The following is a 72089-nucleotide window of genomic DNA, read 5'->3' as shown; positions in this document are numbered from 1 at the left end:
CAGAAGAGAAACGAGGGACAAGCGATGAAATCACTATCTAATCCTTTTCGTTTTTAACCTTGATGATAGCAAAATGCTTATTCGCAAAATAGAAAACAAGTTTGCATTTTCGATTCCATGCAGTAGTTGACCCATCTTTGACATCATCAACTTGGCCCATATTAAACAATTTTTTGCTCCGAATTCTTCTCAAATTTTTTTTAATTCCTCACCCCGACACCTCAACACCACATCTCTAATTTCGTCTAGTATGGAAAGTAGGATGAACTTTCCCTTGTAGACAGAATGACCATTAACAGGACAACTCAAAATAGGCATATTTGTTTCTATGTTTAGGGTCCAACTGAAATAAGGCAACCGTGTCCAATAAAACAAAATATGCAAGGTTTTTTGGAAGTAGTGACCAACAAATATCAATATAAATTGGGCTAGAGTTGTCAAATAAATTAGTGATATTGCAGTCCTCGGACAAAGCAAATAGCAAATTAACTCGTGTAAGGACATCTTTTAAATCCTAAAACACCAAATTTATTTAATGTACACAGGTGTATATTCTTTTAATAAGTCTTACTTGCCTACATTGAAATAAAATAAAAGGAACGACTAATAATTACTTTAGAAATTAATACTACTAGTGCCCTTATTCTTAAATATACTCTATTTCAAATTTAATTAATAAATATACTCTATTTCAAAATAAAGTTAACTATCTTCATTCTCATATTATTACATAGTAGTATGTTTATGTCGTGACTCTCTTATGCACAAGAGAATCTTACAAACTCGTTATTCACCTACCCCGCAATTTATTCTTCATTCTTTTTTTTTTCTTGATTTAACGCTACAAAGATAGAATTTAAGAAATAAAAAGAGAAAAGAAATCTAAAACTAGTATACTCCTAATTCTTATGGCCTAAGTTAAAGGTGCATTCAAGTCAAGTCCACCTTGAGTAGTGCACCATTTACACTCTACTCGAATTAAAATAACTGAATTCGTTTTAAAAGTCAAGTTTGATCTTGACTTTAATTTACCTTACTCGAGTTCAAACTCAAGTTCGAAGTCAATCAAGTCTAATTCAATTCAATCAAGCTTATTTGAGTTTAATCAAGTTCACCTAACAAAAATTAATATTTCACATATAATTTTAAATAAAGAATATAATCAACATTTCACACTAATAAATATAAAAAAAATTAGGAATGGAGTGTTGAGTACTACTAACCAGAAATGTTTATTGACTAGTTGCATATGATGGGTTCATAGAGTATCACAATGTCCAAAGTAGTGCGAGTTTAAAAAGCTCAACTACCGGCTAAAAACAGTGGCGTCCTTCTCTCCGGCTATTTCCTTCCTGTCGGAGTAACAAGCGATGGCAACGGCGACAAACCTAGTGGAACCATTGCCGCCAAGCCCTGCCACTTCTCCCTAAAGCCCACAACACTTAAGCTCAACAACCATACTTGCAGATCCTAGACTCTCCCAAACACAACTTCAACCTTCTTCACGTTCCGATGCTTCTGACCATCGCAATCCCACAAACATCCAACACGCCTCAGAAAGCCCATAACGCTCTTATAAAGACTACTTCACATCTGATAAAACCTCCTCAACCATCCAACTATATCTCACCCAAATTGAGTGTGCACATCCTTTAGACTATTCTTTAACCCATACCTAAACCGGGTCCCTCACCATAGAGTCCCCCCCAGCTCACAAGTAGACTTAGAGAACCTTGGAAATTCACCCTGATTGCTAAACCTGTAGGGAGAAGTACTAGCTTCAAATATTTCGACTTTAAAATTCGTCAAATATGGAAACCTGTTGGCGAAATAGCAATTCTAGATCTGGGTAGAGATTTCTTCGCAGTAAGATTCAAAAATCCGAAAGACCACCTCAGAATCTTAACTGGCGGCCCTTGGTTTATCAATAAATCTCTTATTTCTATATGCAATTGATGTCCATATTTTAACGCCTTTGACGTGAAGCCCTTCACAACAGCTATTTGGATCAGATTACTAGGACTCTCCCTAGAATTTTATGATCTAGAAGCACACTCTCTCATTGGGAACAGAATCGGAAAACTCATTAGCATTGATGCAAGGACGGCCAATACAGAAAGAGAAAGATTTGCCAAGTTGTGCATTGAAATAGACATAACACGACCACTACCACCCTCAATCCAACTAGATGGCCACTATCAACTACTAGTTGTAGAAGCAATGACCTTCTGTCCAAATTGTGGTATGCTGGGACACAACCAAACGTACTGCCCAAAACCTACTTTTGATGATCAAACGGAATCACAGCTGAGAGGAGAGACATGGAGACGTGTCCAATCATCTGCCGGCCAACCTTTTCCTATGTTGCGAAAGCGACCTTTCCTCCGTAAGCCCAACGGTCAGCAACGTTCAAATTCAAAATTCAATTCCAAACATTCTCGGCCCACAAGCCTTCATGGCCCATCTAATGGTCAATTCAAAACCCAACCCAGCAACCTGGTCCCTATATCCCTTGCCACAGATATCCCAATTGGCAACAATTTTGACCTGCTATCTGATTTTGGCTCTATGATTCCTAACAGCGTCAAAATTGCTGAACCTCACAGACCTGCCATTGAACACTAGTCCTGAAATTCCCTTCCTAGTGCTCTTTCTCCTACATCGATACTTCTTAGCAAACAGTCGGGAGAAACTTTGCCCGCAAATGGTAATCACAACCTCTAACCTCCCTCATTTCTTCAATCCAAAAATGACCCCCCAAAAGTCATCTTCGATCCCTTACCTTTAAAAGACAATCATATCCCTCCCGCCAACAGCTTTCTGTCCAAAACCAAAGAAGTTCCCCCCTTCACCCCAAACTCAGAGAACCCCGTTGCTCCTTTCACCAGCACCTTCCTATCTCAGAATGAGTCACCACCAAGCCACATCAATGTTCCGAAGGGCAAGAACCAATCCGAGACACTTCCACCCATATCACCAATCACACCAAGATTGGAACCACTATCCTTCTCATAGATTGGAAGAAAACTCTTAGGCACCCTACCTCAACCACATGTTCAGGGAAGAGAAGTGGGTGCTGATATGCTCCCATAGAATGGTAGAACCACTCCTATTTGTGAACCCACAACTCTCCTTGGAAGACATCCGTCAAATCCAGGACCAACATAGTCTGGGAAGAATGCAGATTTAGGCAACTCAGACCAGGATAGCATACATCACAGATCTGGACCCAAAAGACCAGCTGACAACAAGGAGCGGGGATATAAGAAGAATCAGAGCAGGGAGACTTCCCTGTGAACAACAACACCAAAGGCCAATCCACAAACCCGGTCACAGTATTCCCAGCCAAGAAGGGAGTACTCGGGACCATGAAGACACCCAAACCGCCACCATCATTGGAACTCATCATGAAGGAGGACTCAAAATTATCCAGCGACAGTTCAAGTGACTTCTCAAAGGATAGATGCCCAGGAACTCACGGCCTTAAGCCCCGCTCCAGAATTTGAACCAATGCCACAACTAAACGTACATCAAGAAATACTCTCCATATCTCCACTTTCAGTCACTGCCAGAGACCCTTAAAGCTCTGTTACAATTATCATGCCAATAAAAGAAATATTGGCCATAAATATTTTCATGACAGCCATCGAACTGTCAAGCGTAGACTCTAGAAATCACTCCTTTACGCCCAAGATTCAGTTCAGAATTTCAAATTTCCGACAATATATATGACGGCAATCCCAACTCTCAAGTAAGGCCACAGAGCCCATCAGAGCCGATGATGCCCAACACATTTCTTGATTCTATGAAGATTCTCTTTTGGAATATCAGGGGTACGAGGCATCCCGAATTTAAAAATCACTTTCTTCAACTTGTCCAACTTCATAATCCCACCATTGTTATACTGGTGGAAACTAAACTACATGGAGATAAAGCCTGCAAAATCTGCAGTCAACTCCCATTTGACAACTTCACAGTAGTTGATGCATCTGGGTTCAAATGAGCCATGTGGCTACTGTGGAACAAGGCAGAAGTTCACATATATCCTATCTCCAACCTGTCGCAGGTCATCCACGCTTCAATCCAGGTAACTCCCTACTCCCTCCCTTGGATACTTTGTGGAATTTATGCTAGCCCATGGTTAAATGAAAGACTGCAACTAAGGAATATTTTGTGTTCCTCTAATAACCCCAATCTCCCTTGTGTTTGGATGGGGGACTTTAATGAGATTTTAATGAGTTCAGACAAGACAGCGAGCAACTCGATTAGCCAAACCAGAGCCAGTCTATTCAAAAAATGTCTGGACTCCTATAACATGTTAGACTTAGGATTCAATGGACCTCGTTATACTCGGCGATGTTTTAGAAGGAACTTGGGTCATATTTATGAACGGCTGGACCACGTTTTTTGCAACCCTGAATGGAATAACCTTTATCCTGAAACACAAGTACACCACCTTGCCATAACTCACTCAGATCATTGCCCAATTCTTTTAGACCTCAAGCCTTCTATAAGTAATTCCATCAACAGACCTTTTAGACTGGAGAAATTTTGGATGTCACACCTTGATTTCCCACAACTTCTCCAACAATCTTAGACTGGGCCCCCCTCTCCTATATCTAATTTTATAGCAACCCTCACTTCTAACATCATTTCTTGGAGTAAAAAGACTTTTGAGAACATTTTCTCTAGAAAAAAGAGGATCCTAGCTAGACTCCAAGGTACTCAAAAAGCCTTGCAAGCTCATCACTCCCAATTCCTAGAGTCTTTGGAAAAACAGCTGTTAATCGAATATGATGAAACCCTTTATCCGGAAAAATCTCTCTGGATTATGAAATCCAAATTGGGCTATTCTATCTCAGATGACCTTAATACCAAATTCCTACAAACTACTACTCTCTGTAAAAGAAAAAGAAACAAAATTGTATCTTTGAGAGATAATGAAGGTCAATGGCTGACTAATAGTGCTAACGTAAAAAATCATATCCTTAAGTCTTTTATTTCCCTATTTACTTCTCACCACTCCCAATCCATATTAAATCCCCAGAATTTCCCTTTTCATAGATCAAATCTGGAGCCATAAACCAAAAGATCCCTAGTTGCCCTCCCATCCATTCAAGAAATAAAAAAGGCTGTGTTTGATATGAAACCTCACAAATGTCCAGGGCCAAATGGCTTCCACCCAATTTTCTACCACAAATTTTGGAATTTCCTTGTTCCTTCGGTCACCAAATTCATCCATGATGCGTTTAACCTTAAACCCCTTCCCTCTGGGACTAATGACACCTTAATTTGCTTGATCCTCAAACTCGACAACCCAGATGCCATTCAGCATTTCAGACCCATAGAACTCTGCAATACCACTTATAAAATCCTAGCCAAGGTCATTGTCAATAGACTGAGACCCCTTCTTCCAACCATCATCTCCCCATTCCAATCCAATTTTATCTTTGGTAGAAGTGGAACAGATAACATCATTCTTGTCCAAGAAGCTAGTCACAGACTTACCAAAAAAAAGGGCAAATATGGGCTGTGTGCCATCAAGCTTGACATTCACAAGGCCTATGATTCTCTTGAATGATCTTTCATTAAACAAGCCCTCACTTTCTTTGACATTCCCCCACCCCTCATCAATCTCATCCTTGATTGCATTACGTCTACCAACTTGGCCATACTCATAAACGGATCCCCAACAGATTATTTTTCCCCTTCTAGAGGCATTCGTCAAAGAGACCCTCTATCTCCATACATCTTCATTATTTGCATGGAATATCTATCAATGGCCATTGCCAAAGAAATGGATGCAATAGTTGGACTCCTCCCAAATTTGGTAGATCTAGACATTGCCCATCACACTGTCTTTTTGCAGATGACATTATCCTTTTCTCTAGGACAGATGACAGCTCCATGACCACTATCCATAATATTCCTCACAATTTTGGTGACCTCTTTGGTTTCTGTATTAATCACTCCAAGTCAAGGATTCTATTCTCCCCAAACACGTATGAGACCACCAAAAACTCTATCACCATGACACTAAACATCCAGGGTACCCGAGACTTAGGTAAATATCTTGGCTTTCCTCTCAGTATTGATAAATCACCCTCTAAAATTTTGCATTTCCTTCTGAAAAAATTCAAGCCAAACTCCAAGGCTGGAAAGCAAATCTATTATCTTTAGCTAGAAGAAAGACAATTATCCAACAATGTATCTCTTCCATCCCTACTTATTTCTTCCAAGCAGCACATATCCCAAAAAAAATCTGTGAAGCCATCAATAGAGTACAGAAAAATTTCCTTTGGGGATCCACATAGGGGAGGAAAAAACTACACTTGATTAAGTGGGAAACTGTCACCCTCCCCAAAAAGAAAGGAGGATTGGGATTGAGACAATCAGCCCTACTTAACAAAGCTAGCTTGGCCAAACTTACTTGGCAGTTGATGAAAAACACACATCGCTCTTGGGTTCAAATTCTTTCAGATCTCTACAAACATAGAAACCAACCTTTGAAGGAATTCCCCTTTAGCTTCGTCAAGTCCAAAGGTTCCATAAACCTCAAAAATATCATAGACGGAAACAACATTTTCAACCAAGGGTTGGGTTGGAACATAGGTGATGGTCCAGAAAATGGTTCTGAGCCAACACCCTCAGATCCTTAATTGAAGGACCACTCCTACCAAAGGAAGATCAGTTACTGTTAGCTAATTTCTTTGACAGTAATGGTTATTGGAACTTCAACAAAATTTCATTTCAACTTCCCCCTCCATCCTAGATTTGATAAAAGCCATTCCTAGACCTCACCACTCTAAACAAACAGACAACGTCACATGAAGAAATTCTCTGGATGGGGAATTTCATCTCAAATTAGCTCATGAGATAGCTCGTATGCTGTATGTTAAGGCCCAAGAAAATAATCAAACACGCCACCCTCCAAACCAATCTTTCACTTGGATTTGGACTACTCACACACCTCATTGAACCAAACTTTTCCTCTAGTTAGCTTCACAAGATAGACTTGCTACAAGACATCTCCTTCACAACAGAAAAATCATTCCTGACAATATCTGCCCTTTACTAATCATGTCTTGTGTAAATGTGTCCACGCCCAATCTGTTTGGATGGAACTCAATCCCAACTATTACCTATCTACTATACACATTCCTTTTCATATCTGGCTTAGGGAATGATGTAAAATGTCCACACCCTCCCCTTACTACAATATCCTTGGGGCACTCTCTTTTCCTTTACTTGCTGGACCATTTGGAAATCTAGGAATAAGAAGATTTTTTAGCCCAACAAACCACAACCTCCACCAACCAAAACCAGCATTAAGTTGGCCATTGAATTCTACTCCCTTGGACCAAAATCTAACCATCCCGCTCGCAGAAAATCCCAAATTCTTATCAGATGGATTCCCCCAATCCTTCAATGGTTCAAGCTCAACACAGACTGATCAGCTTTAGGAATCCAGGTCTTGCTGGATCTGGAGGTTTAATCATAGACGCCACCAAAGGCTGGATTAAAGGATACTGCAGAAATTTAGGCTCTTCAACCAACATGCTGGCGGAGTGTTGGGGTGTCCGGGGTGGACTAGAACTAGCCCTTTCCTTAAATATTTCTCAACTAGAAGTTGAAGTTGACTGTGAAACTATTGTTAGTTTGTTAAAATCTGCTATCAATCCTAATCATCATTTGAACTCTATCATTTCAGACTGCAGATTCCTCCTTTCGCAGCTATGGCATGTTAAGATATCCCACATATACCGGAAGACGAATAGATGCACAAACACACTCGCAAGAATGGGAGGCAGATTACAATCCAGCTTTTTAACTTTTGCTAACTGTCCTCAAGAACTTGCTTTTGTCTATGATGAGGACTTGAACAGGATCTGCTTTCCCCGCACTATCTCTTTTGCAATGTAATAGATAGGGCGAAACTCTATTTTATTAATGTTTAATCCTTATTTCCACCAATATATATACATATATAAAAAATTAAAAATATACAAATTGAGAGCTCGATTAGGCTTATCGATCCTACGAGTTCAGAAATACAACACTCAAACTCGACTTGTATATACTTTTGAGTAGTTCAAACTCAATTCAAACTTGATCAACATTAAACTCAAGTCAAGTAGTTGACTGAGCTACTAGCAAACTTGAATTGAGTAGTTTGGTCAACTTGCAACCCTAGCATAAGTTATTACTTGTTCTTTACACAACCAATTTAATTTCATAGTTATAGATAGGATTTCACTAAATTTTTCATAGCTCATCATTTTATTCCTTCCTTTAGTGTCATTTATTCTAATCATATTCGAGTTCCTAACTCTTCCTTTTATATTTATACTTCAAATATCCAGTTCAATAAAAATACAAATGAAATAAAATCTACCACAACATTTGCTTTGACATGCACAAAATTTCACTAAGGTTGAAAACTTCACCCATTTTCTATTAGAACAATTTCGTCTACTTTTCTGCGCCTTTTTCCACTTCACTTTGGCATTCATTTTTTAACTCTACGTTTTCATTAGGGCCAGCATCTCTCCTTTCTCAAAATATCTTCAACTATTGGGCATTATTAGATGATGGACAAATTTTCGAGAGGGCTTTTATTGTGATTTCATAATGTATTGCATTATTCATCGGCGCACAGCCGCCAGCTTTATTCCATGCCCGGTACATCTTTTGGTTGTCTATCTATGCCCACCCTTGCAAAACACTGTTGGCCTCCTTGCATTGGTTCTACCTACCGTGGGCAGAGAAGTGAACTTTTCACCATAGCTTGAACCAAGCCAAGCATTCCCCGATAGGAAAATTCTCATCGTCTAAGCATCCTACGCCAAAAGATGTTGACAGCTTATTCTGTATCTAAACACCACATCTGTCGGTCGCTACTTGTTACAGAAGTTATGCCAACAAAATCAGATTTTTCCGCCTCGTTAGCACCAACATCTGTGAGTTTTAGAACTGGCATCAGTTATTTTGAAAGAGAGAAAAGATGGGAGATATGAAATCAAGAGGTATAGGGGAAGAAGGGAGAGATTGAAGATTGGATGTTAGGAATGCAAGAGGGGAGGTGTGGAAGCTGGGAGAGGTGGATATACATGTAATCACGAACGAAGATGCTGAGACAAGATGCAAGCTTCAGTCCATGTATTTTGGGGTCCACTTGTAATTTTTACGTATTTAGGATCTGAGACTATCAAACAAGAGAAAATGACCTATTTCATCTCTTACATTTTAGAATTTTTTTTTGGTTCCTTGCTTTTAAAATAAAATAAATTAGTCCCAAAATGGCAACATGATATGGATTTTAGAGTAAATTTGGAACATCACTTTAGTTTCTTTCCCAATCTAGCTACACTTGATATGCATGTGATATTAAATCAATAAAAAAAAGAGGAAAAAATAACAATTATAACATCAAAAACAAATATTTCTCTCTAAAAGATTTAAATTTTTTTTAAAAAAATAACATTAAGTCAATATAAAAAGGAAAAAGTTAAAATTATAGCAGCCAAAAAAAAGTTATTTGACAAGTATGATTAAATATTAAGACTTCATCAAGGTTCGAGTTACTGCATACCAAGTTATATACTACAAGTATGATGCTTTAATCACTATTATGATCATACATTGATTGCTACCTATCCTGATAATAAGAGGAGAAGTTTTGAATGGGTATTGGCTGAGTCTCACCTCTGTCTCAAAGAAAGATTGGACAGAGAGTAGGGATGTAATCGAGCCAAGTCAAGCTCAAGTATTGCTATACTCGAGCTCGACTCGACTCATATATACCTAGGCTCGAGCTCGACCGAGTACAAAAAATCGATACTCGAAACTTGACTCGAGGAACTCGCTTTAACCTCGAGACTCGACTCGATAAGGCTCCACCTTTAGTCAAGCCTTATCAAGTCGAGTCTAATCAAGTTTTTTGACTCGACTCGAATGTAAATTCCGTAAAACTTATACTCATAATGGTCATGTTATAATTATAATACATATATATTATTTAAATTATAAATATATTATTTAAATACCCCGGCTTGACGAGTAGCTCGACAAGTCTCGAGCCTCAAAATATTGGCTCGAAACTCGATTCGAATGACAATTGAGTAGCTCGAAACTCGGCTTGAACTCGGTCAACCCGAGTTCAAGTCAAGCCGTTAACCGAGCTACTCGCGAGCTACTCGATTACGACTCGGCTCGCGTACATCCCTAGTTACATATAAATCATCTTAGGAAATTGGGAATAAAAGAAGAAAAATGAAAAAGAAAATAAAAAAAAAAGAAGAAAGATCAATTAGTTTATGTACTTGATATTAAAGGAACATATAAAACTTTTATTGTCATATTCATTTTTGATGAAGAAAAGATTGACTTTCATTAAGAATGCTCAACAAATCAGCCCCAAGAATAGGCTGGAGAAAAGTTAGAGCATTAAGCTCCATATTTTACCGATTCGATCCGAGCTCTCTGCAGCAGAAAAATCAACCATAATATAGTTGATAGCTAGTTTTTATGACAGATTACTGATGAAGTAAATTTAGGGATAAAGTGCAACTGACCCCTGATTTTAAGGCACCTTCTTGTGTTCAAGGCCAAAATAGGGCAAATATTTGTCCAGAAAAGTAACATGAATTTGGTGACTTTTTTTTTTTTTCTTAAAAACTCCATACACAGGGTAGAGATACTAATCATAAAATTTTATCAGTAAAATCAAATGAAAAGGAAGGAGACGGACAAGAAACTGGCATTCAGTACAAAACTTGACATAATAAAAAGAAATGAGAAGTACTACTCTCTTATATTATAATATCTAATATATCTAATATCTAATCATTTAGTTGTCTAAATGATTTTGACGACTACATTAATACAATGTCCACAACCTCATAGAGCAATGCCCTTCCTTATTCAACCCAAAAGAGGTAAAAACGATCAACAACCTCAAAGAGGAAATACATAAATAACAATATTCAAGTAAAAATAGAGCATGGTGCATCATTGATGTAGGTTCCAGCATCACTTGCAGTTAATATCTCGAACAACTCTCTCGGCAAAACCGACAGTGATGGTGCAATCCATGTTTGTGGATTTCTTCTTCTTGAACATAAACGTCAGCGTCACCTTTCCACTCAATTTGGATTGAGCATTCAACTTCAACACCCCAGAGTTGAGATCATTTTCGAGTTGTGAGTTGCTGGTCAAATTATTTGATGAGAGGTCCACGGCAACATTTAGCTTCTTGGTTGATAGCCATCCTGATTTGCTATCAGGAACCATGGCTTCCCCAATTGGTGTGCCATCATAGAAGAAGGATATTGTGCTGTTTTGGAACTTGTAAGTTCCAAAATTGTTGTTTTTCACGCCAACCTCAGCATTCATCCTAAAATTAAACGAAGCATTTGTAGCCGTGCCCACATTGAAGGTCTCGAAGGTTGCTGATTGTACTCGAAATTTTGGAGTTTTTATCTTCATCACGGTTAGAGAAAACAATACTATGATGCCAGTTTGGAACACAACGAAGGCAGCAAAATATGCAAGGTACCTGATACGCTTCTTGCGACGAATTTCGTCTGACTCTCTTGAAGCTGACTCTTCGTCGCGCTTGAAATTAGAAACTGCATCATGGTTATAATTTTGAGACAATGGATGAACTTGCTGATCATTCCTTCTGTCAGCCATTTCAACAATCTTAGAAGAAAGAACGGAGCCGAAATGTCAGGTTTATTTTTCTTCTGCTCGAGTTGCTTAAGATGCTGGTTTTGTTGTGGAGATCTAAGTTAACCCTCTGGTATATATATGAATAGACCAACATCTAAGCTAACATTTAATACTAGGAAAAATAGTTGGAATGGGTCGTAAAGTTCCAACTATGTTGGAATGGGTCATAAGACTGCAACTCCATGGAACTAAAGTCCTCAGGTGCGACCTTATTTCCATTTTTGGTACACTAGGTTAAACTAGTGATTAGGTGCCCGTGGAGTTGTGTTGTATGTGTGATTCGATCTGATTTTATATATCTTTAATTTTTGGTGTACAGCCACGTTATAATGTTTTATTAATTATATGTGAATTATTTCATTTATACATATCACTTTTTTTTATACATACAATAATGCAATGTGATTATCTGCGAATAATGTAATAAGTATAATAACCGCATCAAATCACACGAAATAACATCTGCACTGACACCCATTCTCTAAAACTAGACTTGCTTCCCTCTATTCCTTACATGCATTTAATCTGTTCTCATAAAGATGCCTGTAAAACCACAGAGTGTTACACTTTCTTTGATTTTCAATATGTTTTTGAGTCACTTTTGTGTGAGTAACTAAATCTAAAGCTACTACTGATCTTCCAATAGGTATCCCTCCGTTCCAAAAACTTTGTCGTGCTTTGGGAGTTGAACTTTTTATACACAATACTAAGCTTCAGCTTTGTTTTCGGATCTTGCCACTCTTAAAATCACTTTTAGAAACAAGAATCTGTGGTCATTAGTGGCCAAGGAGACAAAAATAACATGTGCGGCCAAAGCTATCTCCAAGAAGTCTAATCTGACAACGAGAGTGATATTCACACATCACTTCAGACCTTGTGTGTAATTGTTTATCTCACGGATGTCCTGAAACTTTATTGATAGCAAATGAAAATCAAGAGACCCACTAATAAATGTAAAGAATGAGGGAATCTTAAAGGATAAAAACTGAAACAATAGAAATTTTGTTTTCCATTTTGGGTATGTGAATTATATCTTGGGATACATTAAGAAAGAAAATATGGTACTTTTAATGAGATGGAGAGAATATTTGATTGGTCCATGCTTTAAAATTCAAGTAATTGACATTTTGTTCATAAAGCTATGCATTTTCCAAAAGGTATTTGAATTTGATACACAGTTCTTGACTCTTACAAGTTTACAAACTCAAAACAATTGAACCCCTGGCCATTTTCAAATGTGACTAAGATTCCTAGGTTATTTTATCTGGTGACCAGGCTATCCTTCTATAAAATGATTTTTTTCACTTAAGTTTGACTATTGACTGGATCTTCAATTCTGCAACGGCCACCTTACTTTGAAAATGCCCCACATCTCAAGTCAAAGATTCATCAAAGTGTACACATCACCTGATGCTATCATTGACCGGAAGCCTATTACTGGACTTAGTTTAGTGGGAGTGTACCATAAATGCATAAGTGAGACTAGGCAAAAGTGTATATAACTTAGACTAGGCAAAAGTGTATATAACTTAGGTGGCGTTCTATTGGCACCTTGAAATTGGATTCGAATTTTCATCTTGAGCTTGAAATGGAGTCAGTCATTTCAATATATCTATTTGATTCAATATCAAGAATATATATCATTATTATAGTTGATGTTTGTTTGGTTGAATCTTTCGAAATGGGATATAAGAAATTTTTACTAATTAAATGTATTAGTAAATTTAGTATAACTAATTAATAATTTTTATTAGTAAAAATGTATAATTGATAATATCAATTATATTATATACTAATATACATTATATAATACATATAACTAAAATAGCATTATTATAAGTTTGTAACTAATTAAATTTAATATTATTCATATAATTATAAAAATATTATAAAATAAATATATAATTATAATTATATACATATATACATATATTAATTATACTAATATTTTAAATATTAAATATAATATTTATTATATTATTATATTTTTAATAAATATAAATATAATTATATAATATATTATTATTATTATTATATACACGTATAAATTATAATTATATGCACATATAATATACATTTATAAATAATATAAATATATTATTATATAATATTAATAAATTTATAATATATATTATATAAATATAATTATATTTATGAAATAATTATAATATATATTTGTATAATATATTGTATATGTGTATATAATAATTATATATATAAATATAATTATATTTATATTTATTATTACAAATATATTATAATAATTATAAATATATTATATAATTATACTAATAGTATAATAAAATATATAATTATAATATATATATTCTATATATAATTATTTATATGTCTATAATTATATATTAATTTTTTAATGAGTAGCGGGACGGGCCCCGTTTCTAAACGAGAAACAGATTTGGGTTTTGTCCAAAACCCTCTAGGTTATTGGGGAATTGGGGAACTCCAAATTTTTAGATATGATTCCAAAATTCCAATTCCGATAGTAGTAATCCAAACAACAATTATGAGGTTTATTTCAATTCTTCATTCCGAAACCCTCTTACCAAACACCACCTTATATGTTGTTTAACACCAATATTGCATATTTTCTCAATTGATATGAAAAAGGGTTACCATTTCAACAAAAAAAAAAAATGTGGACTCCACGTTTGGATCCAAAAAAAAAATGTTAATCATCTCGCAAGGAATTGAGCTTCACCCGTATAATTGTGAGATAATCTATCTGGATGACATATTTCCTATCCTACCATTTAGCATGCAGAAATCTTGATAGAGAAGGTAATGTTAAGTAATGTCGAAAATCTAACTTCTCCTCCATCTCTCTAACTTTCTTCTATCCTTTAGAACAAAACCACAACGGATCTTCTGTCCCACATCCTATGCCATTCTCTGTCCCATTTTTTATTATATTATTATTTCTCCTACATAAACACCATGTTTTAGTTCTTTTTTGTTTCCTTAAGATCCAATAACTATTAACTGAGTAATATACAAAATTTAACAAACTCAAAAAATCAAAATGCATAAAAAATGAGTTTTGTTATGAATTTTCTGTTGTATTTTTTAATTTTCTATTATATATTATTTTTTTTGAAATTGTTGTATATATTTTTTACTCAATTAACAGTTATTGGATCTTAATATGTAGGAGATATAGCAATATAATAAAAAATGGGACAGAGAATGGCACAGGGTGTGGGACAGAAGATCCGTTGTGGAACAAAATAGTGTCCCCCCCCATTAATAGCTTTCTTTTTTTTTTTGTTTTAGTATGTAATAATGTCCCCTAAGATATATCATGAAAGTATTCTTTCCTTCTCAAGTTTCCTAATAGGAGTTTTATAGTGAGAGTTTTGTTCTCACTAAAGTTTCTAGTGACACTATTCTTGTAGTATATATTTCCTTATTAAATCTCAATTTTTTCATATTTAGTTGTCAAATATGGAATTTTTGAGATCTATTTTGCCAGATGTTATCAAAATATTGAATTTGAAACAGTTAAACAGCAGACATGGCAGTGGAAGAAATGCACAAATGTTCTGTAGGTTCAAGGCGATTGATGTCAATTTCTTGAATATATTGGGGTTTCAAATATAATTTTTGTTTATTTCTCAGATATGATATATCTGTAGATTTTTAGATTTGTTGTTTTTTGTGGTATGGTTGATGTATCATCTGCCATTACTACAAATTTTACAATAAAATTATGATTTTTTTAATAAAAAACAAATATTACGAAAAAGCGAGTAATTAACCTAACCATCTCTTTACACAATACATACGTGTAGATTTTTGGAACTATTTAACTACACTATTATTTTCAACAAGAGTCCAATAGGTTGGCTTTTCATCACTACTCTAGAACGCCTCCAAAAAGTATTGAAGTATATTCTAATTAATCTTGTCATTCCAGGATTGAATCAACTTTTTAGTGGATGATGGTCTAAAAGAATTATAAAGGGGAACCCATATAATACCTCTTTATTGTAAAGTAATTTTCCTATGGGATCAGATGCTGCTGTAAGGAATCTATCATAGAGAAAAAGATAAAACGGTTAGGTGATTACACTGCAAAAGTAAATTTTGGAGCAAATATAAGTAGGCAAAAGCCAATAAAGCTTGTTGTTCTCTGAGGCTCTCTCTGCTTGTAATCACTCTTTGCTATCCAAATTTTTCTCTTACATTGTGCTTTGATATTTAGTGATTAATTGGTACTGTGAAAGACAGCAATATGTTAGTTGTTTATTGATCCCCCAAAAAAAAAATTTTTTTTTTTGGTTGTTTGGCCTTTGCATGCTTTTATTGGTGGTAACTTCAAAGTTTTCATCAATTTCTGAAAATGGAGACTTGTATAAGTCTGATTGGGTTACATCACATTGGGGTAAACATAATAGCTTCTTTAGTTGATTTCCACGGGATTTGGCCTGCGCCTGAGAGTTTTAATCACCAAGGAGCATGAAGCCTTGAACTAAAAGCATTTCTTTTAATGACTAGGCGACTTTGGCATAGCACACTTGTTTGAAATTGAATGGGTTAATTTTATTTTCGCCCTCTAAAGTAGCCAAAAATTTTTAGATGAGCCCCAAAATTTTTGAAAAAAGTTTCAATTTTACTATTTAAATAAATTTGGTTTAGTTTATAGCCCTTGAATTCTAGGTGTAGTTATTATCATTTCCCGTCTACACCATGAAGAGCTTTGGCAATACTAACTAGAATAGGATTCACGTAATTTCATCTACGTTTTTGCACATTAATTGACTTCTTGTCATTGTTTTATCCTATGGCTTTTATGGCTTCAAAACCTACCTTGTGTACCCCTTGGCTCTCCCTCTACTTTAGGCCTGTTTGCATTGCGTGTTTTGGCAGAAAAAGTTCTTGAAATACATGTCTACGTTAATCACATTAAGACACATAAATTCCCACAAGAAAATATAAATACCACCCAAAAATACCTGACAAACCCTAAAATCATGTCAAGAAACGCTAAAAAAACACTCAAAAATACCCAAAAAAATTCCAATTCGTATATTATCACCCATTCCGGACCCACCACCCACTCGATCCCTAGACCCGTAGTGGGAAAAGGTGTTATGATCCGTTGGTTCTTATAGGTGGATATAATACTTTATTTGTACAAAACAAAAGAAAAAATTACCAACTTATTGGTAAGGACGACACGATTAAGTTTTGTCTTTGAATTGGTGTAATTTTTAAACATTAGGTATCAATAATAGTGAATTATACTTTTTTTTACATAATTGTGAATTTTATTTGTGTATACTCACTCAATTGAAAATATACTAACGCACGAATTATATCAACTGGATAGAATTGGGCAAAACTCAATACTTGCCCTGTAATCCATTAGTGGATGGTTAATTAAAATAACAAATATGAACTTTCAATGAGCTAATTCTGTTAAACAGTTGTATAAGAAGCAGTTAATCTCTTGCGAGTTTGCACAATCCTCACATTTTCGATATAAAAAAAAAAAAAAAAAAGAATGGTACAGTGAGCAACTTGTGAAATTTGAAACTAATTTTGAGCAAGTTTGATTGGGGAAAGAATTTTGTAATTAAGTTAGGAATTTGCCAAGGTACTCATGTAAAACAATTATAGAAATCAACAACCTTAGGCAGATGATACTAAGAATTGGGGGTTAATAGTAAGCATGTATAACAATTATCCTGGACAGGTGGATGGATGTGATGGGGTGTGTTTTTTTGTAGATTCAAGACTTCTACAATCACCAGTATAAACTGTAACATGCAGTATACAAACTAATATAAGTTGTGTAGAAGTTACGATAAACACACAACATATTTTGTTCCATAACTAATCACATCTATCTAATTTCAAATCAACTCATTCCTACTCACAAATTGCACCTACAATCCAAACTATGATTATAGAACCCCTTAATCCGTGGACTGGTGTGAGCAAACCTCTTGATGTGATGTGTGAGTCGCTTTTTATATATAAAAAAAAAAAAAAAAAAACCAAGTATAAAGCAGTTATCTAGGCTAGGTAAGAGGTACTTCACCACCAAGTTATAAAGTACTAGTATGATACTTTAATCACTATTATGATCATACTTTGATTGCTACCTATCCTAGTTGAGGGAAGAGTTTAAGAAGAGAGTTTGTGTTGAATAGTTTGCCTGAGTCTCACCTGCTGACTACAAATCCTGGGAGAAAGATTGGACAGAGAGGCAACGAACAAAGAGGTGTAATTAAATGGAATCATATTAGGAAACTGACAAGAAGAAAAGAGAAAGAGAAAAAGAAAATAAAAAATAAGAAAGATCAATTAGTTTAGGCACTTGATATTAAAGGGCATATAGAACTTATTTTGTCATATTCTTTTTCATGAAGAAATGATTGACTTTCATAGTTTCATTAAGAAATTCTCACGACATCAGCCCTAGGCTGGAGAATTAAGCTCCCATACTTCTGCCATATTCTCAAACAGAAAAATGAAAACCTAATTTTGGTGATAAGTTACTGAAAAAGGGGTAAAGTGCAATTGACCGCTGATCCTAAGGCACCTTTTTTGTATTTAAAGCCAAAATAGGACAAATATTTGTCTAAAAAGGTAAGATGAGTTTGGTGGTCTTCTTTTTTTTTTTTTTTTGGCAAAATTTCATATACGGTCGAAATGCCAAATCTAAACTTTTATAACCAAAATCAAATGAAAAGGGTAAAAATCTAGACTCCGGGATAAGAGTTGGCATATTAAAAAGAAATGAACAATACCACTCCCTTATATTATAATATCTAATATAAGGGAAACTAAAGTTGCCCAAATGATTTTGATGACTACATTAATATACAATGTCCACAACCTCATAGAGCAATGCCCCTCCTTATTCAACCCGAAAAAGGTAAAAATGATCAACAACCTCAGAGAGGAAAAACATAAATAACAATATCCAAGTAAAAATTGAGCATGGTGCATCATTGATCGATGTAGGTTACAGCATCACATGCAGTTAATATCTCGAACAACTCTATCAGCAAAACCGACAGTGATGGTGCAATCCATGTTTGTGGATTTCTTCTTCTTGAACATAAACGTTAACGTCACCTTTCCACTCAATTTGGATTGAGCATTCAACTTCAACACCCCAGAGTTGAGATCATTTTCGAGTTGTGAGTTGCTGGTCAAATTATTTGATGAGAGGTCCACGGCAACATTTAGCTTCTTGGTTGATAGCCATCCTGATTTGCTATCAGGAACCATGGCTTCCCCAATTGGTGTGCCATCATAGAAGAAGGATATTGTGCTGTTTTGGAACTTGTAAGTTCCAAAATTGTTGTTTTTCACGCCAACCTCAGCATTCATCCTCAAATTAAACGAAGCATTTGTAGCCGTGCCCACATTGAAAGTCTCGAAAGTTGCTGATTGTACTCGAAATTTTGGAGTTTTTATCTTCATCACGGTTAGAGAAAACAATACTATGATGCCAGTTTGGAACACAACGAAGGCAGCAAAATATGCAAGGTACCTGATACGCTTCTTGCGACGAATTTCGTCTGACTCTCTTGAAGCTGACTCTTCGTCGCGCTTGAAATTAGAAACTGCATCATGGTTATAATTTTGAGACAATTGATGAACTTGCTGATCATTCCTTCTGTCAGCCATTTCAACAATCTTAGAAGAAAGAACGGAGCCGAAATGTCAGGTTTATTTTTCTTCTGCTCGAGTTGCTTAAGCTGTTGGTTTTGTTGTGAGGATCTAAGTTTAACCCTCTGGTATATAAATATACACAAACCAACATCTAGGCTAACATTTAATACTAGGAAACTTAGTTGGAACGGGTCGTAAAGTTCCCACTTGGAATGAGTCGTAAGGTTCCGACTACATGCAAAATGAAATCCTCAAGTGCGATCTTATTTTCCATTTTTAGTACACTAGGTAAAACTGGGGACTTGGTGCCAGACTGCCAGTGTAGTATTGTGTGCGATTGGATACGGTTATTATACTTATTCAAATTCTTGGTATACAATACATTATAATGTTATACTAAATACATGTGCACTTTCTTGTTTTTCAGGTCATTTTTGGGTGAATACCTAAGCCTCAAGCTTCTACAAAATCTTCCAATAGATATTTGATTGTTCTTGCTTCAAAATTCAAGAAATTGGCATCTTGTTCATAAAGCTACGCATTTTCCAATAGGTATTTGATACACTTGCCTTGATTATTTTTCCTGCCTGTTGCGTTGATTAAGATTCTAAATTCTGTTCTTTACAAATATATAATTCGACTACTACAAGTTTACAAACTCAAAATAATTGAACCCCTGACTATTTTAAAATGTGACTAGAGACCTAGGCTATGGTACCTGAAGAGCAGCTTATCCTTCTTTAATTTTTTTTTTTTAAGGCTCAGACGGTTCTTTAAAATGATTTTTTTTTTTTTGCTTAAGTTTGACTACTGGGCTCGATATTCAATTTTGGAATGGCTAATGAACCAGTTCTCTGATTGAGAGTAAATATTTGTTGAAATATTCCGTCAAGCCACCTTAATTTGAAAATGCCCCACATCTCAAGTCAAAGATTCATCTAAGTGTACACTTCACCTCATGCTATCATTGACTGGAAGCTTATTACTGGACTCAGTTTAGTGGCAGTTTACCATAAATGCATTACAGACTAAAGCAAAGGGGAGGGAGTAGGGTATGAATGGGAATCAAAATCGGTAATTCAGAACTTTGAAATCGGAATTTTTTGAAATTTTGGCATCAGAATTTCCGACCAAATTCGATTTCAAATTTACCAACTCTGAATTCGAATTCATTCTGAATTCAATTATGAATTTGGTAAATTTCAATTTCACCGAATTCTGGAATATAAAATTTATTATTATTATATAAATGTTATATTACATATATATAAAAAATATTATATGTATATATATATATATATATATTAAAAATGAATTTGAAATCGAAATAGGAATTCCAAATCACCAAATTCAGGAATATAAAAATTATTATTATAATATAAACTTTATATTACATATATATATAAATAAATATTACATATATGTGTGAAAAACGAATTTGAAATTGAAATAGGAATTCCGATTTTCGATTTGAAAAATTCCATTACCGAATTCGAACCAAATTCACATAATTCGAAATCGAAAAACCTAATTTCAGTTCCGACTTCCGAATTATCAATTTCAAAAATTCAGAATTCAATTCAAATTCAGTTGGTAAATTGGAATTTATTGATTTTGCATACTCCTAGGAAGGAGAGGGGGATAGAGAACTTGAAGGAAACTAAATTACTTCTAAAACTGTTCTAGAAAATCTTGGATGGGAAATGCAAGTAAGGAGTTTCGAATCGCTTACCTACCTACAACCAAAGAGAGACTTTTATCCCTTTCGAGTGGCCAATTGAGCCAACTCAGTTGGTTAACTTATAAGTTGTATAACATCACTATTGAAATAATCGAAGCATTTTTTTTAAAGGATGCTCAATAAGCACATATTAACACACTTAAATCACACTACTCTACTATGTAAATGTGAACACTAATAATTATTATTGTCCGTTGCATTTATACGCTTTCCTTAACTAACTTTACTTTTCTAAAGTAAACTCTAAGTTAAACAGACCCATAATCAAATTATAATTATATCCTGGATGATAGTTGCATTTATTAGTTTATTATTTTTAACGTACACTTTAACTTTTACTGATGAGATAAACTTTCTGCAATATTGTACAGGCTCCTAAATATTAAGGCGATTACGAGTGTGACTGTGTTACATATACCTAGTAGCCAAAAAACATCGACATTTTTAGTTGATTTCCATGCCGCTTCAATTCAACAGGAAAAGCAATGAAGGATTCGTTACCTAAGATCCCCCGTCTCCAATACTTCCTGGGTAGGCATTGGAGAAATTTCTAATTTTGTGATGAATTTTAAAAAAATTCTACAAAAGGGGTGATTTTGACAATGGATTCCGTTCGGGGGTCTTCGCATTCGCGAAATGCGAGGTTAGAATAGAGCTCGCATTCGCGAAATGCGAGCTCTACTCTGTAGTTCTTCTTAATCTATTCATCATGTCAGGTTCTTGTAGGAGGCATAAGTTCATGCTCTTCAGTCTTCTTCTTGCTTTGATTCTCATCTCATCAGAAGCATCAAGATTTCCAAAGGATATGTGGAAACAGATGCTGCCTAAAAGGCTTCCATCTCCTTCTTCAGCTCCCTCGAGAGGATCAAATTCTGTAGCTACTGCATCTACAGATATTGAACTGCATCTAAAAGGTCTTACGAAGAACTTGATCTTGCCTTGCCTTTAGTTGAACTTCCCGAGTGGGAGATCAGTTGCAGGAGTTCATTCAGGGGATGAGGAAGGTGACATAACCAAAGAGCAGGGGAGGGCTAAGCATAAGAAGACTCAGGAAAGCTAACAGAGCAGTTTTAGCTAAACTGAGTTGGGACATGACACAGAACAAAAAGTCTCTCTGGGTTGAGGTGATCAAAGGGAAATATTGCAGAAACCAAGAAGTGCATTTTCAATACAGACCTGGATCTTCTCATGTGTGGCGCAGCATTCTAGCAGGACATGATGTGCTACAGAAGGGGCTACGTTGGAGGCTAGGGAATGTGTCAAAGGCTAGACCCTGAAATCCCCGTCCACATTCTTAGAGAAAACTCTCCTCTAGACTAAGATTTCCCCTGGGCTAAGAGAAAAGGCTTAGAAAGCTATAGAAAAGCCTCTCCTGTAAACTCAGTGAGCTCGCATTCCGTGATTGCGAGCTCCAATGCGACCTCACATTCGTGGAATGCGAGCTCAGTGAGCTCACATTTCCGGAATGCGAAAACCCCTATTTGTAGAAAACACTCCAAGAACCGCCCTCGTTGTAGAATTCTTTTTTTTTTCCATCATAAACTAAGAATTCACCCGTAGGCATTGATTTTGGAAGGCAAGTGCTCTTTCCAAATTCGGGACTTTTTGTTAATTGGCATGTGATTAAAGATCCATCTCTAGAAATAAAATTAATGTTAATCCCAGAAAGATGCAACACAGTCTTATCTGATATTGATTGTGTGGTTAGCTCAGGAATTAACCAATATTTCTTATGATCAGAGTCAGCTAAGAGAAAGAAGAAAGGGAAGAAATAGAAGGAATGGGAACATCTTGAAATGGGCGTAGATCGTATTTTGTCATTTTGATATGGACAGGGTCTAAAATAGACGATTTCCAAAAAAATGTGGACTCCACATTTGGATTTAGAAAAAAAATGTTAATCATGTCACAAAAATGTGCCACCTTACGAGAATCATACAATTGTGAGATAGTCTGTCTATTTAAACAGACTTTCCGGTCCTACTATTTAGCATGTAGAAATCTTGATAGAGAAGGATAAAAAGCAAAACGTGTAATGTTAAGTGATAGGAAAATTCAAGAAATTAACCATCTCTTTACACAATGCAAACTTGTAAGTTTGCTGATCTATTTAACCGCACTACTATTTTCAGCTGAGAGTCAAATAGCTTGGCTTTGCAGCATTACATCTAGAAACCTTGCACACAATTTGGGGTGGTGTGTTCTAATTAATCATGTCATTGCAGGAATAAGATAACTTTTTTAGTGGATAGTGCTGTTGATTGGTGAAAAAGGGGAACCCATACAATAAGTCTTTATTGTGAAGTATTTTTCCCTATAGAATCAAGTACTGCTGTAAGAAATCTACAGGGGAGAAAATGATAAAAGGCTTAGGTCATGATTGCACTCCAAAACTAAATTTTATAGCAACAAGAAGTATGTAAAAGGCAATAGAAATTGTAAAATTCAATTTAGGACTACTAGTTCCTCTTCGGAGCTTTTAAGTTGTACCAAATTATCATTTTGCATCATGAATTTCAATTTTGGACACACTACATCTTAAGCGCTCAAATCTATCATACTTAAGTCCAATCCTCAACACTGTAACTAAAACTAATGCAAGTAAGGAATGTGCAAACAATGCATCAATATAACTATTACACAGTAAAAAGTAGAAAAAATAGAGAAGAGGAACTTTCCCTCCTTTTGTCAATTCCAGTTTCGATCTTAAGGCAAAATAAAATTCCCCAACAAAGGAAAAGAACCCAAAAAAAAAAAAAAAAAAAGGGAACCCTTTCGGCAAGAATAAATCCAAACCTAAACCTGGAAGATGATTCTGGAGATGTGTCAAACATTCGTTTAATAAAATGAATCAGTCCTTTGTATTTGGACGATTAGAGCCAGTAATTCCTCAAATTGACGCTCATTGTTGGAGTATATTTTTGTTTGCTATAGCAACCTGAAGATTCCAAATTTTTCCAGTTGATTGACCCCAAACTATGCCCTGGATGTAATGAATTGATTGCTGAACTCCATGGGTAAGAAGGACGATGAAATAGCTAAATTACAATTGAACAATAAGAGCTTCCGGTTGAAGAAGTACAATAAGCTGCTGTTGCTAATGATTTATTAGGTATTAATTTTTGATTGTTTATAGTGAAAAAGGCAAGAAATGAACAATATGGAGATACCTGAGTAATGGATAATGAAGACTTCCTTACTTCCATTAATTTTTTTCCTTCCTTACAATATGAACAATTAGACTCAAATAGTGTTTTCAAAATTGAAATTTAGGTTACAAAATCCGAATTCAATACATGTTAATGGGTGTGAAGTGTAATTAATCCTTCAACATACTAGTTGGACTAGATGACTTTTCTCCTGTAACAATTCAACTGCATTTTTATACCCAACATGCCTGTATCAGGCAGCCGTCAGTGAAGGTGAAGGCGCAATCTTTCTAGGTAGGGGCTTATCGCATTCCTCCAGAAGGGAACAGGGAATATTAGATGGCTCCATCATAGGAGACTGAGAGGAAAAATATAACAAAAAAAATGCCAGAAGAAGAAGAAGAAAGACCAATTTTTTCATGCACCTTGTAATTAGCTATGATAGTTAATTGGTAACTTTAGGGGTAAATCTTGCTGATAAAATAAACTTTGAGGTTAAAATGCAAAACCTCCCTAAGTACAGAACTTTTTTGCATCAAAACCAAACAGGGCAAACATTTGACAATAAATGTAACATGAATTTGGTGACTATCATAATACAAATGTAGCGGCCTTAGTTACCTACCAAAGGTAATATTAAACCTGAAAAATGTAAAATTAATCAAGAACCTCAAAGGAAAAAAAAAAAAGCAATAAATACCCACGTAAAAATAGACTATGGTAAATCATCCATGTACATTACAATATCAATTGCAGTCAATTTCTCGAACAGCTTTGTCAGCCAAACCGATAGTAATGTTGCAATTTAGGTTTGTGGATTTCTTCTTCTTGAACATGAACGTTAGAGTCACCTTTCCGCTCAATTGGGATTGAGCATTCAACTTCAAGACTCCAGAGTTGAGATCATTTCCGAGTTGCGAATTGGTAGGCAAATTGTTTGATAAGAGTACTGTGGCTAGATTTTTTAGCTTCTTGGTTGACAGCCATCCAGCTTTACCATCAGGAACAAAGGCCTCCCCAATTGGCATGCCATCATAGGAGAAATACATCTTGCTCTCTTGGAACTTGTACGTTCCAAAATTCTTGTTTTTCACACCAACCTCGACACTTGCAATAAAATTAAACGAAGGATTCGGAGCTGTACGAACTTCAAAGTGATCGAAAGTTATTGATCTTACCCCAAATTTGGGAGTTTTTATCTTCATGACGGTTAGAGAAAACAGCACTATGACGCCAGTTTGGAACACAACGAAGGCAACAAAATATGCAAGGTATTTCAAACGCTTTTTGCGACGAATCTCATCTGACTCTATTGAATCCGACCCTTCGTCCCTCGTGACGTTGAGACTCGCATTGTAATTGCGATGAATCTCGTCCTGCTTTCTGAAAGCGGACTCTTCATCACGCTTCACATTAAAATCTGTGCTGTAATTGTAACTTTGAGACAATGGATAAACTTGTGGATCATTTCTCCTCTCAGCCATTTGAAGTACTGTATAACGAGAGGTTTTCGACTAAAAATTCTTGTGCTTGAATTTGTCTTAAGATGAAAGTTTTGTGGAGATCTAAGCTTAATACCCTGGTATATATAGGGCATACACAAATAATCTGCTTACAATAATTGGTACTTAGATATATTAGTTTGATGGGGTCGGAAAGTTGAAAGCATAATCGTCGTCAGATCAACTTTCTTGTAAGTGACTCAGTCTTTTTGCGTCAGTTTTAGTTAAATAACAAAATCTAAGATTACTACTAAATTATCAAGTAAATATGCGATTTTGTCTAGTTTCTTAATTCTAATAATTGACAAATATCCCTGAAACTACTCAATCTCAGATCGCAACGGATCTCCTGTCCCACACCCTGTGCCACTCTCTGTCCCACTTTTTATTATATTGTTATTTTTTCTTCATAAATATCATGTTTTAATTCTTTTTTGCTTCCTTAAAATCCAATAACTATTAATTGAGTAATACACAAAATTTAACAAACTCAAAAAATCAAAATGCATAAAAAATTAGATTTTTTATGAATTTTCTGCTATATTTTTTAATTTTTTATTATATATTACTTTTTTGAAGCTGTTGTATTTATTTTTTACTTAATTAATAGTTATTGGATCTTAAGGAAACAAAAAAAATAATAAAACATGATGTTTATGTAAGAAAAATAGCAATATAATAAAAAGTGGGATAGAGAGTGGCACAGGGTGTGGGACAGAAGATCCGTTGCGATCTCCGATACACATTTAGAACTATATTTGCCTGAATTAAGCTTTTAAAAAAAAGTTATATTTTCTCATTCATATATTATTCGATTATTGCTAGTGTACAAAGTCGTAAATTTGAAATCATGACCACTTAACTGCAAATATTTTTCACAAAAAAAAAAAAAAAAAAACTCAACTATGTTCATATGAAGCCTAGTATTGCGGTTAGTCGGGCCGAAGACCCGGATACCCCCTATGTCGAAAAAAAAAAAAAAAAAAAAAGACTAGTATTGCTTTCTCTAAAAATTGACTATTCGCTTAAATTTGACCATTGCCCCGATTTGCAGCCGTACAACGGCTAATAAGTCAGCTTTCCTTCGGTTTTTGTTTAATTGATAGAATGGGTCAGTTCTTTCCAGTATTTATTTATTTATTTCAGTGAAAATAGTTGGCGCAAGCGTCATATGCATTACCTGTTGCAATCATTGACTGAACGAAAGCATAACTATGTGACTTAGGCTTAGTAATGAGAGCCTTAATACTAGTTAACATCACATATAGTTTTTCTAATAAATTTGGGAATTTATTGAAAATCCAGATGTGTTTTCTTGGTCGTAGTGTATATAAGAAAGATAATATAATTCAGAAAAATAGAAAATTACTTAAGAAGAACACAACAAGTACAGTAAGGAAATAGGATTTTTATCTGAATACCGTCTGTTAACCAATTTTTCGGAAATTCTGTTTCCGATAATTGAACACCATTATAGGTACATTTAATATGCATTTCTCTATTCCATCCCTCTAGATCCTCAGACCATTCCGGAAATTGGAATAATATCATACGTACAATATTTTTGCCTATTATTAATACAGGTAAACGAATATATTTTCTAAAAAAAGATTGACTTATTAACATGGAACCTCTTATTACTTGTGCAAAAGGAATGGTATCAATTAGAAGGCAATTAAAATTGCTTTGTGGTAGATTAATTCTTGATGTCAAGAAATATTATGGTAAAATTCATCAATTTTAGTTTGATTTCTGATTCAGAAAAGAAAAAAAAGGTTAGTTGGCAAAGCCAAGATTACAATATGGGAGCTAGTTGAGAATTAAACATTTGGAAAGGCATAGTGCAGTAAGTTAACACACTTTGAAGGGACAAAGTATACATATATTGGCACATACGATAACGTTTTTTTTTTCCTAATGTAAGACCTCTACATTGATGTTTCACTAATACCTTTAATCAAAAAGCTAAAATGGCAATAAATTGTGGAATTATAACAAGTACGAATTATTTAGGTCAAGGATATTATTAAAAAAACCTAAATCACCAAATTAACCTATCACTTTTAATATAACATAAAGTATAATGTCATAGAATATAATATAACATTATATATATATATATATATATATATATAGATATACATATATTCTTTGCTTTTCCACCAAGTGTAGGGGTCAATGCCTTAGCGGTTGTCCCATGTCCCTCCACCTCTAGCTCCATTGGCTAGGGCAAATTGATGAAAGCATAATTTCAAAATATTTTCTTCAATTTCTCCCTTTTTGGACTCAAAAAAAAATTTCTCCCTTTCCTTTTTTATTTTTCAAAAAGAAAGAAATTCTGTTTGTCAACTGGCATGTCTAATGTCAAAAAGATTCATCAATTCGCTGACCATTTCGGATTTACAGATTTGGATTTCACAAAGAATTTCATATGAATGATTTGCAGATGAATAGATCTAAAGTTTTGCTTAATTGAATTATCTTGTTTAGCAAATAAAGTCAAAATTCAAAATAATTTAAAATGCTTTGTCGTTTTCGTTTTCGTAGAAACGCAAAATGGTTGAGGCATATACACAAAAGCCTCGTTTATAATAGGAATATTATCGGTAACATAAGGGTTTTTCTTTTTGTTATAATACTTGATTTTAGATTTTGATTTGAATAATTGATTTCTTTGGTGTAATTCTTGTTTCCTTTTGCATCTAAAGTTTGGGTTTTAAAAATTACGAAAGTTAAAATCTATAACCTACTCAAGAATAATTTTAATTTATTTTTTTTCATAATCACCTTTCATAATCAACTTTAGCAAACTCTACATCAAGCAAGGCAGGCCCAAAAACATGTACATCAAGAACCAGCCCAAAAGTCACAGACAAAACAATTTTGGTAACAAAGCCCCCCAAAAGCTTCGGAAAAGAAACTACAAAATCCTGAAATCAAAGGCAGCTAAAAATAGTGAACAATCTTTAAGAGGAAAAGCTTGAATACAATTTCAAGATAAAGTTAGAGTACGGTGGATCATCCATATAGGTTCTAATCTCAATTGCAATTAATATCTCGAACTGCTCTGTGAGCCAAATCAATAGTAATGATGCAGTCCATGTTTGTGGATTTCTTCTTCTTGAACATAAACGTCAAAGTCACCTTTCCACTCAATTTGGATTGAGCATTCAATTTCAAAACTCCAGTGCTGAGATCGTTTCCTAGTTGTGAATTGCTAGCCAAATTGTTTGACGAGAGGTCCACCACAACATTGAGCTTCTTAGTCGACAGCCATCCTGCTTTGCTATTAGGAACCAAGGTCTCCCCAATTGGTGTGCCATTGTAGGAAAAATATATTGTGCTGTTTTGGAACTTATAAGTTCCAAAATTGTTGTTTCTCACGCCAAGCTCAGCATTCATCCTGTAATTAAACGAAGGATTTGTAGTCGTACCAGCATCAAAAGTCTCGAAAGGCGATGATCGGACCCGAAATTTAGGGGTTCTTATTTTCATTATCGTCAGAGAAAACAACACAATGATGCCAGTTTGAAACACAACAAAGGCGGCAAAATATGCAAGGTACTTGAGACGCTTCTTGCGACGAATCTCGTCCGAGTCACTGGAAGCGGACTCTTGGTCACGCTTAACATTAAAAGCTGTGTTATAAGTATAACTTTGAGGCAAGGGATGGACTTGTTGATCATTCCTTCTCTCAGCCATTTCTATATTATATAGCAGGAAAGAATGGAGCAGAATTTGCAGTGTTTAATTTTGTTTGAGATGAAGGTATTGTCGAGATCTAAGCTTAATCCACCGGTGTGTATATATAGAACATAGGATACATTATCTAACACTGATAAGTATTAGTTGGAATTGGTCATGTAGGATGCACTGCCGTGCAAGTGAGAATTTCAAAGTTGCTCAGTCTTTTTTGCTACATATATTAAATTAAATAAGTTGAACTTATATACACTATCAAAGTTGGATGTATAATGCATAGGATTAATCTTATATACACTATCAGTGTGTACACTATCACCATTAGATATATGATACATGAGCAAAATTTGAATTTGAAATGCAAATGTCATCCATTCAACCGTGATATTGTATACACTGGTAATATATATAAAATTTACTCTAATGTATATGTAAAATTTTGATTTTAAATTTATATTTATATTATTTGTCGTACATCCAACAGTAGAAGTGTAGTATAACCTCTTTTTTTATACATACACTTTTTTATTTTTCCAGGTGTATCTTTTGGTCATTTTTAATTATAAATCTACATCTAAAACTACAAGTTTTTAGATTGGCGTGTGAGTTTATCAAGCTTCTTAGTTTTATATTTTTTCCTCCTAAAATTTCTTTTTTCTCAAATAGATATTAAATGAATGTACGCTTTCTCAACAATATATCTCGATTGAGCTTTTGACCTTTTTTTTTTTTTACTAATACATTTTTTTTATATAGAAAATATCATTTCGTTCAATAAATCTGCATTAATGGCAAAAAATACATCAAACAAACATGACACAAATACATATAGAACTGAAATTAATAGATATAACAGATCTAATAAATCAATACAAATAAAGATAACATTGATACTCTTGTATGTCTTTCATCCAAATGAATCATTGTAATCCAATACATTTGTGCTTGTCTTCTAACGGTCATGTGTAATTAAAACTAATTCAAGTCCAAAGAGAAATTTAGATTTGACAATAATGGAGAAATTGAAGATTTGAGAAACTTAGATTCTAGATTTTCAAAATATCAAATTCCACGAAAAAAAAGATAAAAACTCTTACAAGGAAAAACCCCATGAGAGAATAAAACCCTCACTAAAATAATACAGGAGAAAAGAAACTCTCACTAAGAGGTCCTAAAAAAGAAGAATCTTTCATTAGGAAATCCTAGGAGATAATTTATTCAAACAAAAGAAAATAAAAATTAAAGAGATTGACTACAAACATGTTGTTAGGATACAAATTTACAAACTAGTAAAATTTGAGCTAATGACCAATAACGTCCATAATCATTGTTGTCTCAATTATTTCCTTGCACTTTCAAAATTGATTCATTCGCTTGATTAATTTGACTGTTGCCCCGATTTTCTGCTATGCAACGACTAACGAGCCACTCTTCTTTAGTATTTAGTAATTAGTTTACTTTCAATAAAAGATCCTTGGTACAGGTGTATACGCAGATCCATTGAAGACGGTGGTTACATAAAAATCTCATCAACCCAGCAAGGTATTGGTTCAGTAGATTAGTGGTTTAACCACGGGTCAACTAATTAAATCAAATAATATATTTATGTTATTATGAAAAGAAAAAAAGAAAGAAAAAAAAAAGCAGTTGAATTGAAAACAGATAGTTTAGTTTAAATCTAATAGGACTCTTCAGAGCCGTTGCAACTGCAAAGTCTTTAACAGTAGGGAGTATCTATTTATCCAAATCTGGAATTTTAATTTAAAAAGAAAAAGAAAGTTTACAAGAGAAAACAAACAAATATCGAATCAAAAAGCTTAACAGATTTAAACGGAAGGGGGAAAAGCAAAAGACGTAAATGTAAGTATCGTGACTACTAATGTTAGGCGGCTATTGGGCTTGATTTTTTGGCTGAATCAGGTACTCTTTTTCTTCATTTTTTTTTTTTGTCTCTCTTCTCTTTCCTCCCCATTCATGGTGGATCTTTGTATATATGATATATATATATATATCTGTAGTTATTTGTTTTAGTATTTTACCTTTTGTAGTTTTGGGAGTGTATTTGCAAGTGTTGCGAATGTGAGGATTAACTTTTCATGGTGAAGTAATTTGTTAAATTTAAGAGAAAACAATGTTGATGAAAGAAACATAATTGAATTAAGACTTTGGATGCTTTTGTTGTGAGTGATCAATTAGGGCTGTAATGATATATTTCACTCCAAAATGGGTTTTGTAGTTCGCATCACCGAAATCTTGGGAACTAAGTTGAAATTCGAAATATTCGAAAACAAAATAACTAAAAAAAAAATGAAGTTCAAACAAAAGTAGTAGGCATGTCAATGGGTAGGGTCTGGGTTGGATCCCTTTAATCCAGATCCAGATCCATTTAACAGGATTGAAATTCTGTTTAGGCTCAAGCATTTCTCATACAAAAAGTAAAGAAAAAGTGAAACAAGGATGGAAAAATAAAGAAAACTAAAACATCTCTTTTATTGAGAAGTAGAAGAATTCAATTCGAGTATTGGCATGGTCATAAGAGGAAGAAATATCTAAAAAGAAATCCAAGAGTTGCATAATCAGTTGTTATGCTGATTTCTTAATAAAGAAATGTTGAAGGTGTTAGGAGGCCATGCACTATGAATCACTGACGATCATAAGCAGCACAACTTAAATTTCATGTGGAAAGTGGCTATTATACCTATGGGTTGAGTATTTCATTTGGAAAGAGGTTTTATATATCTATGGATAGAGTAGTTAGGTTTTAGGAATTCTTTTTTTTTTTTTCAACAACGATACATTTGTATAAGCTATTTTATTCTAAGGAGACTGTGGTAGAAAACTAGTGGATATACTAGGGGTGGCAATTCGGGTCCAAATCAGGTTGGCGGGTCGGGTCTGACCCGACCCGTCAGAAAATATGTTGACCTGAACCTGACCCGCCAACCCGTGACGGGTCAGGTATACTGACCCGAACCCGAAAATTTCAGGTTGACGGGTCGACCCGAAATGACCCGAAACTTAATTTTAATTTATTAATTTATCACTGTAATTTCTAATAAAATTAATTTCTCACAAAACTAATTACATAATCAAGTAATAAAAATTTAAATAAATAATTCCAAATCAAATCTAAAATAAATTAAACACCGTAAAAGTTTTTTATCCCAAACAAAATATAAAATAAATTAAAACAGTATAAAAGTAAAAAATAGTATAATATATTATTTGTCCAAATATAATAATTTCAACTTCACACAAATTAAATAAATTCATTTAGGATTAAGTAATTAATGCCTTTGAAAAAAAGAATAACTTAGTTTAGTTAGATAAAATTATTTTTAATTCGTAAACGGGTCATATCGGGTCATATCAGGTCACCATGGGTTGACCCGAAATCGACCTGTTTTCTTTTCGGGTTCAACCCGATTCTGACCCGAATTCCCGAAACCTCAACCCAAACCCATTAATTTCGTGTTAGGTTCGTGTCGTGTTTTCAGGTCGTGTCGAAAATTGCCACTCCTAGGAACTCCCAACTAAACCAAGGGAGTACTCTGGCACAATTTTTAAATTTTTTTCGCTACATGTGAGATTTGAACTCTTAACTACAGCCCAAGGAGGGATTTAAGCCCCTCCCTGATGGCCACTGAACCATTAGCCGAGTAGTTAGGTTTTAGGAATTCCAGAAGAATACAAATTGAAAGTTCTATCTATGCATAGAGAGGATGGTTTTTATTGGACACAGATTTCTCTTCTCCTTCTCAATTTCAAGGTACAAACATGGGGTTGTTTTCAAACTGCCAAGATAACGTGGCAAACTTTAGACCGTTCGGTCTACAGGTGGGCTCGTTGACCGAGCGTACACAAGTTTTTGACGTCTAGGACTAACGGACACGACTCTGGTTAAATCCTCAGCGGCTTCCTTTTATTTTCGCGACACAGAATCAAGAGAAAAACCAAAACAGCAGTTACCTTCCAAAGACTGAAGAGAAAACCAGAATAAATCTTTTATTTCCCCCATTGGAGCCCTCTTCAAATTCGGTTTCTTATGTCTTACCAAAATCCGTAAAACCACCACGTGAGGGTTCAATGATCCTCTCTCCTTTCTGGGTTCCTTTTTTTTTTTTAGTTTTTGTTTAAAATTGTTGATGATTACGATTGTATTGCAGGTTCCGAAGATAAGAGAGAGTATGAAAATGAACTTGACGATGCTGTTCGTCACTTAAGTTTTTTGGCTTCAATTTGTATCGATGGGGAATGTAGTTGGCTCAGTCCTCGGTGGAGTTTCTGAAGTTTTAGGGAAACTTTTAGGCCATCCACTTGATTTCCTATCTGGCAAATCTTGCAGGTAAAATTGAACGAGACCATATGATATTTCAGTTCATTTTATCATTTAATGTAGTGTTCAAATTTTGAAGATATTAAGTTATGATCTAACAAATATCTTTTTTGTTGTTAAATTCTGTGCAGTTCCAAATGTGGACCAACATGGGATCTCACGTGTTATATAGAAAACTTCTGCATTGCTCAATTGCTGAAGTTGGGTTTGGTGGTAGTTCTCTTGTACTTTGGAAAGTATTCATGCATTCTTGTACCATATACATAGTTGTATTGTTTTTTTCTATTTTTAGAGCTTTCTTGGATGTATTGCTGTTGGAGAATTGGAAGGAAATTTTTTACAGAATAAACAAAAGAATTGAAATTTGGACAGAATAGTGTCTTTCAATTTCTTCCTTTGTTGATGATATAGTCGATTATGTCTAAATTTCTTTTGTTGAATACGAAACATGTACACTGATATTTTTGTTTCTTAATGTGAGTTTGTAGATGAGGGTTTGTGCTTTTACATAAACATGACATGCATCGCAAAATCAAGGTAGTGATTGGAATACTATGCCTTTCAATGCATAAGAAGAAACATCTGGTGTGAAAATGAAAAATCTTGGATTCATTATACTGTTTAAGTAATGAGTGTGGCTTCTATGACTTATCCTTTATTACTTTCTTACTTCCTACCAAACGAAGAGGCATCGTGTTCACTAGGTAGACAGCATTTGGAGAAAGGATGACTAGAACAGACCAGTCTGTATCATATAATTTGATGCATGAATTTTGAAGGAATGCAAACTCTCTTTTTCTACCAACTCTTGCCAACCAGCTACCCCCTAGGCAGTGATGTTGTTTTAACCAAGCAGCCAACCTCCAACCACCATGTAAGATTTCTTGGATTCTGTACCCAAGCTATTCGGATTCAATGTACATTTCTTTCACGTTGTGAGGATCCTATAATAATCCTTTTGAACTCATCTCTAAGGGAGATATAGATTAATTGAAGAAAACTCTTGGGATTCTCTATCAATTAGTTGCTAGCTTTTCAGTAGTAGTTGTTAGATTAATTGAAGAAAACTTTTGGGATTCTCTATCAATTAGTTGTTAGCTTTGCCCCATATTTACCATTACAACTCAATTAATTTGTTAAGCCCTTGAAAGGATGCCTTTTTCTTCTTAAACTGAATAGCACTTGTATAATTCTTTCGTTAATGTGCAGTTCTCGTATTCTTCTACTTGTCATACAAGTTGGGTATTTGCCAATGCATCTGTCATATCATCTGCAGAAGCATATGGGCATGCTGTGCTACCTGGTTCTCTGTGCTAGAATTTTGTTGCACTTTCTTATGTTCCAAGCTTGACAAGCACAACAGGAGAAGGAGAAGGCGAAGAAGAGATATTGAAGCACCAGCAACTACGAGTGAGGATGATCTTAATGATGATGAAGATGATCATGGAGGGCGTTTTACAAATCAAGCAACAAAGCACATCTCAAAAAGAAGAAGATTGCTATCTGGTCAGAAAAGACATTATAGAGAAGAACATATGAGGAGGGCGTTGAGGCCTAATAGTCATCGAGTACATGTGGGAGTTAGTGAGGAATCATTTCGTTCAAAAAGGAGGAACTCCAGTAAGTATCATGATCATGTTAATCCTGTTGATCACATTAGAGTAACTAGAACCTCAAAGTTTGCTCAAAAAAGGGGTAGCTTCAAGGGTTCAATGCGCCATTAGAGAAGGTAAATAGTAGTAAAACATATGCAAATGTAAATGAAACTTAACTTACTCTGCTACAATGCTGTAACTGTGCTTTGGATCTCATTTACAGATTTTTGTATGCTTTTCTTGCTAACTTTTCGGAATGCACAATTTATCTGAAAGAATGAAGTCCACCCCTATTCTTTGCAACAAAACGACATTGCACTCTCTGAAGTCTGAACTGAAACTGACAAAGTTTCAGATGTGTAATGGCTTTCTGGTCTATCGCAAATCCAATACTTGACACTTTGGAGAACCTTTCTAAGTTGTATATATATTTAGGGTTGGTCCTTTTGTCCCATATGCAGGGTATAGATGAAATAGGTTATAAGGCAGCTTTCGATCCATCGGTAGAATGTGTTACCTCAAGATTAGCTGGTCTGTGACAGCAGGATTGCTATTCAAGTTGCATTAGTTAGTAGAAGCAGTGTATCTGGTTAATTCAAGTATAGTTGAGTATGTTAGCAGAATATTGATGTTTGTATTAGGATTTCCACTATGCTCTTTGGGATGTTCTAGAATTTTACAGAATTAATATACTTTTGTGTGCTACGCATAGAATTTGACTTCTTTTTGCCAAAATAAATCCTAGAGTATGTTAGAACTTTTCTGATCTTTCTTCTCAGTTCTCACTCCATCAACCTAATTGCATACTTTGGCTCCACTCCTGTCAGAGAAGTCTTTCTTGTCCAATCTCCTCTTTCTCTCCCTCTTAAATTGAATATATCATCCAATACAGTCCAAACACAGCACTTTCTGAGATTGCTACACACCTATGAAAAATTTTAGAAAGAGCCAAGAGAACTGTGTGTTTTTATGTGTAAAAATGTCCTACTAGTGACATAGTAACCTGAAAGTTGCTGTTTAATTTAAATCGTTATCAGTTATCACTAGGGATTTAGTATGAATATGGACAAAAAACTGTCTGGTTTAGCCAGTAGAAGTTGTTAGTCCTGATTAAAAGAGACTTTCTGTTTATTGGATGAACCATTATTGAGGCTTGTAATGTTAAAAAGGAAAAAGAGAAATCTGGTATTTTAGTTAAGAATATCTGTCAGTTTGGAGTGGTTGAATGACTTTTTTTTTTCCTGTAAGAGCATTTTCCATTTTGTTATGCTGGAATAGCTTTAGGAAGGCACCATATGCTGTTGCATTTATGCAAAAGTGCAAAAATCTAATGTGTTAGCTGCCCAATTACTTTAGGAGATCATTAGTTGTTTGATATGGCAGATTTCTTTCAAGTGGGAGAAATGGATTAAGATTTTTAAGTGACCTTGCATTATTTGGGGTTCACAGTTCAGCCTGGCACAGCTCAATAGAAACCACAATGTCAAGTTTCCTAGGTTGTTTTTCATTGTTGAGAATTGTTCTCATCTCAGCTTTGAGTGCCATGGTAGAAGAGTTATTTTTAGAGTTGATCTTCCAAAAGGGAGTTGGTAAAAGTGACTAATCACTAGTTTCCAATTTGGCGTTGCAATAGGTATCTAGAATCCAGTTCTCATTCTCCAACGATCTCAAGGGTAGGGAGTAAGTTTTGAAAGTTATTCAGTGCATCTCCCTTGAATACACATGCACAGCTTAGAGGGCAAAAACCTGCACAAGCTCATATTTGCAATTTTCAATCTTTCCTGCCTCTTTCTTTGAGGAAAAATAAATAAATTCGAGGCTAATAAAATTGTGAAGCTGTTTGAATCACTATCATTAAGGAATTTGTACTTTTATTATGTGTTATGTAGTAACGAGTCATGACTATTGATATTGATGTTTTCAGAGTTTTGTTCAATTGGCTATGAATTCTTTGTAACATGTTTAATGTATAAGACTGTAATCCTTGATTTTTTTTTTTCTTGTGTTAATTTGGATTGCTTTGCCACTTTTTGTAGTAGAGTAGTATCGGCTTTAACTTGTTTCCTTGGATAAGTGAATAGTATTATCATTTTGGCGAAGTTGAAACAAGATATATGCTGGCATGCAACAATGAGATCAGTAGGTAAGAGTACTAAGATAAACAAACAGACAAGAGCTGGCAAAAAAGTCTAAAACCCAACAACCCGTCCAACCCGTCCATTAATTTTAAAGGATGGGTTGGATTAATTGGGTTATGGGTTTTGTTGGGTTGGGTAAGAACAATCCAATTTATTCATTGGGCAGGTTGGATTTTTATTTGGGTACCCAATACCCAACTTATTTAAAAGTAATTCAAAATAATAAATACAATATATTTTTTTTTTTAGTATAAGCAGGAGGACTTAAACCCGAAACCTCTTGCTTACACTCCCTTCCCCGTACCACCCAACTCATCCCTCCCACCAATAAATATAATATTCAATACACATATGCCTAACTATTTGTATTTGGACATGTGTTAATAATTCATTGATTAATTTGTATTCAAAATTCTCATATATATATATATATATATATTTTTTTCAATCAATTTTTTTAATTTTTATTTAAAAGAAATTTAAAATAAAAAATCATGCTTATTTTACTTTTATAACAGTAGTTAAACTTGTTCAACTTCTATAATAATTTATTATGCCTTTTAAGAGTATGTTGTTTTCCTCCCCTTTTTTTTTTCTTTTTTTTTTTTGTGGTTGTTCTCAAGTTGCTACTTGCTTTTGTTTGTTAATATTTCGTGTACGTAAAATAGAGTGTTAAATGTGTTCTAATTGCATTCCTTTTTAATATTTCGTGATTGCTTTTGTTTGTTAACATTTCGTGTACGTATAATATTGTACAAATTTCTTTTTTAACATTTTAGCATTATATAATTTCAGATTCTTCAAATTTACAAATAAAAGCTTACTTTGTATCAGCCTAATTTTTCGGTAATTCAAAATAATGCGATCCCAATGTGGTAAAAATGTCAGAACAGTTCATGAATTCTCCTCTCATAAACGAGATTTCAACTAAACTTACGACGCACATCATTTTATTCCCTAATTCTAACAACAAACAAACAGTTTGGCTAATAGAATTAATAGATATTCCTATAATTAAGAGAATCTTTAGGTGTTACATTTTTTCAGAGAATTACAATTACTTTAAGAAAGTTTTTTCAAAGGAGAAGTGTAATAATTGTAATTGTGCGTATTCACATGTTAAATTATGATATAATATGAGCCTATTAACAGTATCGTTAGAAATATCATATTCATAATTAATCGGGCATCCGGCAAAGAGTTGCTTATTAAGATACAAAACAAGCAAGCATAGTCTCACACAATCCCAAATATAAATTCCCTATATAACATGTCTTATATATTAAGAGTAGATGCACGCACAAATCAAAGTTTTTTAAGGGACACAAAAATTGATAGTGGATCAATGGAAGATATTATTGAAAAGATTAAGGTGGTGTTTTGTGTTGAGGGGGGGGGGGCGCTATGCTCTTCATTAAATGTACAATTTATTATCTAAAATTCACAATACAAGCAATATAAAATATTATTCTATTTATGATATGTTTCCAAGGAACTTAAGAAGTGAGTGTGTGTTTGTGTGTGTGAAAATACATTTATGTATGTGAAAATGTGTTTATATGTGTGAAAAAAATATTTTTGTGTGTTAAAGTGTATGTGAAAAAGTTTATGTATTAAAATGTATTAATTAATATGTTGGGTCATATTTGGATCATGGGTTTGAGATAACCCAATATGACTCAATCTAAAGTTGGACGGATTGAGTATAACCCATTTAAATGAAAACCCAATATTAACCCGCCCAACCCGCCCAATTGCCAGCCATACAACGGACGTTCACCATTTCAGTAGCTTTGATAGCATTCACAAGTACCAAGTCAGGAAAGTAAGTAGCTTTCAATAGTTACTGATCCATTAACTGGTAGAAATGAACTGCAATTCAGATTTGGTTCTATATTTTCCCAAAAAAGGGAATATGATGTATTTTTTATAACATCCCATGTTTCCTCAACTACGGACTCTATCTCATCAGGATTTTCTTGGCATGGCCCAGGTTAATCAAGGTGAAGCACATGAAAGAGCATCTAAATTTAACCATTGTAAGGAAAGACAGCAAAGATTTTATATTGAGTCGTAACTTTTTTAACTTTCAAGATAGGAACTCAGGGTTTCATGTTAGAGTGTACTAAGGGAAAACCTGAAGTCTTATGGGAGAAATTCAACAACACATTCATATATGCAAGGCAATATAGGTCAACTTTTTGCATTCATAGCATCCGTGTAGGCCTGTCAACGGGTCGGGTCTAGACCCGGATCCGTGAAATTATTGCGGGTATGGGTAGGGATTTAATTCCGTTTTCCGGATCCGGATCCGGATCCGTTTTGCCAAACAAAAAAACGGGTCGGATACGGAATATAGTATTCCGGCCCGTATTAGACCCGGATCCGGATATAAATGAATTAATAATTTTAAATATATATATTTATCAATATAATTTGATTAGAGTGATGTATTTTAATAAAGTTAATTTGATTTCTTTTCTTATTTGGTTTTTTCTTTGCATTAGTTAAAAATTAGTTTACAAATATATTTTTTTTTCATTTTTATTAGAAATTATAAATTTTGCTAAATTTGTTCGGGTAGACCCGGATCCGGATCCGGGACCCGCCGGACCCGCCGGATCCGGATCCGGAACATAGAATAAAAGACCCGTCGGGTAAACGGGTCGGGTCCGGGTCCGGCATAGTAATTCGGGTCCGGGTCCGGAATAATGAATTCCGGCCCGGACTCGGCCCGTTGACAGCCCTACATCCGTGTCTGGTTGATTTTGTTACCACAAATATGTGCTTTTTCTAATGCATCATCCAACTCTTGTAGAAGACGAGTAGCCCTATTGCAACAAATTGCCTGGAAGAAAATCCAAGAGTTTAGAACATATCTAGGGGAAAAACCTTGCACCAATATCAAAATTATGTAACAAAATTGAAAGTAATGGTCACAGTTATTAAACCCGGCCCGGTCTGATGATTCAATCGGTCAACCCAATAAACTGATCAGTAGATCGGGCTAGATCTCTAATTAGATCGAATGTGAACAAAACGCATTGGCTTGTCAATGAATTGGTAGTTCAACCGAATTGAACCCAAAACCCAGCCAATTGAACCGAGTAGAACATTACTTGCTGTTGGTTCAACCGATCAATCCGGTGAATTGATAAATAGACTAGGCTAGATCTCTAATCAGATCGGATATGAACAAAACTTGTTGACTTGTCAACAAATTGGCAGTTCATCCGGATTAAATCGAAAACCCAGCCAGTTGAAGGTGAGCCGATCAATAGACTAGGCTGGATTTTTAATTACATCGGATGTGAATAAAACTTGTTTTAAATTTGGCTCTGTCCAACGATTTAACCGGTCAAATCAATGAATTTATCAGTAGATTGGGCTAGATCTCTAGTTAGATTGGATATGAATAAAACTCATTGAGTTGTCAATGAATTGGTAGTTCAACCGAATTGAACCCAAAACCCAGCCAATTGAATCGAGTAGAACATTACTTGCTGTTGGTTCAACCGATCAATCCTGTGAATTGGTAAATAGACTGGGCTAGATCTCTAATCAGATCGGATAGGAACAAAACTTGTTGACTTGTTAATGAATCGACAATTTATTTGGATTAAATCGAAAACCCGACCAGTTGAAGATGAGCCGGTCAATAGACTAGGCTGGATCTCTAATTAGATCGGATATGAATAAAACTTGTTGACTTGTCATTGAACCGGTAGTTCATGCGCTTGTCATCCGAATTGAATCGAAAACCAAGCTAATTGAACCGGGTAGATCATTAGTTGCCGTTAGAAAAATTTAGAGAACATGCTATAGTGGTTCAAACTCATGACCTCATGCATGTCACCAAGAGTACCTGCCGCCAAGCCACTAACTCACTTGCTGGTTACTAGCCTGTCTTATAGTAGATATTAGTCCATTGTTTCTTTGTTCTTTATTTTATTTCTCTAAAACAAAATTTAGTTGGAATCTTTTAATAAAATTTATTACTCCCCACTCTATTAAGTTATGAAATGGATTTCAGAAATAACATATTATACAATTCATTTAAAGGCAAATATTGTTTCTAATTTCATAAATAATTACACTAAATATAAGTAATATTATACACTTGAAGTTGGTGGATTATCAATTAAATTTAGATTTTATTGATTCTTATAAGAATTAATCATTCTACAATGCATTAGGCCAAATGAGCATTTGCTATTGTATAGTTCATTATAGTTTAAACTATATACCCTATATTAAAAAAATTATGAGACATAATATTTAAATATATTTAGTGACTTATCGGTTCAAGCACTTATTCATTGGTCGAATCAATAACCCATTGATTCGCCTCCTTTACCAATAACTATGATAATGGTTTTATGTTTCCCTCTCATTTTCCTATCTATTTATTTTTCACATAACACAAGTAGTAGCCTACTCCAAGTTGGACATGACCATGGTTTCCGAACTGCCAAGTTTGGTGCCATGAAAAGGTGAAACTAGAATCATTCCTTCTTTTTTTTTTTTTTCCCTTCCCACCCATTCCTATCCCCAACTACCAAGTGCAGGATTTGAATCCTACATTTGATAGTGAAAAATATTCTAATAATTCTTCCCTAACTATTGGGCTAGAATCATTCCTTGTAAGGATAGTTCTGATGTCGATTCTGGTCACACTTCAGACTTCTTTAGTCTTCCATTTGGTTATAAAATGGGGATTACAGAAAAATAAGATAATGAATTTAGAACGAGGAACAAATAAAGGTAATGAATATAGAAGAAAAATAAAACTTCTGTGTACATATTATTATTAGCTAATAAGGAAAAGAAAAATGATATAAAGTCTATAAGAAAAATCTCATACCATTGATTCCTTAAGGGAAAAAAAAACATAAGTTTCTTCAATGTGGATAGTTGGATTTGATCTCCTATACTTAATAGTACAAGGTTCAAACCGGAAGTACAATAGGGAACCAATCCCCCTCCTTCGTTTTTCTTTGTATCATAGTTCGAGCCGATTCTAGTTCCAATTTTATACAAAATGTTATACAAAATATACACTTATATGTACTAAATAGCGGAATATTACCAATGTAAATCCACTATACCTCCTTCCTCCATGTCTCCTTCCTAATTTATGCCTAATCCAAAATAATGAATGGATTATCATAAGCTATTTATAGGCTAGGTTAGGAGCTTGACAAATATTCAATCCCTAGGGTTTCCTTTCGTTAAGAGAATGTTACCATAAATCATAATTGAAAATATCTCTAACTAATTAATTGATTATTTTGAAATATTAATTACTAGAAGAAATCGATCGATCATCGTCCAATGGAAGATACTAATCAATTATTGACGAAATATCACTCAATTACTTAAGACGTCAATTATTTTACAATGAATCACGTGGATCACCATCGCTTCTAAAAGAGGCAAGTCTTACACGAAACCACAGCCACCCCTACTCGAAACTGTATTTACAATCAATTAGAGAAAGATTTGCACATGCATTGTTGGATGGGAAATACATTATGAATCATCATAAATTTCAACACCTCAGAAATCCTGATATTTTCTGTAACGTCATTTTACTGCAAAAGAGATGGTGATATGGAAGGCATCGATCTTAGCTGTGTTCTTATGCCCCAAATCAACCTCCACACAGCCTCAGAACAATTCTCATTTCTCCATGCCACTTGGCTTATTAATTTAGAGTACGCCATCACGGCTAGGCAAGCAAAAGTGGCCCATCAAATTGGACTAATTTTTGGATTTTTGTAGCCACCAAAAGACAGTGTAACATGCCAGTTGACAGGGAAAGACTTGTCCCCATGCATGAACATGCGCGCATGTCCATGATGTAATATATATATTACATTAAAAAGACAGGAAAACCGGAAACCTTAATTGCATACATCCTTGTCAATTGTCACTCTCTTCTCTTTCGGCTTAGGGGTATGGGCCTATGGCTGTTACGTGACTTGTGAAACGACATTTTGAATTGATGTCAAATTGATATCTAGCTTGTTTTTCCACATTCCTGCCGAATTAATCATTTATATCCCTTCATTTTAGTTCCTTTTTTTTTCATTTTAGGTTAATATTATGCACAATATTAATTTAACATTGGGTTACAATTTTCTAAAGAAAATCTTTTTTTATTTTTCATAAATATATTTTTCAATCACCTTTTTATGTCACATACATCAAATTATGACGGTACATTTTTCTACAAAAATTTCAAGAAAACATTAATCCATACGGGCGCAATTTTTCATGACAATTCTCCTGTAATTGCTTTTAGAAACAGAACTATCGGTTAATTAGCCTAATTTTCTGTGATTTGTTTAATCATATGATATTTATATATATCGTCTTCCTGCTTGTGTATATTTTTTCTCCTCATTTATTAACCTTTTTTAAGTTTTGAAGGTACCATGGCTCATTTGTAGTATAATTTACCTTTCACATTTGTGGTTCATGTCTTTATAATAATGAATAAATACTACGGTGCATGACGTCGTCGGACAGCTTGTTCAAGTAATCTAGCTAATTTAATCAAGTGTAAACTAGCTGTATAATTGCATAATTAAACCTACACACTACATCACAATACTTGTTAATTGAATCACAACCTCATATGTTCAAACCATTTTTAGCGATCATTAAGCTGCCGCGAGGTTTATTAATCATCACATATTTCCACTTTGATAACTATTCAGATATATACCGGACTCTAAATATTTAATTACAGGGAAACCTACATCTTTTTTTGATAAGAAAACATATTTCAATAACGGATTACTGGAAATCGTCCAGCACGATTGATATACATTACTGCCTTAATGGCAGATAAAACATGCACTAAAATTATAGATCTGCAATTTAACAAATACATAAGACTTAAGAAATTGAGGACAGATCTAAAAAGTACCATAAATTTTAAAATCATTCCATCATAGAACAAATCGTTGCAGCTCACTCTGTGCATGCTGTAATCGTCAGATCTGCTAATCAACAGTTGTAAGGTCCAATAAAGATGATGAGATCTGCCGAGATAGATCCAAATCTGAAATAAATTCATCCATAGATATTTGTGAATGTCTATTCCCTCAGATCTGCTATCCAACTGGTTCAAGGGGAAGCCTACATCTAAGCCATAGTCACTGAATTTCATATCTAGAGTTCTAAGTTTAAGGGGCTATTTCTTATCTTGAGTTCTAAGTTTAAGGGGCTTCTTCTTGTTTAAATTAACATGTAATATTCTAATCATGATTGTGACGGTAATTATACCAGTTGACAAATAGCAAACACACAAAGTAACGAGCTTTATTCCAAGAATATTGATTTCTTGAAAGAACCTCCTTAGAGCTTGTTTAAAGTGTTTGACTAATAGATCAAGCTTTGTTTAACGTTGGGGAGGTGTATTTGACATAAATGGATGCTTCAATCAAATTTATTGTGGAATACAAGCAAGAAATATTAGGTACAATTCTAGAGATAAAATTATATGTGTTCTACTTGGTAGTTGTGTTTCACGCATATTTGGTATCCATGGTTTTCACATGAAGCGAAACTTTTAATGTTGACATATACACGATCCTTATCCAGCAACACTTTTTCATTACGCAAAAATCAACATTAAAAAAAATAAAATAAAGTGAATAAAATAGACATTCAGTTCAGTGTCAAGAAAGTCTTTCCAATTGATCAGGATTTGATGTTTTTCTCAAGATATTTTGGAAATTTTTGTTTCACGTAATTTTGGAGGTTAGAGTGCTCAAAGGGAATATGGTGGAATATTTTGTGCATCCCTTTTAAAGAAATATTAGGCCGAGCCACTAGAGTGAATAAAGATATTGCTTTGATGGGATAATTTCAGAAACCTCCCTAGAGGTGAGGTTTCTGACTATTTCACTGGCCTCCCTCTTAACTTTTGAAAATTATACTAACCTCCCTTGAAATTTATTATCTTGTAACATTTAGGTCCAACCAGCAATTAAAAAGTAATATTAGGAGAAAGAAGATAATATAATTCCACCAATGTCCCTCTTCTACTCAATTGTTTAATTAATGTAATACCAGCCTAAACATTAAAGAAAACACTAAAATTTGTTGTTTATCATCAGGGAATAAATCACATATGGCATCAAAAATAGTATATCATTGTATATATTAAACTTAATGTAAGATCCAAATTGTTCTTTTCAGTTACAAACCCATTGTTAAACATGATCAACAACAAATAATCAAAAAAATCTGTAACCAAGATATTACAAAGAGCAAACTTTAATACCATAAAAACCTCAGTAACTAACCTTAATATGTTGACAAAAACATTTATGATGTTAAAGCTTATTCTATGTAATATTTTGGTTGCAAAATTTTTTATTATTATTATTATTGATCATGTTTGACAATGGCTATATAACTAAAAAGAGTAATTTGGATCTTGTATTAAGTGAAAAAATATATACTATTTTTTAATGTTATATGTGAATTGATCCCTAATGATAAACAACAAATTTTAATATTTTTCTTTAATGTATGAATGGGTATTAAATTAATTAAATAATGTTATAGAAGAGGGGCAATAATGAAATCATATTATTTTTTCTTTTCTAAAGTCATTTTTTAATTGTTGATTGGGTCTAAAATAATTTTACAACATAATTAACCTCAAGGGAGGTTAGTGTAATTTTTAAAACATAGAGGGGACTATAGTAAAATAGTCAGAAACCTCAGGGGAGGTTTCTACAATTATCCCTAATTTGATTTTGGTAATCCCCCTGAAAAATCGAAGATGATAGGTGCTGCGATTCTGAGAATTACAGATTCACTTGGCCTAATTATACGCAGATTTGTCGACAACATCCTGCAAGAGACCACCTCAAGTTCTCAACGTCCGTTGAAAAAGTTCCAAGGAGTTTTAGGCCTCTTCTTATTCAATCTCTTTGGTGCACCCCGTCAGCTTTCTAATTTATCGTAATTGCCTGCATAAAACGAGGCTAAAAAACTAAATTACTCGATACTCAAATCATCGTCAACTCTTGAAGAGCTCCTTCGAATGTGATTTACCAAAGCAATCAAGCCAAATATGAACAGAGATTTGCATCTAGTAAAGTTTTGATCTGAACTCAAAAGGCGTAAACTTTGAAATTTATATATCAAAACTTAAGCGACTCGTATTCAGCTCTATAAATAAAAAGTCAAACTTGTACATAACTTGAAGTCCGTTAAAATAAATAAACAAGTTTAAGCTAGTGCTCAACTTGACTAAACTTGTTTACACCCTTATTGAATTGTAAGCATGAAAACTAGGAAGACAATTTAGCTTCAAGATACCCCCACTTGAAAAAAATAGCAATCGTTTAGAGAGTAATCCATGATCACCTTGTAAAGACAAAATATATATACCAAGTAATGCTAATCTTTCGTATGTACTACCACCAAACCAGTTGACTTTTGACAATATATCCTCTAATCCGCCCTGTTGAGGCAAAGAAAAATATATCAAGAACATCATATAGAAATCTCTCTTCTTGTAGAAATTAAGTAAAAGGAATAGGTCAGGTCAAAGCAGCCCATAATCGTACTTTCAAATAAACTAGGAATCCATTTTTGGACCAAACTCCTCCAACCCAATTAAATAAATCTAGATAAGTTAGTCGTACAACATAGTTGTTTCTAATCTTTGAACTGTACGCCCTTTTAAAGATCTTGATAGAATTGAAACATTAGTGCATGTGAATCAATTGAAGATTGTCAAACCTTGAATACAACACCTTAAAGAGCTAATGATCATATGTGGAAGATTGTAGATATTGTTGCTTTCGAATAGAATCAGTGTATTGAAATGGAGGCTCTGGCAGACCATGTCAACTGTAAAAAGCTAGCATACTAGATGTTGATTTTAGATGCATTAATTGCAGGGTGTTTTCACATCCCCTAAGGACAAAGAAATTGGAGCTACAATTTTTCCTTCAATTATTCCTGTAGAAAGACCTTCTACTTGTAATCAAAAGAGCTTTAGCATGAATTTTTGTCATAATACAAAGAGCCCCTCTTTGAATTCTGGGATTAATTGGTCATCCTTCAAATTTCTCTTTCCCTACTATTTGTATTTAATTTGAGGATTATGTTCATAAACAGTGTATTAGGTAAGGTGATGCCGACCTGAAAACTTGCTATATATAGCTTAAGAAGATAGGTTTAAGGTCACTATAATTATGTCAAATCCGAAAGGATCATTATTATAAAAAGTCATAATACGCTTATTAAGGGATGGTTTAAATTTGACCAAAGTATTTAATAAAATTCATGATGAGCTTTTGTTGAACTACTTTGAGAAATTTGTCATAGATGCTGCTGCGTCCACGTAATTTAGATATACTTGAGGTTTTCTTTGTCGAAGTTTTCTAGGACGTATCTTAGACCATACGTACCTTCTTCTTCTTCTTTCATCTCTTTGAAAGGGGAAAAAAAAAAAAAAAAAAGCATTATCTATTGCTAACTTTAGCTAATTAAATTACGTGACAGTTTCTTAATTAGGCAGAATACCCAACAGAAGAAATCAAAGAATTTTGAAAGAGATGTCACATGTGGCTAGTGTTTAAATTAATCTCTTCCACATGTGTAAGAAAGGGTACTGAAATAGACCCCCTTTTAGTATGTTACGCAAATTTCTGCTGGACTAATTGAAATATGCTCTTTGTTACATGCATTAGTTTGAAGGCCTTATAAATATATAGCAACTTAGAAAATCATAAGTTTTTTTTTTTTTTGTGCAGGATAATTAAAGAAAATTAAAGTTTGAGAAAATGTAACAACGTAGATGTGAAAATTCCAACTCTGTGTTTGGCTTACGCCACTACAAGAATGAGTGGCCCAAATGTGGTCTAATATCCTAAACCCCAACCCCCACATCCCCTTCCTCTCCCTCTTCATCCCCAGCCGCAACACCAATCCCCCCTCCCCCTGCCCCAAAAAATAACCCTAGATATTTTAGGTTGGTGTAGAGCAATTATTTGGCATATGCAATGGTTGGTTCAAAACTAATTGAAAAGTTCTACATGAATATGTATAAACTCCACTTGCTAATTCACATATTAAGTGGGACTCACTTAGCATGTTAAATGAAATCAAATGGAACCTTTGTGTATTCATGTGAAATTTTTATTGGTTTTGAAGCAACTACTTGACCTGCGCACCGAAACGTATAAAAATTTCCCAAACACCCCAAAGAAAAAGAAAAAAAAAAATCATCCCAAGGACCCCTTTTTCTTTTTTTTTTCCTAATTTGATAAGTATCTTTGGTGTAACAATTGCGTATAACCATATGGTTGAAATTCAATCGCGTAATGTAATTGGGCACCTGTTAATACATCTAAAATTCACCTAACCTATCATGTATATATACGCACTAATAATTACTTTTTCTCTTGCATTTATACACTTTCGCTACTTAATCTCCTTGCATTTATATACTTTTTCTAATTAATCTCATATTTGTAAAAATATAACACCTGAAATACATTTTAACGAGTGCTTATGGGGCACTCGTTACATAGGCCGATAATGTAATATGCAGCCACATATAATTAATGACACAGTGCGATCTTGATTACATGATCTATAAGAAATGAAGGTTATCAAATTGTTGGCTCTCTTAATTAACTAAAAGTAGAGGTGGCAAAATGGGCGGGATGGGCGGGATTTGCTTGGGTTTAAGATGGAATCGAGTCATATGGGTTTGGGCCCAACCTTACCCATATATGTTTTGGGACTAACTTGGGCGGGATCACTTTGGGATGGGTTTAGATTGATCCCGCCCAATACCCAAATCTATTTTCTACATATTTTTTTCCTTTAATTTATTTTTTATTTTTTAATATAATTTTAATATTTTTGATTTATTAAATTTCTTTTAGTTTTATTAAATAAACATGCAAGTGCTTTATACTCAAGATTATCACCAAAAATTGGATTAACAAATAAAGGAAAAGATAGATATACAATCATGACTATAAAAATTGTTAAAGATAATTTTTGAATCTAAGACTCCGTTTGGATTGGCTATTTTTTCAAAAAATAAGATTTTCAAATACAATGTTACAGTAATATACAATAACTCAAAAAACATCCCATCCATATTAGTATATCAAATATTTCAAAAAATATTTTATAGTAAAAATTTTTCATATACACTACTACAATAAAATATTTCAAAAACACCCCCAAAAAATAGTTAATCCAAACGGAGCCCTTGCTATTTGAGCCCAATGGGTACCCAAGCAATTTCCAAAATTTCCCATCAATTAATGGGTACAATTGGGATTTGTCCCATTTTAAACCCAATATCAAATCCTAATACCCATCCCGCCCAAAGTCTCAATGGGAATGGGTAACCCATTGGGACTTGGGACAAATTGCCACCTCTAACTAAAAGCATACGAATTTCCATAAATACGGAACAAAACTAAATGACTAATTTGACTATAAGAACTTTACCTTGGGGGAAATAAGAACAACAACTCCTCACATGAATTTCAGTATCATTTTAAACATCAGGAAAGTAGTTGTAAATTTAGATCCAAAAACTAAAGAAAAACGGAGGCATACGATAAAGATAGCTAGATTGCTACCGTCCTCGTCTTCTGTATGGAAGTTTAGAACCTTTCAAGACCAACAACGTTTTAAGATTGTTGTTGTCTTGTTAGGCTACTCATTAGCATTCACGAGTGGGAAACGGTTCAGTGGGTTCCCCACCTTGCTCTGCTCCCCAGCTTTGATTGAAATTGCAACAAGCCAAGTCATTTGGGACCCTCAGGGAAAGGATCAAAATTGGGCAGATTTGTGCTAGTGTCACAATGGATTCAACCATATCTACAAGTATATAAAATTTGACCAAATGATGTATATAGAGATGACATTCGGGACCAAAAGATAACAACAAAAGCTTTGAGAATGACAAGTTTCGACTGTCAAATCCTATTTCCTTTGTAATTTGATGCAGAATGTTGGGATTTACCATATTAGATCTCTATCATATGGGAGGAGAAAGTGTAATCCATCGCTAAGAAGGTATATATGCCAAAATTAAAATACGATTATTAGATATAATCGTACGTACAAGTAAATGCAAAGCGATATACAATTAAGAGTGGACAATTGCTCTCTACTTTGAAAAATTATAAAATACGGTTATAAAGTGTTTTTAAGTTCAATAGGTATACAATTGTCCTTTTTAAATTTTGTAAACCTCCACATTCCCTTTATTTTTCCCTCTACATAGAAATTATTATTGTTACCATCCATGTAAAGGTGTTGGATCTATTCAAAGTGAAAAATTAGTGCCACTTGAAGGATAGAAAATCTCCAAAAAAAAAAAAAAAAAAAAAGTTTCAGCTAAATACATGACAGTTATCTTTTCTTGCTTAACTCCTTATCATTATGGCAAAAAACATAGGCAAGCAATAAGAATTGTCTTCGCAATCAACCGATTCATGAGCAATTTGAAGATATATATTAATATATATTAACAACTGCTTTACTAAATGCAACACATACAAAGTAATAGAGAAATGGTTGATTTTCCAATGTAAAGACATTTTTATACATGCTAAAAGAAGATGTGTATGCGAATCAAAATCATGTAACATGCATCCAGACCTTTTCATAAAAAAGAAGTTTAAAGAACAATGTAAGAGCATTGTTTGAATTGCAATTTTTTGAAGAAAACTTCTATATTTTTCGTCAACATATTTTTCAGTCGCATCTTAATTCATATATATCAAATCGTTACAGTATATTTTTTCACCAAAAATTCTAACAACTAGCAATTCAAACGGGTTCTCCAAAAAATATAGCCTAGTATCATATGCATATGTAATGTTTATCTGAATTATAACTAGTATCTGCCTAGTATCTATCATATGCATATGTAATGTTTATCTGAATTACACAAGGCAATCCTCAAAAAAATATATATATTTTGTACAGGGCACATGGGAAAGCTCCGAGTCTAAGAAATATATATTTATGTATTTATTTATTTATATATATCAATGTCGCCACCTAAAATATTAAATGAATTTCATCCTTTGGGCAAGTCAAAAACAAAAACACATCCACCCCAGATTGCAACAACACCTTGACCTTCAAGCATGCATTAACACCGTGAATTACATAGGTCCACACCAGCACGCCACTCCCCGCCGAAAAAAAAAAAAAAAAAAAAAAAACAAGAACGTCAAATGTACAGTGGAATTAGGGTCTTGGTCCCCCACTTGACCCGACACACAAATCTTTCTATTTTCAAATATTACTGCATAAACAAAAGTATTTGATAATCACTTTGAGAAATGGGAAAGCATTGCCAGTTGATGGTAATTTTTGTTCAATACATTGCGCTTATGATTATGATATTTCTGCCACACCAGGTAAGGTCATGATGATGATGATGTGATCGTGGACGAGGTACTAAAGAAATCATGATATAATTCCAGCTAGGTAAGATAAACATTTGAAAACATAGAAGTCGTTGGCTTGCTGCTGATATAAACGTGCCAATACATTTTTCTTTTTCCGGCCAGTTGGCGGCCAAGAATCCGATGGGCTTGAGCGGAGGTGCATGCATATTTGTAGGACGAGACTTACTTTGCAAGTGTATATTCCCTCCGTCTCATTATCGTTAATGTCACATTTTCACTTTAATCTTTTTTTTTTTTTTTTGACTAGTTGGAGGCCAAGAATTCAGTGGGCTTGGGTGGAGGTGTATGCACATTTGTAGGATAAGACTTAGGATGCATTTGATAAAATTGAAATTTAAAAATTAAAATCTGGAATCTGAAATTTAAAGTTTAAATTCATTGAATTATTAAATATTAATTCTAATACATTTGAGTGTATATTACATTCAGTGATAAGTGAATAGCTAGCTTATCACTTAATTTTAGAAACAAGTTTTGCCTAGAAAATTTAATGTTACTTAATTAATTCAGATGTTCAATTTTTGGTTATCAAACGGTATGAATATGTTAAAATCTTAATCCATTAAGTTTAAGCGTTGAACTGGTTTATTAAATAGGATCTTACTTCGCAAGTGTATATTCCATCTGTCTCATCATTAATGTCACGTTTCCACTTTGTTGATATTTCAGAATAAAAATCACCATTTCATACGTATAGTTTTCAATTTTACAAATTTCTAAAGAACAGCTCTGATATTGGGACGCAGGAAGTCTAATATGTCATTACACAAAGCTGTTTTCCAATAAAAAAAAAAAAAAGTAACTAATGAAACAGTTTCAAGTTTGATTTTTTCAGCTCTCTCTAGTTTGATAGAGCAAATTGTAATATGGAGATCCTCCAGTGGCATCATTTATTTTTGTGTTGATTGATTGCTTGTTTGATCCATGGAAAATTTCAAACCTTACGAGAGAAAAAAAAAGAAAGGGAGGAGTTTGAAAGTCGAATCATTATATTCGGCTAACTAACAGTCGCGCCGCCAGATCGAAGAGATGAGAATCAATCCTACTTGCATCCGTTTGTGTGATTACAAATTTGCAGATTCTTTGAATCTTTCATGGCAACATAATGTCGCAAGTTGGTGGGGCGTGAGTCAGCACAACTGGCTGTTCAGTTTGCAGACTTTATTCAACCAAAAAAAGAGAAAATTAATTAAAAAAAGAAAAAAGAAAGAATGTCACGAAACACTAGATTCTGCCCTTTTCTTTTTTTCTTTTTTAATTTTAGATGAGTGAAAAATTCTCTAGTTAATCCTTTTTTCTATTTGCTTTTTCGCTTGTATAAAAATATTCATTAATTGTCCGATTCGATATTTAAGTTTCTCACGTTTTCCAATCTAAATAAATTTGGATGATGAAGATCTTTAATTTCTGCGGGTATAATGATTTTGACGCGGTTGAGCATGAGGCCCATGGTGTTCAAATAGACCCTGTGAAAGTACCCCAAGACCCAGTGACACGAGCACGAGCTAAGAGATTCAAGAAATCCCTCCAAGCCTTGGTCCGTGCCGTCCAAGCCCAAGAAAAACCCGCCATTGAAGGAATTGAGTTGGAAGATACTTGTACGACTACTAAAATGCTGCTTACAATTGAAGATGCAAATATTCAAGCTCCAAACAGCGGGCTAAGTCGTAGTTAAGTACCCTCGCTAAGCCGTACGGGGTAGTCACGGCTGTAAATAGTCTCAAGTCGCATGTTACATTCAGTTTTTGAGAGTATTGACTAAAATTTCCAGAATTTCATCCATTCCTTGTGGCAAATTCTCTTAGTTTGTGAAAGTTAAGTTGAACATCCTAGACTGTTCTTGACTTATCAATCAAGCACACACACTTGATTGTGGCGTCCTCTACCGTTAAATCTATTCTTGAGTGGTCCAAGTTCGGGTTCAACGCCATCAAATCTTCAACGTATTCCTCTAGATCTGAAGTAGCTTCCGCGTCTCGCATCAGATTTCTAAATTATTAAAGAATTATAATTTTCCCAAATTGCTTTTAATTAGTACTTTATTAAGTGAAAAATAAAACAACGAAGAAAGTCACATTCTGAAAATTAGGATCTTTACTTGGGGAAGTTTTTATTTAACATTGTCGTATGCACAAGAGCAATCAATATCCACGAGTGATTAGTTGGACTTCTTTTTGAACCATATGTGGTCAAGCTTAAAATCATCTATAATCAATTCTTTTTAAAATACATATGCCTCGAAGTCTACATTGAATATTCAAATGACTTTAAGACCAATCCACTTATCTGACTTTTATGTTCAAAAGAAATAACCTTAGAGCAATTATGCATGTGATTGAAAAAGACCCACAATATATAAAACTCAAAATCCCTGGAAAATTATTATAGGTCGAGAAATTCTTTTTTTTTTCAAATTTGAGCTAAAATGTCTTTTTAATTCGGCCAAAACATCTCATAAAGGGTGTTAATAATTTACTAGCTAGCTTGATGAGGAAAATTCTTGATATATTAGAATTCATTAGATAATGCAATATTTCATATTTTTTTTAACCCTTTATTATGTAAAATCTCATCAAATAAGCATCAACCTGCACTGTTAAATATTGAAGAGCCACATATAAATTCATCTTTTAGTTGAAAACAACAAGATTACAAGTAAAAATAATTCAAAAAAATTGTAACAATAGCCCAAAAAAATAATAATGATGTGTGGATTTAATTCGTCCCAACAGTTTACAATTCCAAACTAGGAGGATCAAGTTCAATACCTCCTGTTGTGGAAAGAAAAATACGAAGATGTCAGAATTTGTAATTTTCAGAATTACAGACAAATCTTAACTACTATTTTTTATAAAAAAAAAAAAAATTTATCATTATTCTATTTCTTTATCTCTATTTTTTCAGGTATTATCAACCTGATTTATAGATATTTTTTCGATTATTTTAAATATCAAACTATTATTTTGGATTCACGAAAATCCAATTACTTTCTAAGCACTTCAAACAACCTATAAAAATTTGAAATAATTAAAAAAAAATTCGTCAAATTCCTCAGTCAAAACGCAGCCCACTACCGGACCAAGACATTCTAGACTAATAAACGTGGTGCCAAGGTTCTTCATTAAATTTGTACGTTAAATCTTGACTGGGGTAGACCCTTCCCAGGAGGTGAGGTGATGTTAAAAGTGTGGATTGTGCGGAAGAAGATGAAGACTAGCAACGGCGGCTCCAGCAGCGCCGCCCCTACCACGAAGTTTCTGGCGAACATGAGTCCAACACTAACTGAAAGTGAAAGGCAATGTTCATTTAACATGGACAGCCTTTTCTCTGCAAAATCTATCAAAAGTTTAGTCACGCCGCCCACTTTGTTAACTTTTCCAACTTTCACCTATGACTGGAAATTAATGTTGTCTCCTACATAGGTTTTCTTGCTTCTAACTTTCAATGCCCAACTTTTGAACCATTTTTTTTTTCTTGAATTTTCTGTTCAGACTTTTGAATGGTAGGGGGGAAGACACTCATTTCTCAGACCACCTGCCATAGATTTACCTTCTTTTGCTAGTGGGACCTTTTTGGGAGTGTTTGCCAGCTCATTTCTCTATATATTGTAGGTATATTCCATCTTGATGAACATCCAAACAAAAATTTTAAAAATTTTTTTAAAAAACAAGAAGAAGGAAAGGAAGAAAAAAGGATTCTTCTTCTATTATTTGTAATATGAAGTTAACAGGAAATTACCGTGTACATCAAATACAGATAACTTTTCTACGAAATTTTGGGTCATGTTTGGATTGCATTCTTCTGGACTTTTTTGTAGAAAAATTATTGTAGCGATTTGATATATGTGAAGTAAAAAGGTGATTGAAAAATTTATTCACGAAAAACGTAGCAATTTTTCGACATTTTTGTGGACAATAATAATCAGGTTGAGCAATTGTAAGATACATTTCATGATCCAGATGAAGTTGATTTGGAATTAGATGGATGAGATTAAATGTGGATCACAATTTCAATGAGTGATAAAATTTGTCGTACTATTTGTGCATGCTTGTCTTTGTATCATTCTTGGTATCACAAAATACGCTATGCATTTTTAGTAATCAATGTGAAAATATGTTTATTATCAAGCTTCAATTTAGTAGAACAGAGAAGGGGAAGAAATTTGTTTCCTTAGATTCTCTTTTTCTTTCCCAACAATTTCTCATTATGGGCTTCACAAATATTATTTAACATTTTCAGGAATTATCTTCACATTGATCAATTTATGAGTAAAATTTTGTGTATTACTCAGTTAATAGTTATTGGATCTTAAGGGGAAAAAAACTAAAATATGATATTTATAAAAGAGAACTAGCAGTGAATATAATAAAAAATAGAATAGAAAGTGGCACAGGGAATGAGACAGAAGATGTGTTGCGTGGAAATACCAAGAATATTTTTTTGTTTGCTAAAATCATGATTTAAAAATTCTTTTCTTAACACGGTTGTCCGGTTTGAATCACCAAATTTGGATCCGGGAATCCTATTCTTTATCAATCTTGTGTGCTCAAGAAGAGAGGCTAGGATTGAGATAAACAAAAACAGATAAATTCTCCTTTATCTTTTTTATCCATAAATAGTGCTGGCTATTTAATTCCCAAATTTGAGAATTTTCATGCGACAAATAAGGATCACCACAAAACAATTTGATAACTTTTTTGATAAAGTTATAATCTTGAAAAAAGATGTGATCGACAATCCATGATTTCTCTAGCTAGCTTTTCCCTGGTTTCTGGAATCAAACAAAATGCCACCGCCATCAGATTTGTTTGACAGACCATCAAGCCACTTGCACCTAACATGCACGTCGATCTCTTCCAGAAACTTGCATGGCCACTACCTGGAAGCAATGCAATCTAGAATTATATGTAAATTATTCTACAGTAATACCTAACCTAATCTACAAATATTAACATCAGTATAATTTAGAATAAAGTTCCATGTATTCTAATGGCAACTTGAATATCTCCATCCAATTCATTCTAGGGGATCGGTTCTCTAGATACATGATAAACAAAAAAAGTATTGTTAGACTAGCTTAATTGTTTGGTGGGTTTTGGGCGGATAAGTGAAGTTAAATCGAGAAAATACTCCATATGCAAGAGGAGAAATACAAGTATAATAGATGCATTCAAATAGTAAACTTTGCATAAATTATAAGTAGTAGTATCTAGGGCTGCACACAAATCCAGTCGCTCGCGAACCAATCGCAAACAGCTCGAGTCAAAACTCGACTGGAGCTCGAATCAATGAACTGACCAAGTCGAATTTCAATTCAAATGCGAATTCAAAAATACTTAACTCGCGAGACGGCTTGATTTTATATATTTATATTTTTTTTCTTTCAATAATGAATATATATATATATCCCTAATATCTTTTTATTCATTAAGAAAATTTATTATTTTATTTATTTTTCAAAAATAAAATAATTATTTTTTAAATTCAAGCTCGAGCTCTCTCTTTATATTGAGAGCTCGTCGAATTTGAGTTCGAATTCGAATTTGATAAAATTGTGTCAAGATTCGACTCAATTAGGCCAAAATTCAACTCAATTCAACTCGTTTGCAACTCTAGTAGTAACAAGCGATCCACCCCTTAGCAACGCCCATAATAATATCATGAAATAAAAGAAACTTGTACATTAGTAACTTCTACTATATCATATCAATCAAGGCAAAAACTTCTATATCGATTAGTAACCTAGGAATTAGAGATTATGAATTCAAATCCTTCCTTTCCTTGTTTGCTTCTTAAATGTCACTCCTTTCTTGCGAGAAAAAATTTTCAAAAAAGAAAAACAAACTTCTATATTAATTAAGAAGGAAAACAATAAGGGTATTATGATGCCTATATTCCGGTTCAACTCAACGACTACAGTCTATACCTCAAGATGCATTGAAAAACAACTGATAGAACATTTTGAGAGATGATATACATTTCAAGCACTAGTGGACTTGCTATGCAAAATTTTGCAAAATAGCAAGATCTTGCGGCTACCTCACCACACTGACTTCTTAGAAGTTAGAACTTACTGCTGCTAGGATGTTACTATTTTTAGATGTTATGACATCAGCTGATCATCTACAACTACTTCATGCTTAAGTAACAAACTATTAGAGTTTTCCTTTTTCCAATTTTACTTTTAAACTTCATAATGCAAAAAAAAGGGTTCACTTTGCTATGCACAGGAAACCAAAAAAAAAAATTAGATGAGGATTTTTCTTTTTTTTTTTTTGTTTAATCTATTTAAGGGTTAATATTGCGCTCAAGATATCAATTCTTTTGTTTTCGATCCACGGTCAGAGCCCCCACGGGGTAGCTCGAGCGATCCGCTCCTCTCTTTAGGGTACGGCGACCTTCCTGGCAACCAGGGTTCGAGTCCAGCTACTACCGTGTTCGGGAGGAAGGGCCTCTCCTCCCGGACCGGAGTGGGATTAGTTGGGCCCCGTAAGGATTGACCCGGATATCCATTCCGTCAGCAGAAAAAAAAAAAAAAAAAAAAAAAGGATCCACGGTCAGACAAATGTGCAATGTTCTTCATCAGAGGTAATCGGTTTTTCAATCCAGATTTGAAGATAAAGGTTAACTTTCATTGAAAAGAAATTACACGAGATTGAGAACTATTTAAAAGAATTGAAAACTACTTAAAGCAGAAACGGTTTTTCATTTCAAATTATTCCAGTGCACCAAGGCATGCCTTCACAAGTCATATCCTAGCCATTTGGTCCATTTCAATCAGTACAATCTCATTCATTGGTTATATGTGAAAGGAATGACTGAATTCATATTCTTTCATTTTAAATCCCCACTTTTAATGCCCATGACTTGTTCCATTAAGACTGAATACAATGTATGAATTTAGAATCGGAGAATGTTTCTCCAGCCAAACTAATACTACAAATTCACGACGGCTTAGGGTTTGTGAAGTCACATCAATCTCAGGAAAAAACTGTGTGTGTATGGATTGGAAATTATTTGGAATAACCCGACGATATCACTCTTTGTGATGTAATATAATATACATGAAATTAAAAAAAATTATCATTGAGAATATTAAAAAAAAGTGATTAAAAATATATTAATGATACAAACAAATTGTTTGCATAGGTATTATTTGCACAAAAATTATTTATTTGGATCACAAACACAATTTTCAATACACATTTTTATCTTTCTAACCACCCTTTTATCTTACATATATCATCTCACGAAAAGTGTTAATAATTATTTCAAAAAATAGAGTATCCAAAAGAGAAAACTGTGGGGTGTCAATTCAACATCTTTTTCTTTTTCTTTTTGTAAGTAAAAGAATTCGAATTTAAAATCTGTCTCTCCCGAACCCTCAACCCATAACTTATGAAAAACTGTAATGTGTCAATTCAACATTTTTTTTTAATATAAATGAGAGAATTTAAACTCAAAATCTCTTACTTACACTCCTTGTTCCGACCACCCAACTCATCACTTGCGGAAACTGTAGACTGTCAATTCCACATCTCTAATTCTTTTCTCTGAAGCAACATTTACCGGTCCAGGAATTTGATTCCTTTGATGGGCATATTCCTCGCCAAAATTCCTCCGCATTACTAAGTTAAGGTCAGCCGTCAGGTAAGTATACAGTCAAAAGTTTTGACTTGGATTTTGTAAAAGTCCAGATAAATCCCTACGACCACATCATCATGATTGTGACTAGAATCACCCAATGATATTGTGACACGCTACGCAGGACCTGGAATGACCCAATCCAAGACTGTTCGAGGCCATGGCAGAATTAATCTTTTTCAATAAATTTGAATTTTTTTCTCTAATTAATTCTTTTTTGTAGTTTCTTTCTCTTTTAACAATTTAATCCCTTTTAATAAATTTAAATTTTTTATTTTGATTTTCTTCTCTCTTTCGACAAACTTATTTTTATCCATAAATTCAATTAGTTTTTATATCCATGTGTATTAAGATTATTTGGTTTTATTTACTTCATTAAAGTTTCTAAACATTTAATATTCATTCACGGAGAAAATACGTCTTTGCATCTGTGGTATTTAATAATTGAACCAAAAATTAATATGGTATCTGACCACTTAAATGTTTGTGAATAAATAAGAATGTTGTTTTATTTTTATAAATTATTCATGCTTCCATAAATTCACAACTAATACTAATATAAAAAAGAAAACGTGCTAATGTACTGATTAAAATACTTGTTAATTTACTTAAAATGCATTGTTGTCTTTTAATTACATTATTGTTTAATTACTTATGACAACTCTAAAAACATATTAAAGATGAAGTAATAGTAATCCCAAAAAGTAGTAAAAGTATTTTCCTTGGATAGTCATGTGCCAACAAAAAAAAAAGTGATCAAATTAATACTTCTTGAATAATAGACAAAAAAAAGTCGCCAACATGTGCTCATTTACTATCCCAAAAAAAGATAAGACTATGGGTTATGGGTAAAGGCATATTGAAGTTTTGTCCATTTGATTTTCCAAAAACATAGAGTGCATTATTATTATGATTGACTTGTAATAATGGCTTCATTAGCCACTTATCTATTACTCCCTCCGTCCCGTTTTGTTAGTCTTGATTTTTTTTTCACACAGATTAAGAAAGTGTAATTAATTTAGTTGGAAACATAAATTTAGATTAATAATTTTCTAAAATACCCTTATGCTAATCACGAAGAGTGCCAATTAATATCAGTTACAGCTAATGGGTTAGTATTGGAAAAACTCAATGTATTCAATGTAGTGGGTTAGTATTTAATAACAATGTATTAATAACAAGATATTTAATAAGGGTATTTTAGACAATTTGAAAGATTACTACATTTCTTAATGGGAAAGTGGACTACAATTTAGGACAAACGAAAAAGGAAAACAAGACTATCAAAGTGGGACGAAGGGAGTATTAACCTTTAAGCACAGAGACTTTACTCAAGTTGGCAAAGACATTAACGTAGATAACGAAAGTGTTAACTACAAACATTTCAAACCTTTTAACATAAATTTTACCCTTTTCAACTAACGTTAACATATATAAACATTTTTACAAACCTCTAAAGCCCACAATTTTCTATCTATGGTTTACCTAATATTTAAAGAGAGAAAGAGAAACGTTGATGATGACTCGATTGATTGCGTAATAGCCAATCATATCTCAGATTCCTTTGCATGCGCAGTTTAATCAGAGTTTATGACATTTGACAATGATGTTTATTTAAGAATTCCATCATTATGCCCTTTCTTTGTTAGGACTTTTTTGTTTTCTTGTTGGACCATGCTTGCGGATAATACCACTGTGCAAATCCGCGTCCGTTCAACAGTCGTCTTGACATGATATAAGATAATGAAAAAAGTTTATAGACTTCTTATCTTTTCTTTCTTTTTTTTTTTTTTTTGATGAGATTGGAACTGAGAAAATTATATTTCACCCTTCTTTTTCTTCTTCTCCTTCTCCTTTTAATTCTTTTCTAAAGCTAGCAACCAACACCTCCTTACTCTCAGTTTCAAGATTTTCCTACGAATTTATTTCCTGTTTAATTCTGTATTCGATTCATACGATTCGTGCCTATTCTAAGACCAGTAGTTCTAGCAGTCGACTCGGTTGTTTCAAACCCTTTTTTAAGTCTAGTCACCAACACCTCCTCACTTTCACTTTCAAGGTTTTCCTACGGGTTTATTTCTTTTTTACACAAGTCTATACTCACCTAGAATTTCCTATTAAGAGTTTTCTTTGTACCTTTGTTGTACCTTTTATCATACTTGGAGTAGTTTCAATTCTGATCTGGTTATTGAATGCATGTTGGGATATAAAGATAATTTGAAGTTGGAATGTGAAGACATGGCGTTTCAAGAGTTTTATTTTTGTTTAATTTTCAACTTGAAAGGGGATCCATTCCCTTTGCTGTATTTGTTACCACAATTTTTTGGAGTCTTAGAAAAAGTACAAATTCGATGGTATAATGTACAAGGGCCTTTAAATTACAAGGGGGCGGATGGATTCGAGGAAGAGAGTATAAGTGAAATTTCTGAATTTAAATCCTGTGACTTATATTAAAAGAAAAAGAAAATCAACATTTATAAGGTACTTTTTGTTACTTTTAAAAGAAAAATAAATCATCAGCTCTAAAGAAAGGGGGAAAATACTCTACATTCTCTAGCCCTTCCATTTTCCACTAATTCTCTCCCCACCCTAACCTAATTCCTCTTAAGGTATAAACTTATTGAGATGAGAATGGAAGAAAATTAAACTTGCAATGTGATTATTTTGTTTTTTAAACTTGCTGCATTACCTTTTTCTTTTCTTTCCAAAAAAAAATTATTTATTTTTCTATAAATCCCCCAATGGACCAGCGTAGGCCAACAACCCCAAAATCATATCACGTCAGTAACAATGCTCTGACTCGATACCAAAAGAAAAACAAATAAGCATCTTTGATCATCTCTAGAGGAATTTTTTGGGTAGAAAGTCAATGGCTCTATTTGGAAATCACGTTTCGTTCATTTTTATAACATATTTTTCTAGTCTATGTTTCATCTTCCTAATTTAATTTTTATCTCACGTATATTACATCAACCAATCGTTTTATTTTTTTTTTCAACAAACGTAGTAATTAGTATTCTCGTACGATTTTTTTCAACATATCGTTTTGTTGCCACATCAGACTTATATATATTCTCGTACTATTTCTTTAAACAAAAAGGCATTTTTAATAAAATAAGTCAGTGAACTCAGATACACCCCCTTTCAAACCATTTTCATATTCATTCTCATGCAAATAAATCCTTAACCTACGTTCTCAATTTTTTTGATAATCTCAGGTACATTTCATTTCCCACTCACATTTTCTTCTTGCACAAACTTCGATTCAAAAAGTGCTGCAGCAATTTGTAAAAGGAGTTATTTCGGAAAATTTTTACACTATTTTTTCTTTACCTCTTTTCACTCATATTTTTTATTATCTCACACATATCACATAACAAAATCTGTCAAGTCTATTAAAATAAATTTGCATCAAATAATCTTCAATCCCATGTTTAAAAAAAAAAATTTCTTACAAAAACATGAAAATCCAAATAGAATTTTTAAAAATAGTGAATAGGTGTAGTTTTAAGTTTGTGTCTTGTACAGCTCATAATAACAAATTTTACAACCAAGTTATATTGAGTGTGTTTGGATTGTAAGTTATTTGAAATATTTTTACTGTAGTACTTTTTGTGATGTGATGTATGTGAGATAAAAATGTAATTGGGAAGATAAAAAGGTGTATTGGAAATTGTAATGGTGATGTCAGCAAATATATTTGGCCAAATAATTGGCTGTCCAAACACACTCATTATTATTAATTTAAAAAGAAAAAGTGCTAAAAGAAAACTTAGCATTAAATTGAAAGCTCCATCAACCCCCTTGCCAATGTGTCAAGCTGATCGGTGCTCTTTGACAAACTTTTGACACATTGAATCATCTCCCCACTCCCGGCTTTATCATTACAAGACAAATCACACCCCTTCAGTCACGTACTCATTACCCCCGCTTACGTGTCCCCTTCCTCCACCGTCTGATCCACCCCCATCATCCCCCCCTCCAATTTAGCTGACTCAGAAATCCCCAAGAATTGAATAGCAAGTTCGAGGAAACCGTTATGCTGAGTCGCATCCTCATCACACGTAGTACATCCCTCCAAATTTGTGTACGTAAGCAGTGACAGAAGCACTCCCATCCATGTGGGCTATCGGCACGCACGAACCCCACTTCTCTCCTCGACACGTGTCCCTTTTATCCTCATCCTACCCTTTTTGCCCCTCGCCTTCTCCTTTTATCGCCCACGTGTCTTCTAGAAACCTGCCGCCTTTCGCCGCCACGTGTCCCCCTTCTTCGCCTATATATTCCCCTCTTTCCCTTGTGTCCGAAGTTTCAACCTTCAGCCTTCAGCTCCTCCTCCTCCGCCTCCTTCTACCATCCTTAGTACCAGTACTAGGCTAGTCTAGCAGAGAAGAAAAATCAAAAAAAAAAAAGAAATTAGAAATTTCGCAAAGGGCAAAAAAGGGAGGACAAAAAATGGGTTCCGATTTGCAATTGCCGCCTGGTTTCAGATTCCATCCGACCGATGAAGAACTTGTGATGCATTATCTGTGTAGAAAATGTGCTTCTCAAGTGATTGCTGTTCCTATTATCGCAGAAATTGACCTCTACAAATATGACCCATGGGATTTACCTGGTAATTTTTTATTTTTTTTTTGCGATTATTCTTGTTGAATGTTTGAAAGAAATTAGACTAGAAAGGCCTCAAATCTGTACAATATCTTTTTTTATTTTTGGTCTAATTTTTTTTTTTTTGTATGCAGGTTTGGCTTTGTACGGGGAGAAAGAATGGTACTTCTTCTCGCCGAGGGACAGGAAGTATCCGAACGGGTCGAGGCCGAATAGGGCGGCGGGGAGCGGGTACTGGAAGGCAACCGGCGCGGATAAGCCGATTGGAAACCCGAAGCCGGTTGGTATAAAAAAGGCGCTAGTTTTTTACGCCGGAAAAGCTCCCAAGGGCGAGAAGACTAACTGGATTATGCATGAGTACCGGCTCGCCGACGTCGATCGTTCTGCTCGGAAAAAGAACAACAACAACTTGAGGGTGGGTGGTTAAATGCGAAATGACGATTCTGCCTTAAATATTAAAGCTGTCGTCTCCCCCATCTGAGATTTAGATTAGGGAGAGGATTGGTTTTTTCCTCGGGATAAGACTAGATTTTTCAACGAGTGGACTAATAATTATTTTTTTTTTTTTTAAAAAAAGACAAAGAAAGGGCCTCGCTCATTAATTTTGAGAATTATATTGATTTTTTCAATTAATGGGGATTTAAATAAATGAAAAATAATAAAATGAGTGATTGGACGGCCTTGATTTAATGTGATTCTGATCGAACGGTTCTGGATTGTGCAGTTGGATGATTGGGTGCTGTGCCGGATATACAACAAAAAGGGCTCAATCGATAAGCAACAAGTCAGCAGCGTCAGCCGGAAAATGATGATGATGAGCAACAGCAGGCAAGTGGAGGAGACAGAAGAGGACAAAAAGCCGGTGATAATGACGTCATTGGCCGAGACATCACCGGTGGTGTACAGCGATTTCATGTACCTCGACCCAGCGGATTCCGTCCCCAAGCTGCACACCGACTCCAGCTGTTCGGAGCAAGTGGTCTCCCCTGAATTCTCCTCGCACAACACGTGCGAAGTCCAGAGCGAGCGCAAGCTGAGCGACTGGGAGAAAGCCGCCCTCGATTTTCCCTTTAATTACGTGGATGCCCCTGCCATGGACAGCACCGGAAATGCATTGATGAATCCTCCTCCTCCTCCTCCTCCTCACTTCCAGGGGACTTATCAGATGTCGCCGCTCCAGGATATGTTCATGTACCTGCAGAAGCCGTATTAACTTAAGGAGGGGCGGGGGAAAAGAAAAGGGAAAAATCGAAAGTCCATGTTTATTACAGTGGAAAACATGAAAATTGAAATTCATGAGCCGCTCGCACGTGTAACATGAGACCCAGGTCTGTGAGTGTGCACGTGAGGGCTTTGCATAGGGTAGGGTCCTTAGGGAGAACTGGAGAAGTAGGAGGACTAGAAAATTAATTAATGAAAAAAAAATAGTCTAGTAGCTGTAGTGGTAAGCAGTAGTAGTCATGGTGGTTTTTAAGGGGTAAAATGGGAAAATAGTGTCCTCGAATTTCTTGAGTTGGAATTTGTTAATAGAGAGTTGGAATTTCATGTGTATATGGACAATGTGTCGTATATGCATGCATGATGGAAAAGTTTTTATGGAGGGTTTTAATGGATATTTTGTAAATTTTGTGCTTGTGTATTCTTAATTTGTTTTATTTAATGCAGGTTTTTTTTCTAAAAAAATTGGAAGTGTGGCTTTCTTTTTTTTCTTTTTTATTTTTTTATTTGTTTGGTAGATTCACATCGGAATTTGGATTTGAAGATGGAAATGTAGTAGAAATTTCAAATAGAGACATCAAGACAAAAAAAAAGAAAAGAACTTGAAAGTGGAGTCCGAAGCAAAGGAGCTATAAAGCATAAACGATACGAGAGGCCATTAATACCTTTTGGTTATAGAGATATCTGGTAATTAATGTAATTATTGAAGTAGAATTCCCATCCTTGATTCATAAAGAGTATGTTAAATGGACGTTAAGTGAAAGCTTGTTAATTAGCGTTTATAGGGTAATTGTATGAAAAAGTAAAAGGTGAGTGGACATGAAAAAAAGTGACAATTAGTAAATTACTGCTTAGTCAAAAAGGTCAACCGATAACCCGTAAAATTGGAGCAGTTAATAAGCGGTTGTTAATTCCAATCGGAGGAGGTCGCAAGTTCGACTTCTGTTTAACAATCGGCGGTCGCAAGTTCGATTTCTGAAAGAGCTCTGGCCAGACCTTCACTCTCGAATAAGAATCAAATTCTGCGGATTGATACGAGTTTCAAAAAAATTACTGTAACGATTTGATATATATGTCTAAAAAAAATTACTGTAGCTACATTGGCTTTACCACTACTCTCTAAAATAAAAAAGCTGCCCCAAAACATGTTACTCTTTTTGGCATTAGATTTACCAAAAAGCCTTCAATTTTAAAACCCAAAATCCAAATCTTGGTAACAACCCACAACGATAAATTAAACGTAGCTGTAATTATAAAAAAAAAAAAAAAAGGTAGGCGAATGATTTATTTCAGAGGGAGGATTGGGTTGCACTTGCACCTACCTAGAGGTTAGTTTTTGTTTCATGAACGGCCTTGAAGGCACAACCCAACTGAATCTTCATCAAAAGGGAAATTTTAGCTTGACAAACAATGTCGAGTAAAAGAGTACAAATTTCACAATTACCGTAAGCGAGAAAAACATGAGATTAATGAGAATGAAAATTTGCATCCATAAAATAAAAGCAAGATAAGTTTATGAATTAAAAAACCAAGTTAAAAAAAAAAAAAAAAGAGAGAGAGAAAGTGAAAGTTGAAAACAAAGGCAGCAACAGCAACAAGGGGTGGACCGGTGGACGTATATGTACGAAGCGGAACACCGACAAAAATGGGAGAGGAGGAAGTGACGGCTTTCCAGTTTTCTAAGACGTGGAAGTAACGGTTGGCTTTTCAGCAATACGGAAGTAACCGCGGTGACCTCTGCTCAGCAATCATGTGATAATCAGTTTGCATCATTTGAATAACCGAATTAACAGCAATTCCAACAGTCGTTTCGAAAGAAACACACGTATTAAACTAACTAGTCATCGAACGTGTATAACTTGTTAAAAAAATATTTTTAATTAAATAAATCACATAAATAATGCAAGCGAATATAACTATTTTATGTAATATGTTGTCAAAGTGCATTATACAGAAATATGTACAATGTGCTATATGAAACGGTATTAAAATTTGAGAGAAAATGTTGATTGACCGGAGAAGATGGTTAGAAAAGTGAAAAACCATTAATTAAGGAGAACGTCAGAATTAAAGGGAGATGGATTTTGTTGAGTAGGATTTGTGTGTCAATTTATAATAGAGATAAGGTTAATGGATAATAGAGATAAAGATAAATATGAAAACACGTAAAATTAAGTTAACTACCTACACTATTAAAAAAAAAAGTTAACTATCTACGCATTTGTTTGGATTGCGGATTATTTGGGTTTGTTTGGATTGAGCATTATTTCTCCAATTTTATTTGTTTACATTATCATTACAATTTTCAATACACTTTTTTATCTTCCCGATTACCTTTTTATCTCACATACATCACATCACAAAAAAGTGCTATAATAAAAATATCCCAAATAACTTACAATCCAAACAAACCCTATTATAAAGATATTCGATGTCTCAAGATTTTAACGCCAAAAGAGTAACTACACTCAAAATGCCTGCTTCTACTACTTGTACGTTAACCCCAAAACTAGCATAGAAATTCAAAGGAAAAGTTTGATTCAAGGCCCTCCTTATTCAGTATAAGGATATGAAATTAGTTTAGCACAATAACATTGAGTAAATCTTATATACATTAATAGTGCATACACTATCAAGATTAGATATATGACACATGAGCAAAATTTGAAATTGAAATTGAAATTTAGATTAGTTGTCATGCATTTAATGGCGATAGTGTATACACTGTTAGTGTATAAGAGATTAATCCAATAGCATTTCATCATAATTTAGTTCTCATGCTGAGTATCTCAAAAAAATAAAGTACATCCACAAGAACATTTGCATGGAATTGGAATCAATATAATGGCAAAATCTTCCACTCTAACCTATTTCTCCAAAATTAATAGTTTTAGAAGTTATGATATCTTTAATCAAGTGCTTAAACTGAAGGAACTTCTACATTATATAAAATATTTGTATACTCCATCAAATTTTGGTTTTCTAGCCTAAAAGGGGGAAAAAAGGGTATGCTCAGGAAGGACTATTTGAATTTTTTTTTTTTGGGGGTAAAATCTTTTCATTGATTGTTAGTATTTGTTCCTAAGGAGAAAATATAAGCTCCAATTAGCCAGGCCCATTAATATTCCTTGCCAATGTTTAATTCAGGCTCAAGAACAGATTACTACAAATACTGGTTCGGGCAAAAAGGCCCAATAACAACAATTATTCTGCAAAGGTCCAACATCAAAGAGCCTAGTTTTCACTGAACTGGACCGTGAACCTGTTCAGGACTCCCAACCTTGTTGCCCGCGTTGACCTTGAAATGGGGAAAAAAAAATTTTCATTCTAAACTTTAATTTACAAAAAAAAAAGAAAATATTTATTCTAAAACATAGTGGGTAGGGCAGTTTTAATTTTTTTTTGCAAAAACTAATAAAATGAAATTATGAATGTGGATTTAAAAAAATCCTTTATATCTAATTCTATTAATGAGGGTGTCTAATACCTTTAGCAAATCATATTCTTGAAGTTTTGAGGGCAAAGACTTAATGTATAAGTAAGTTTTTGAGTAAAAGGATATATTTGTGAATAAAATTTTTGGAATCTTTGTGGCTTTTCTTTTCTGGCTAAGTCTAATACTAACAAAATTACAATGTGGATTAAGAAAAGTTGTTACTTGAAAATATAACATCTAATCTACTAATATAAATGGCCCACATTTATCAATATTCTCTATTTTGCCTTTTTTTTTTGTTTTGTTTCTTCTATTAATCAATATGAACTACACGTTTTTAGGAAATATTTATTCTACATTCAATAATAAAAGTCAGAATTTCCAAGTTGGGAGAGGCCAAACATGAAATGTATGACAATAATGTCTTTAGCAAATCATTATCTTAAGTTTGGAGGGCAAAGACTTAATATAAAAGTAATTTTTTTGAGTTAAATATTTATATTTGTAAATAAGATTTTTGAAATCTATCCAAAATAAAATTTAGAGTGTATTACAATGATATGTATTGTATACTATTTCTCAAATTTTGGGGACAAGTATTTAATTGAAGCAACTTTTCATTTAAAAATTCATAATACACACTAAAAGTTTTTATAAATATTAGGGGGCGTAATGCCACTATCACCACCCTCCCTCCTTCACCATCGGCACCACCCTCCCTTTTTCTTCTCTCTGCTTCTCCTCCTCTCTCCTTCCTCCCTCTCCTTCTCTTTCTTCCTCTTTCTTTTTCTTCATTTCTCCTCCCCTTCCCTCCCCTGCCACCCCTTCCATTCCCCATCCCGCCCGTTAAACCACCCTCTACCTCAATTAGTCGCGACTAGATCAGATCTTGTATTTTGCAGTAATCTTCCATCTTTTATAGCAGTTACATAAGTTTTTATAGAAAATCTTGGGTACATTGGTGATTTGATTTGGTATTTTGAGTATTTTGTTTTTCTAAATTAATTTAACTCCACTCCTTGTTAAAGGTTACTCTTGGACCTGCATATAACTTCAGGAAAAATTACAGAGATTGGTAGGAATTTGAAATTGTATTCTGAAATTCAATATATAAAAGGACTCTACACAATTGTCACTCAAAATTATAAAGTGAAATATATATGATAGCACCAAATCTCTATATATTGTTTTTTTTGTATGTTATATATGATAGCACCAAATCTCTATATATTGTTTTTTTTGTATGTTTTTAAGAATTGTGTATAGTGGGGGAACTAGAATCCTAAGGTTAGGAGATTCAATTTTCTACATTATATGAAATTTAATAATAGTAAATTTACAATCGAAAGATGCCTATGTTAAGTTTTCCTCTCATGTCAATTATAGTTTGTAATTAAAATTGTGGCATAATGTAACAGTTGTTTGGAAAATGTCACAAGTGTTTATAACTAACCTTAATTAGATCCAACACTCTTCTGAAGCATAAGAATTAAGAAATTTTGATTTGTTTAGGGGATGAATGTAGATTTAAAAAAAAGACTTTAAAAAATTTGAGAAGGGAAATGTAGATAAGAAAAAGAACATAAAAAATATTGGGGGCAATTTAGATACGAAAGAGAATTTCAAAAATTTGAGATGGTGCAAATAAGGAACAACTTAAAAAATTGTCAAAATTTCCAAGCTTAAAAAGAAATTTTCTCAAAGTTGAGGGTCAACTCCATTTGGCTTCTTGGGGTAAAAAACTTAATCACAAACATTAAGTTCAAAAGATATAGAGATCAAACCATGAATTGCATGCAAACTTGCAGTCTATAGTTACACCTACAATTATAGAGATTGCTCATCTTTCAATTTTTGTATTGAATTTACTCCATAAGAAAAAATGAAAGGCTATTAGTTAAAGAAAAAATGAAAGGCTATTAGTTAAAGAAAAAAAGAGAATAGAATAACAATTATGGCACTGCTATCCAAATCAACATACATGCGCTTTGTCTTTTGGTTTCAGTTTCTGCATGCTATTTTTTGTTCATTTTTGTAAAGTACAAACCTGTTCTTCAAAAAGTGACAAACAAAAAAGATTACAGGAACTGTAGAAGAAAACTCCAAGTTGAAGATATATAATTTCTTAGCTCAATTACCAGTTGCATAAAATACTTCCAAAAGCAAATGAGAAGTCTATATCTGTATCAGCTAAAATAATAAACTAATAAAGTCTTCAAGAACCCTAAAATAATATAAATTAATATAGAATTCCCATTAAGTCATGAATCTTGTAAGATATTTTGCAACATTTGGAGCAGAGAAAAACGCATAATTCCAACCACTGTGCCTTGAGATTTTGCAAATGCTATCATATCATACTGTTTAGGAAAAGAATTGTTTTGACAACTTGATCCAAATTCCCTTTCAACTCCTCAAGTTTATGTAATCTAATGCCGGTATATGCTATCATTTTTAGGAATTTTTTGTAGAAAAATATATTATAACGACTTGATGTATGTGAGATAAAAAAATAACTAGAAAATGCGTTCACAGAAAATATTTTTTTTTTCAAAAAATCACAATCCAAACAAGGCCTAACTTTTCAAGTAGTATATGAAGAACTAAGCTTCATCATCCTCCAATTGTTTGAGCATTTAGGACTCCCTAGCATCAAAAAATTATGCCAATTACTATATGTTTCACAACATTCTCTAGTTAAGGTGATTTGACTCATAGTCTTGCATATTATAATAAAAAAAAAAAAACAACTTCAAGAATCTGGACCTGTAGACAATAGCTGCCATAATATTTGCAACTTAACATTCTCTTAAGTAGTTAAATAGTGGAAGGACAACTAGAATGCAGTAATGCTTTGGTGAACATAAATATATTCTATCTTGAGAATTAGTCTTCCAGAGTAAGGAAAAAAGAATTTTCATGTTTGTAAAAATTAAATACTTAAGAAGTAATTTTTTTTTTGAGAATTTCAAATAGAACAATGAAAATTACAGAATAAAATGTTTAAAGTGCATACTTCTTCTACTATTTCAAAAGGGCATTACCCAAAAAAAACCTCCTAAGCGTTCAAGTATTGGGTACTAAACATGTACAACTTTTGGATTTTTAACAAATATAAGCAACTTTAATCAATCCAGTATGA

At 33.9% G+C, this 72089-nt stretch overlaps 6 protein-coding genes across 6 annotated transcripts; 2 read left to right on the top strand and 4 right to left on the bottom strand.

Annotated features, from left to right (window-relative positions):
- Positions 1–11031: 11031 nt before the first annotated feature.
- On the bottom strand, positions 11032–11694 carry LOC140015982 (late embryogenesis abundant protein At1g64065-like). Its single transcript, XM_072068819.1, has one exon. The coding sequence runs from the start codon at positions 11692–11694 to the stop codon at positions 11032–11034; it is 663 nt and encodes a 220-aa protein (XP_071924920.1).
- A 7041-nt stretch (positions 11695–18735) lies between these two features.
- LOC140015981 (late embryogenesis abundant protein At1g64065-like) lies at positions 18736–19398 on the bottom strand. The gene has a single exon (XM_072068818.1). It carries the CDS (start codon positions 19396–19398, stop codon positions 18736–18738), a length of 663 nt encoding a protein of 220 aa, XP_071924919.1.
- A 5621-nt stretch (positions 19399–25019) lies between these two features.
- LOC113714161 (late embryogenesis abundant protein At1g64065-like) lies at positions 25020–25757 on the bottom strand. The gene has a single exon (XM_027237957.1). It carries the CDS (start codon positions 25755–25757, stop codon positions 25020–25022), a length of 738 nt encoding a protein of 245 aa, XP_027093758.1.
- A 2801-nt stretch (positions 25758–28558) lies between these two features.
- LOC113714160 (late embryogenesis abundant protein At1g64065-like) lies at positions 28559–29477 on the bottom strand. Its single transcript, XM_027237956.2, has 2 exons — positions 28920–29477; positions 28559–28705 (listed from the first exon to the last, which is right to left on the bottom strand). The coding sequence occupies exons 1-2, from the start codon at positions 29475–29477 to the stop codon at positions 28559–28561; spliced, it is 705 nt and encodes a 234-aa protein (XP_027093757.2).
- Positions 29478–33384: 3907 nt separating this feature from the next.
- Positions 33385–35655, top strand: LOC113713603 (protein HAPLESS 2). Its single transcript, XM_027237359.2, has 4 exons — positions 33385–33552; positions 33644–33822; positions 33945–34026; positions 35023–35655. Exons 2-4 carry the CDS (start codon positions 33725–33727, stop codon positions 35128–35130), a joined length of 288 nt encoding a protein of 95 aa, XP_027093160.1. The 5' UTR covers positions 33385–33552; positions 33644–33724; the 3' UTR covers positions 35131–35655.
- Positions 35656–63995: 28340 nt separating this feature from the next.
- LOC113714844 (NAC domain-containing protein 2-like) lies at positions 63996–65926 on the top strand. The gene is made up of 3 exons (XM_027238961.2): positions 63996–64300; positions 64428–64708; positions 65018–65926. The coding sequence occupies exons 1-3, from the start codon at positions 64141–64143 to the stop codon at positions 65504–65506; spliced, it is 930 nt and encodes a 309-aa protein (XP_027094762.1). The 5' UTR covers positions 63996–64140; the 3' UTR covers positions 65507–65926.
- The last annotated feature ends 6163 nt before the right edge of the window (positions 65927–72089 follow it).

The sequence above is a fragment of the Coffea arabica genome, chromosome 10c, assembly GCF_036785885.1.
Source record: "Coffea arabica cultivar ET-39 chromosome 10c, Coffea Arabica ET-39 HiFi, whole genome shotgun sequence".
Classification (NCBI taxonomy): Eukaryota; Viridiplantae; Streptophyta; class Magnoliopsida; order Gentianales; family Rubiaceae; genus Coffea; species Coffea arabica.
This window is presented reverse-complemented; position numbering and strand designations above follow the sequence as displayed.

Coding starts and splice junctions, on each gene's coding strand:
- LOC113714844 (XM_027238961.2), top strand. CDS start 64,141: ATGGGTTCCGATTTGCAATTGCCGCCTGGTTTCAGATTCCATCCGACC. Junction 64,301..64,427: donor TGACCCATGGGATTTACCTG/GTAATTTTTTAT, acceptor TTTTGTATGCAG/GTTTGGCTTTGTACGGGGAG. Junction 64,709..65,017: donor AGAACAACAACAACTTGAGG/GTGGGTGGTTAA, acceptor TGGATTGTGCAG/TTGGATGATTGGGTGCTGTG.
- LOC113714161 (XM_027237957.1), bottom strand. CDS start 25,757: ATGGCTGAGAGGAGAAATGATCCACAAGTTTATCCATTGTCTCAAAGT.
- LOC140015981 (XM_072068818.1), bottom strand. CDS start 19,398: ATGGCTGACAGAAGGAATGATCAGCAAGTTCATCAATTGTCTCAAAAT.
- LOC113713603 (XM_027237359.2), top strand. CDS start 33,725: ATGGGGAATGTAGTTGGCTCAGTCCTCGGTGGAGTTTCTGAAGTTTTA. Junction 33,823..33,944: donor CTATCTGGCAAATCTTGCAG/GTAAAATTGAAC, acceptor AATTCTGTGCAG/TTCCAAATGTGGACCAACAT. Junction 34,027..35,022: donor TGCTGAAGTTGGGTTTGGTG/GTAGTTCTCTTG, acceptor GTTAATGTGCAG/TTCTCGTATTCTTCTACTTG.
- LOC113714160 (XM_027237956.2), bottom strand. CDS start 29,477: ATGGCTGAGAGAAGGAATGATCAACAAGTCCATCCCTTGCCTCAAAGT. Junction 28,706..28,919: donor AATCCAAATTGAGTGGAAAG/GTGACTTTGACG, acceptor CTTTGATTTCAG/GATTTTGTAGTTTCTTTTCC.
- LOC140015982 (XM_072068819.1), bottom strand. CDS start 11,694: ATGGCTGACAGAAGGAATGATCAGCAAGTTCATCCATTGTCTCAAAAT.